The sequence below is a fragment of the Lygodium microphyllum genome, chromosome 17, assembly GCF_053477565.2.
Source record: "Lygodium microphyllum isolate KBCC chromosome 17, Lygodium_microphyllum_v1.1.10, whole genome shotgun sequence".
NCBI classification, from domain to species: Eukaryota; Viridiplantae; Streptophyta; class Polypodiopsida; order Schizaeales; family Lygodiaceae; genus Lygodium; species Lygodium microphyllum.
In genome coordinates this window covers 124,537,730-124,609,818 of record NC_141151.1, presented here as the reverse complement: position 1 = coordinate 124,609,818, position 72,089 = coordinate 124,537,730, and the positions used below count along the sequence as shown (strand labels likewise).

Here is a 72,089-nt window from a genome sequence, read left to right as displayed (position 1 = left end):
GTATGTATCATCGAACTACCATGACCCTACTTGAGGAGTTTGAGAGAGTGTCTCTTCAGCTGATTCCACGTTACTGGAAACAATTTGCAGATTCACTGGCAAATCTTACTTATGAAGAAGACATTTTCTTCAATTGTGGTCCTAGTTTGGATATTGCTATCAATGATGAGACAGGACCTGGTCGCTTGTGAGGAATGTTATCAGAGCATACAATATATGGCATGCAATGGTTGATATGGGTGATGCAAAGAGTAGCTGAGACCCATCTACCATTGTTATCATGGACCCATAGGCTGATTAGACAACATGTTATGTGTACGCCTCTTGCTCTATATGCAAGAGGGATGGATCATAATCTTATGCATTTATCTTAGGGCTGCGAGCCCTATTTTTTCTCCTTCGACAGGAGCATATTATTGTATATCTATACTATTTCGGAGAGGGATGTGTAGGTGCTATTATGTTTGATCTCATTAGGCCAGGAGGGCTAGTTTTGCGAGGTTTTCAATGATTTATTTCCTTAGGCCAAGAGGGCCGATCAGGTTTTGTAGTGGCATGCTTTATTTCATTAGGCCAAGAGGGCCAATCGTCTGTTTAGTACGGGTGCAGTTAATGGTTTTTTGTTTTAGCCCTATGCTAGACAGGTTCAAAGAAGAGCTTGGAAGGAGCCTATGTCGCACGGGAGACTTCTCGTGGCCCTATCTTTGTGATATCTCTCTTTTACGAGTAATGTATTTTTATACTATATGTGTTTGTGTACTTGTAGGGGATTTTCTTTTCTTGATTGGGGACCGGAGTCCAAGGTATGAAGTCCCAGGTTTAGGTAAGGTATGTCTGAGGGAGGGCTGAGTAGTCATTGCCTCTTGTAAAGACATTTCCAGGCATAAAAAGACTTGTTGTAGTAGGCCATTCTAGTGACCTTGTTCTGCTAGCCTGCTAGGCAGTCGTTCCAGGAGTTCTTGCTTAGTTGTGAGTCAGTTAGAGAAGCCTATCAGAGGAAACAAAGATGATGATAGAGAGGAAGAAACCCTGAATATCTCAAGGGAAATAAATACATAAAAAGGTGTGTAAAAAGGGGTTCTAACACTTATAAAAATAGAAAAGAAAAGAAAGGAAAAGTTACAAGCAGTTGCTCATCGCCTTGCGGAGGCCTGGTAGGTTCCTAGGGATGAGTTAGACCCAGGCCCGATGCCTTGTCTTCCTAGGGATAGCGTCTCGCTGGAATCAGAAAAGGATTAAGCGTCGCCTCGCGAGGGCTTGGTAGGTTCTTGGGTACCGAGATAGGACTTGAGGCCATTGCCCTGTTCTCTTTGGGTCACTATGATTAGCTTCCTCCTTTTTACACCGCGAGTATGGGGAAATAAAAACCTAAACGAAGAAATGTGTTAAAAGAAAATACTTCTTGATCAGGCTATAGGAGTCCTCGCCTAGTCGGAGCTTCTGGTTGTGTTGTCCTTAGTTAGGTAGGTAGTTCAGACCACCACTTAGGGTGACTTCTTTGATAGTTCTTTTTAGTTTGGCCGTGTTGGAGTAGTCGTTCAGTGACTAACTTCGGACCTTCTATCAGATTATGCTAGGCCAACTCCTTGTGAATTTCATGCCTTGGTTTTGTCAGGGGGTAGGGTGAGTATTGTGCTGTGGTTTAATATGTATCTATTTTGTATCAGCCTGATGCTTCCTTTGGTTGTTTTGTGCAGATCTGTTGTGGGATTCGACGGGCTGAGTCATCCTATCCGGTGGTCGCCAATGAGAGCGGATTTTTGAGCCCGGGATGTGCCTAAGATTTGCCAGAAAATCTGGAATTTAGGGGAAAAATATTCGACATCGAAGGCGGCGGCTGTAGCTAGGACGATTTTAAGCACCAAGTGAAAGACAGCTTTTAAAAGGCGCCAGAGCGACATTCGTGGATTTTTGATCATTTTTCCGACCACAGTGCGGGATGACGGGAGCTTCCAGTCAGTGCGGGATGCTGAGACGGATGCACAGGATTTTTCAGAGCTCGAAACGGAGTCTAAACGCGGAATAGGCCAAAAATTGGCCAAGATTTGAAAGGGTGGACAAAACTTAGGCCAAAGGGGGGGTGTCCTTTGGGACCTTGACCCCCCCTCCCTCATTTTTCACGAGATATGGCGGCATCTTCACGTCGTGATCAGGGCATCGATTTTTTTGCCATCGCCCCCCCAAAATCGAATTATGGGGCTGCAAAGAACCCATGCAACCGACAATGGCCATCAACTTCTCTCTCTTTCTTGATTCTATCGCCGGTCTTCGCGCGAGATATGGCTGTCTGGATGAAGAGATTAGAATCTAGTCTTTCTCTCTCCTCCCTCTCTCTCCTCTCTATGGGCTGTTCATGTGCATTATCTTGAAGGAGGAACCGTGAAGGGGGTTGAAAGAAACTGTAATGGAGATGCTGAAGATTGATGTGTAGCATTGGATTGAGAGCAATGGAGGCTCCGTCTGCTAGTTATGCAGTCATTTAAGGATTCTCCAGTTTACGTAAAAACAAGGTATGACCATTTTTATGAAGAAAATGAAGGATTTTTTATAGTTTATGATAATAATGATGTTCTTATTGGATGAAAATTTGTTTGTGTGCTAGTTACATCATGATTAATTGATGCGTATCAGAAAATTTTGATTTTTCAATGATTTACATGTGCTATTTAATTCTTGAAAACCCGAAATGCAGTTTCTATAAGCGGTAAAATAGTAGTTTTTTCGGTTTGGGTGGGTAAAAGGTGTTCTCATGGGGAGAAAATGGAAGATAAATTGAATATTAGTATGCTGAAGTGATTGGAACAAGAAAAAATAGAAAATATCATATTTTATTGCCAAATAAGTCAAGAAAATAGAGAAAATAAGAGAAAAATAGAAATACGACTCACAGAAATAAGGAAAAATATAATGATTATTTGTGGATGTATGGTAGTGGCAAATCATGAGGTTCAACCTCAGTTTGCCCTATCTCCTTGTTAAAGTTTGTGATTTATCGCTTTTCGTACATCAAAACATGACAAAATGAACCTCTACACCTATGCAACGAAAGCAATACCTAAACGTAGGGGGTTGGGATGTTTGAATGGTGTGATTTGCATGCTGATTGTTGCTGATTTTCTGATTCACCTCATGACATAGATTTTGTTGTATTTTAATTAAAAGGATAGTAGCACGGGTGTTGTCTCAATGCTATCCTTACATCGCCGCAATGAGTTAGTGAATGAGCATTGGAAAGCCTGGTTGTACACCACATGTTTCTGATTTAAAATTATGTTTGAGCACTTTAGGAGCATCCACTTTTGCATGTGCATGCCAACCATGGTATCACAATACAAAAGACTGGATGCATAGCACCTGTTTTCGATTATAATGACCAATGCTTGAGTGTGAAATTTGGGAAATTGTTTGGTAAAGACACATGGTATCTCTTGAAATACTTTCAAAATGAAAGAGTGGAGTTTGTTTGTTTGTTCTATTTGTTGAGCAGCGCATCAAGGGGCCAATCCATGCGATGTGTAGGAGAGCTGCAGTGGGGCCGCAGCGATTCCACCGAGAGGTTGCCTCCCAGGTATGTGATTATCGTGGAATTTATGGCCAATGTGTAAGGGTTCTCCCTCTATGGAGTTTATAGAAAGGGAAATGTTGGACTACAAAAATATAAACACATAGATTAGGCTTTAGGATAGTTCGTCCTTTAGTGGTAGATAGACGCTCCTAGCCCGCGAGGCCGTGAGGGTGTGTTTGTTGTTATGAGCATGAGGTTCGGCTAGTGCCATAGCCAGTGCTGGCCCATTTGAGGTCCCATCACTGACATGCATCACATACATGTCCAAAGTCATGATACTTGAACTTAGGCGGTCCAAGCACAATCTCCTTTTGCTGCATAGATTTCAACTTTTGTACATTCACATGGCCAATCCACTTATGCCATATCTCAACATCGCGTATAGCATCATCATGATGTGCAAACATGGGTGCTTTCAATTCTAGAATTGATGCATCGAGAGTAAACATTCTGCCATCTCTTTGGCATCTAGCAATCAATTTTTAGCCATTACCATATTCTTCAACAAAGCATCCATCTCTATTAAATCTCACCTACAGATTTCACTCTCCAACTAGCAAAAGATTCTTGGTTATTGTAGGTATATGAAGTACATTATGCAGGCTCTTTTTCTTGCCATCAGGCACATCAACAATGGAGCAATTCCTGTGTGCTGAATGTCATGTTGGGTGTCATCCCGAGTACACACATAACCATGTGAACCTACAACCATCTCATCAAACCATTCTCTAGGGGTTGTCATATTATTTGAAGACCCTGAATCAATGCACGATCTCTCATCTCTGCCTAGATGCATTCTTAGACACATGTTGCATGGCAAAAAACCTGTCAACCTACTCATCATGAGCACCGCTAGAAGATGCATAATTCCCATGTTATTTTCCCTTTGCCTTCATATCTCCTTGCTTATTGTAACAATCCTTTGCAATGTGTCCATATCTACTGCAGTCCTTATCTCTATTTGACTAATCATTTGACTACCATGAACTAGATCCACCACCTCTACCATGAGGTGATCTCCCCCTACCTCTAAAGCCACGAGATCCACACTGGACCTGTGTATTTGTGCCATGCTAGGCATTTTGGTGATGTTATCCATAAGCATTTCAAGTGTCTCCTCAACCTCGAAAAGATCCACGGCCTCTGCCACCTCTAACATGCTAGCTAGAGTAAAGAATAGTGTCTCTGCTTTGAGATGTACTAGAATCTGTATTCAGCCCAAGCTTAACTTCATCATGTTGTAGCAAAGCAATCAACTCATTCCAATCAGAGGATTTAGCTCTCATAGAAATAGACATATCAAATGCTTTATACTTTTTGCCAAGTCCATTCAATGTCACTGCAATCATATCATCCTCAGACACTAAAGATCCAATGGTGGCAAGCTGATCCGCTATGTTCTTGATCTCTATAGTGTAGGCATGAATGCTTCTGCCATTCCTAGATATGTTATTGAAATGTTTCTTTAGTTAAATCTTTCTTGCATGTGTTACATTTTCATAATTCTTCATGAGTATGCTCCATGCATCCTTTGGAGAACTGCATCCAGTAATCTATATAACCATAGAATCTGATATACATAAGGAAAACCAATGTAACACCTTGCATGCTTTCTCAGTCCCTAACTTATGAGCCCTTTTTTTATCATTTGTCGGATTCCTTTCATGCATTCTAGGTTCAGCCTCATCATCTGTATATAAGTCCCAATAACCTCTGCCAACCAAAAAAAATTTCATATGGAACTTCCATAAAGAAAATTTTTTGTTGTCCAGCTTTTATCCCACATTTTGAGTGATATTGTCAATGCCTTGTGCATTTGCCATAGTTGCAGCTTAGGTATTCAATGATGTATACAACCTGTGAGTATCTGACTCTTTTTCCTACAGTTCAGGACCAGTTTCCTGCTATTCAGGACAATTTCTTGCAATTCAGGACAATTTTCCTAACAACCTGCTTGCTATAAACTGTATTCCAACAATAAAAAAACATAGTCAATTGAGCATAAACCAAGCTCAAATCAATTCAAAATTTTCTATGGTAATGGCAAAACATCCCAGCAACAAACTATGTCCATACAAGTATCAATGTTTCTACTATTATGGAAGTAGCAGTACCAAATAAAACCAGCCCACTACTATAACGAGCAGTATTTTATCTATTAAAACAAGAGTATTCAGACCTCAAAACATCCCCAAAACATCTCATTCAATTGCCACTCTATGTAGGAGTTGATACATGTCCTTGATACATGTCCAACCAGTCAGAATATGTTGCATGTATGTCAAGTAAAGATGATAGGTATCCTTCTTGCAGACAATAACTAGGCAATACCCTAGTATAAATAGCTAAAAATCGGTCCAAAATTTGGACTTATAGCACTCAAAACAACCCAAAAAGAATCTACCACCTCAAGTTGTATGATCCAAGCATTTGGTAGTAGCAAATAAGCATTATAAATACTTCAACATTATAGGTATATTGTTTCCAAATTCAAGCCAGCAACTAATTCAATGTTTCTAACATGCAAATAAGGTCCAAAACTAATCATTTAACACTCCAATATCATGCTCAAATTCATGATAATAAGGGCATATACATTGTTAGGATGAAAGCCACTAGTGTCCTAGAATCACCTATTGTTTACTGCAGTAAACAACCAGTCTACATAGGACTGTGCTAGATATCTCAAAATCTGTGAGGAATTTGAAAAACTTTTCCTCTACAAAAAAGTAGACCACGTCAAAATGGCTAGGACTTGAGAGTCGTTTCTCCAATAACCATTTCTGTAGCAAGATATAGCTTCTACAGAAAAACGGGCTGCAGGCACAGGCTCCGTTGATGATGTTTTCTTCAGATTTGATGTCTTGATGTTAAATGGCCACTGCCAAGCCTTCAGGCTTCAAGCATTCAAGCTCTAATACCATGTTGGAAGAGAGTGAGAGAGATAGAGTGGAGCGCAAGATGAGCCTCAGCTCATTGTTGTTCTTCTTCAATTATTCTTCCATCATACTAACTGAAAGAGACTTACACACATAGGTCTGACTAACCAATAACTATGGTTAATTCATTGACTACATTGACTTATTGAATGTCACACACGTGTACAACTATATCCAGCTAATGTCGGTCACACACATAAAGATAGACTGACTAAAGAGTAACAGGAGCTTGATATTCTAACAATGGTTTGGTCAGATGTAAGATTTACAAAGTCTAGGTTATATATAGATAGGTGATGACTTGTTTCATCCAATTGTACATATTGAAAAAATTTCCTTGTCCTTGCATGATGGTTAGAAAAATTTCCTATCAAATGTTTCACATGTGTCATCCATAACAAAAAAATTGGTATATATGGGTCAAGTAGTAGAGAAAGGTTAGAGGTTAGATTTAATGTGAATGGAAAATTTGTTGAAGATTTTAATAATAAGTGCAAATTTATTGGAAAAAGGAATTAGAGTTGGTTGGATGTTTATCTTAGATGCTATAATTTTTTCTATATATAATATTGTGTATACTAACGGCAAATATATGGTTGCAAACATTGACATATAGTGTAAATGTATTAGATATACATACCTACAAAGGTTTAAATTAATGCAATGCATAGAGTTGGTTATAGATTTTCCTAAAATCAAATTTACAAAACTACATGAAGTTTATAAAGCATATTAATTTGGAAAGTAGGCAAGGCAACCATTTTTACATGATAGAGATATAGGCAAAATATACTTGGTGTTGTCTATACAAATGTTTGGGGGACCCACCCAAAATGTATCTCTTTGTGGAAGAAAATATTTTGTTACATTTATTAATGATTGCTTTAGCAAAATATACTTGGTGTTGTCTATATATGTTTTGGGGGCCCACCCAAAATGTATCTCTTTGTGGCAGAAAGTATTTTGTTACATTTATTAATGATTGCTCTAGGAACTTTTGGGTATATTTTATGGAGAAGGAGTGAATTATTTGCGCACTTTAAATATTTGAAGGCTATTGTTAAAAAAAAGCTTGAAAGCTAAGTACTTGAGATCAAATGAGGAAAAAAATACATTTTTAATGAGATATGTGCCTTTTTGAGGTCTTATTAGACAAAGTAATAGTTTACATGTAAGTAACAAAATATGGTTTAAAAAAAGAAAAATAGATATATTGTAAAAGTTGTAGTGGCATCGATGGCTAAAAAGGATATACCGACGTATTTTTGGCTTGAAATCATTCATATTGTTGTCTACATTATGAATAGAACTCCCATAGCTATAGTTCATGGTGTGACTCCTGAAGAATGTTTTACATGTAAGAAACTTGATATATCACACTTGAAAGTGTTTATTTATATTGAATATGTTCATGTGCATGATGAGTTAAGGAATAAATTAGATCCAAAGGCTAAAAACTATATTTTCACTAGATACTCTACTCACTAGAAATAATATCACTGTAATAACCTTGTTAATGGTGAGTTTCAAGTGAGCACATATATTTTTTATGAGATGAACAGTTGGTGTAATGATGCCAATGATGATGATAGTTATAAGTAGATAGAAAAATAATAGTTATAGATTCTTAGTGGACCCGAGACATTAGTTGGTAGTGGATCTACAATTAGTCCTTGGTTTGGGAGACTTAGTAGATCCACATCTTCACGTGCATTTACTAGTGTTGTAGGTAATGACAAAGGGAAAAAGAAAGCTTCAAATCAAAATGATATCTCTCTATTAACTATGCATTTCTTCATGGAGACTTTAGTGGCTCAAAGAGCTTGGATGATGAGCTTGGTATTTCCTCAATTAGGATATTAGGTGTACAAAAAGCACATGGCAATATAAAGGCTCAATTGAGTGATCCAATGGCATGTAGATCTATCATGGTGAGATATCCTATTAGAAGATTTGATTTTCAAGGTTATGCAACTCACCATTATGCTTATATAGTAAGCATAGTTGAGGATTTTGAGTCCACTTTTATTTAGGAGGCTATTTGTCATGCTCATCGGGATGCAATAAATGGATGAGGAGATGGATGCATTAGAGACCAACATGACTTAGGATCTAGAACCATTGCCCAAGGGAAAGAAAACTATTGGTGTAAGTGAGTCTATAAAATAAAGCATAATGGATATAATTTTGTTAGCAAGTATAAGGCCATGTTGAAAGCAAAAGTCTATCCACATACATATGGTGTAGATTATGAAGCAACATTCAATTGAATTGCTAGGATGGCGATTGCCAGATGTTTGATTGCTTTGGAAACAGCTAATGGGTGTAGTCTACAACAAATGGATGTGAAGAATGCCTACTTATATGGTGATTTGTAAGAAGAGGTGTATATGGAGCAGTCAATAAGTTATGATAATTTAGAGCATCCAACATGTGTGTGCATGCTAAAGAAGATACTCTATATACTGAAACAATCACCTAGAGCATGGTCTGACAACACCATAGTGTATCTTGTCAAAATTATATTTTATGTTCCCAATAAAGATCATTCACTTTATCTGAGAAAGGGTGATGCATGTTAGGTTGTCATATTCATCCATGTAGATGACCTGCTTATTACAAGGGCCATTCGAAAAAAATATTTGAGATAAAGGATCTAGGTGAGCTAAGATACCTCCTTGGTATTGAGGTGATTAGATGTGGTGATGGTATCTGGATATCTCAAAGATAGTATGCCTTAGATATGTTATCAAATCATAGTATGGTAGTATTTAAGTCCCTTTCAATGCCATTGGAGCAAATATAAGGTTGACTATTGATATTGGGGATGAAATAGAATACCCCATTAATTCAAGAAGATAGTAGGGAGTTTGATCTAGATGTTATTGGACTTGTAAGTCAGTTTATATTGGTACCTACTAGGAAGCCTCATTTAGATGTAGTCAGATACATATTGAGGTACATGTAAGGTCCACTTTAAATTATAGAATTTTTTATGAGGTAGATAAGGATGTATAGGTGTTTGGATACACATATGCATATTAGGCCAGTAGTAAGTTTAATAGAAGATCTACTAGTCGATTTATGTTTTCCCTTGATAGTACAATAAATACTTGGAGTAGCAAAAAGCAACAAACATTTGCTTTATCAAGTACACAAGCTAAGTATAGAGATACTACTATGGGAGCATGTGAGGTGGTATGGCTACAAAATTTATTGGATGATTTGGATGTGCAAGGAGATGGTCTAGTTGTCATTTACTATTTCAATATGAGGACTATACTGTTGGGTAGGAATCTATTGTTCCATGCTAGAACAAAATACATTGTGGTGCATTACCATTTTGAGACAGAGAATGTACTTTTAGGAGAGATTGACTTAGTATATGTCAGCACACAAGATCAAATAGCTGAAATTTTCACAAAGGCATTGGGTATAGAGAAGATTCAAAAAATTCACAGCTTATTTGGAGTTGTAAAGATGCAATTGAGCTCAAGGACAAGTGTTGAGATGGGCAGTATATATATGAACATATAGAGGATAGACCATGTAATGAAGGGGACCTAAAAGAGAGAGAGAAGAAGAGAGAAGAGGAGAGGGAAATACTAGGAGAAGAGAGAGAAATATAGGAAAATAGAAAGAAAGAGAGAGAGAGGGGAAGCCATGGGAGCTGAAGGTGAAGGTGAGGAGACACATTTGTATTTATCAAATGGTATCCTAATAAGGTCCTTGTACACCTTAAATACCCCATCAATGTAATTGGATAATTGCATGTGCTAATCTCGTGTTAACCTCATATAAGACCCTCTAATTCCATTCTTTACATTCTATCCCGACCCGGAAGGTTTTTGCCCTCAAAAACAAATAGAGGACGTATTGGTATGGCTAGAGGGGGGGTGAAAACTTGTGGAACGGTGGCCTATGAGCATGTATGTAGTGTAAGCATGAGGGAATAAGGTAACTCGGTACAAGGATAGGCACCAATTCCAAATAAGAAGGGCTGGACAACACTCGACAGCATGTTGTCCCGAACAAGCTTGCAGTGGAAAACTAATCATAACTTGCCATGGGAAACTCCAAATGAGACATTCTGCATGTCAAAACGGAGCTCATTGAGTGTACTTTCAGCCGAGGTAGGTTATGCATGGGTGCAATTAATGTAGGCCCAAGAATGTTCAAAAATGGATGGTTGTCTATTGCAAAACAGACCCAAATGGAGTTGTCCTTAAGCCAAGGTTTCCATCTCAAGATGAGGGGACTGCACCAAGGGAGTGATGATGTAGATAGATCTTTTTTTCAACCCCCGAGATCAAATGGATAACCTGCATGATAAGCATCACCAGCATACAAGTCATCCATGCAAGCGTGGGTCTCTGCACTAGCATCGAGGTCAAATGGAAAGTGGTTATCCTTTCCATGCATTGGGTTACCATCCACAAGTAAAGCTAGAATGGTCAGTACCACTAGTTATTACATCAATTCTACCATAAGCTGAGTCTACACTTGGATGCTGTCAATAACACATGGGGTTGCATAAAAAACAATATTAGAGAGTTTGGGAATCTCCCAATTCTCGTTTTCTGAATACTAAAAAGGTGGCACCCAGATAACATGCCCATAAGTTTCTCAAAACCATATGATGTGATAGATCATTGGAAAGTACTTAAAAAATAGAATCTATTGAGCTATAGAGCACTTGATTTGGAGTTATAATGTTCAAGTTATGAAAAATCCAAAGATTTGACCATGTGTCCCAAACTTATGGGAAACTCCCGTATTCCCCAATATGGTGTTATAAGCTGAAAAGTGTACTGCATCAACCCTTATATGTGACATGTGTACAGATTGAAGGGTCTCCTGAAAGGACATGTTTTCTTGATCCGTAATATGAGCATTATCTTTAGGATCTACATGATCTTCTTTCTTGAATGAAAGTTCATCTTGCTTTGAACCCACATCAAAATGGTCTTCAGCAAGATCTGTCCTATCCTTAGCATAATGATATTCAAATTCAAATAGGAGTTTTGCATTCTGTGCTCTACATTTGTCTTGATGATCACAAGATATCAGCTTAGCACATTGATAGCATAAGCTCGTAGCATGCAGTTCCTGTATCCTATCACTAGTAAGGTGTGTAATGCATTTAGCCTTGGATAGCAATCTACGCACATGCTCATCACCATTGGTTAGCTCAGTAATAGTTTTGACATGCTGCTCATAGTCATCTTGCAAAATGGTCTTCAATAAGATTTGTCCTATCCTTGGCATAATGATATTCAAATACAAATAGGAATTTTGCATTCTGTGCTCTACATTTGTCTTAACGATCACAAGATATCAGCTTAGCACATCGATAGCATAAGCCTGTAGCATGCAGTTCCTGTATTGTATCACTAGTAAGGTGTCTAATGCGTTTAGCCTTAGATAGAAATCTACACACATGCTCATCACCATTGGTCATCTCAGTAATAGTTTTGACATGCTATTCATAGTCATCTTGCTGCTCATGTCCAACAGATGGTTGCCCATGACCATAATGCTCATGATGTCCATATGGAGGGTCATACCAATGTGGCTGCTGCTCATAATGATACTCATCATGTCCATACTGCATATGGTGATAATAGCCCTACTGCTCATGTACATCTATTTGTTGTTGACTATTACCAAAAAAGTGCCCATATTGTTGCCCATAAACATGCTGTCCAAGATTGCATGATGACTATCCAACATGACTACAATGGTGTCCTTGCATCCTAGGCTGACCATAAATATGATGAGTGGCAAGTCCATGAGAATAGGTATCGGCATGATGCTTGTCATAATCACTAGCTTACTGCTCCTGCATTGCATAAGAATCTCCATATGCATGCTACTAAAAATATTCACAATCATCAAATGCATGTTGACCATAAGTAGGCGCATGCACTTGCCTTTTCACATCAAACCCATGCCCATGGTCATGGTACTCATAATGTCCGTGAGAATGCCCATACATGGCTTGTTGACCAAAATGTCCATGGGTACCATACTGCCCATGCATTACATGTAGACCAAATTGATTATTAGGGCCTTGCTACCCAAAATTCCCATGCTGCCCATGTGCACCCGCATTAGAGCCTCGTTGCCCAAAATTTCCATGCTGCCCATGCAATACACTGAACATTCGAGCCTTGCTGCCCAAAACTGCCATGTGTATGCTACCCATTACCATGTGCATGCTGCCCATCTGCACCTGTATTAGAGCCTTGCTGCCCAAAATTTGCATTTTTCCCTTTCATATAGCTTCCACTATGGGGGAGGTGTTGTCCCAAGGATGGGTTGGAAGGGTTCGTCATGGGTAAGGGGAGGATGAGCTCATCCCATCGCATAGAGGGATCACCCATCTCATAGGTGTGGCATCATAGTTGTGGGGATGGGAGTTGTGGAAGTTCCAATCTTTTGCTGCATAGGGTCTTGTCTTGACTCAACATCTGTTTGCTACCGGTCTTTTTTGCCCTACGGTCTGGGTTTCTATGTCCTTTTCCTGAGCTAATTTCTTGTTAATAAAATATTGCACCTAGGCCATAAGATTAGTGGCATCAACCATGGCTGGGGTGCTTTGGGTGGGTGTTGCCATTGCGGGGGGTAGGTATCATGAGGGGTGGAATGGGGTGGATGGAGGCTTTTCCCTTGCCCTATTACGTTGCGGTTGACGTGCCTTTAGGCAGTGAGGGATTGAACCTCGGCCCTCATCTCTTCTTGGGCTCAAGGTGTCCATCTCGTCTTCTTCACCTTGTTGCTCCATTGACCTGTGTTTGGCCAGCTCAATGTATTTCTCTTCCTTCTTTCTCAACTCCTCATGTTTAGTGGCCTTTATCCTCCTCTCTTCCTTGGCTCTTTTTGACTCTTTCTTGGCTTTCTACAAATTTTCTTCCTCCTTTTTCTTCCTTTCTTCCTCCTACTTTTTTTGTCTCGTCTTCTTCTTAGGCATCTTTGATTTCCTTCTACTAGATCGAGCTTCTTGCTCTCCCTCCTCTTCACTAACTGTGCTCTCACTCAATTATTCTTTGTCATGATGAGGAGGTGTCATGTTACGTGTCTCATCCGCTCCCTCTTCTCAATCCTGTGCCTCTTTTATCACTTCTTGGATAAGGACGGTCAATATTCCTCCATACCCAATAAACGAGGCTTTAGCTAAAGGTTTCTTCCTCTTAGTTCCTTTCGATGCTTTGGGGGCTATCCACTCATTGGTCTACTTCCAAGGGCTAGTGCTTTGGCGGATTGGTCTATGGTCTTCCATATGTAGCCATTCCAACCCACCTCATCTAGTGAGTGAGCCACCACACTCTCCAGCACGGGCATGCTGATCCTATGCATAAGCGAGTTGTACCTTTGGTTGGAGAGGAGGAAGAGGATCACCTTGGCCTGCAATCTGACTTCCAAGTCAAAGATGCCCTAGATGCTTATGCCATGGTTCGTCAAGATGTTCTCATTTTTCATCCTCAGCATGGCATAAACGTCTCTTTTTTGTGTCTTTTCCACTTTTGGTTCTGATCCTAGTGCCTTCTCTACCAACAAGGCCTTACTGAGTGGGACCTCCTACACATGCTTGATTTTTTCCTTATTATGTTTAATGTTTTCTCCCTCTCTCTCTCTCTTGTTCCTTCTTTCCTTTTCTCTCTTCCTCTCCCTCTCTCATTTCCTCTCTTTCTCTCTCAATACACATGATTTTTAACAAAAACAAGTAAAAGAAAAGGAGAAAAAATAAAAACAAAGCAAGAGGGAACAATGCAATCACCGCAAATGCCCGATGATGGATTCGGTGGCTCCTCTTCGCGACGGTGACTCCTCTTCGCCCTCCGTACACTTCCTCCTCTTCTTAGCAAACGACAGCAGTGGTGAGAAGCTTTCCTTCTCTCTCTTTCTCTCTTTCTCTCTTTCTCTCCCTCTCCCTGTCAAATGCAAGATGAAGTTCACTCTCCCTTTCGCTCTCCCTTTCTCTCTCTCTTTCATTCATTCACACAAAATAACACGCCGCACTTTTTCATCTGAGCACCGTCGCTATTTGCATCTCTATTTGTGTCGCATTTGCGATGCAAATAGCGATACCGCTATTTTGCGTCGAAAAGCATCATTGCTATGCCTTCATATCCTTGTAGTGTTAAAAAAAAATTGTTATTTCAAACATTAATAACCAAGAAAACAATCTCATATATATATCTCAATGAGAACAACATATCACAATTTACCAACCTCTCTCTTGCTTTTTAGAGTTTGTGCAATGGCATAATGAGAATGGGCACCACACAAATAGTGATTTAACACTTTGAAAACCTTAAATAAAATTTAATTGTAACATTTGAGAGCTTTAAACTTCCATGCCCAATTCAGCACATGAAAGAGAGAGCCGATCTAGGATCATTGGGAATAAAGACTCTCTCTCTCTCTCTCTCTCTCTCTCTCTCTCTCTCTCTCTCTCTAGTCTCTCTTTCTCTTTGGAAAATCTCCATATGTGGCTCTGGATGAGGATATTTGGGATCTCTCAAAGGAGGGAGATACCTTTTATGGAGATGGTATAGCACACATTAATTTAAGGATAGGTTCGTCTCCCATTAAGTGACTTTCTTATATGCATGTGAGGAGACGCTACAAGAGTAGGATTTGTGAGAGCTATAGTTGGAGAGGACATCTCAAGATATGGTGAAAGTCAAAGAAAATGTGAGATATCTTTTATGAAGATGGTATAGCACACACGTTGGCCATTCTCAATGTCCTAGCTTGACACCCCAACCGCCAAGACCCATGGACCGCTTATTGTTCAAGTGTTCCAAGCAAAGCACTAATGGCTATCTCTCACATAGCCGGTGTGCTATCCATCCCTACAAGTGTAGTGAGCTTACATCCATAACCGATTGAGTTGCGCCCTCTCCAAAGCACTCTGGTAGCTCCACAATCGAAGTGCAAGCTTCAAGCAAGCTCTATCCTCAAGCTCCATGCTCCATGCTCCAAGCTCCATTTCTGCGAGCAAGAGAAGAGAAGAGAAGAGAAGAGAAGAGAAGAGAAGAGAAGAGAAGAGAAGAGAAGAGAATAGAATAGAATATAAGAAGAAGAAGAAGAAGAAGAAGAAGACGAAGAAGAGAGGAGAAGATGTAGAGCTTCTCCACCACGGTCCCTCACCCTTACACTCTCACACTCCCTCTCTTAAGCACAAGCTTAAGCAAGCAAGAAACAAGAAGAATAAGAAGAAGAGGAGGAGAGATACTTTTTGCCACAAACAAGAATGAGCTTCTCATTCACTTTTCAACTTTATATACAAAACCCTAAATCCCTTTTGGGCGATCATTTCCTTATCCCCTTTTTTACATGGCCGGCCGTGGCCTAGGCCCTTTTTCCCATTGTCCTTATCTTCCTAACTTCTTTCCTACCACCCATCTACTTTTACAATTTGCACGGGTGAGAGTCCCGCACTCTTAAAATAAATCATGGTGCGCCTTGCATTGTTTTACAAAAGTATTGACTTGCACTTTTTCTTGTGGGCCTTTCTCCATGATTTATGAGTTTTATGCACTTCTTGTGTTTTCATATTTTTCTTGGCATGCCTTTGTCTTCCGTTTAACTTTTTCCTTGGCCTCGTCTTCTACTTTCAATTTTTTGGATTTTCCACCCTGTTCATCTAAGGTTAACGTTACCCCCTCCTAGACAAGTATCAGTCCCATGGCACTCACCATTGTAGGTAGCAAGCTTTGGCATGCATCAATGACGTGGGTGGAACGGACATCTGTGGTTTTCCTTGGAGGAGTTTTGGTGGTGGTGCAGATGAAGGTCATTGGGGGCATGTTGTTGGCCTGGTTGGCTACTGGTAGGGTTGTCGTAGTAGGTGATAGGGTTGTTCTTTGTTGGGAATTGCATTGATGGCTAGCACAAGTGTTGGTTTTTGGGGATTTTGTACATGATGATTCTTTGGTGGGCATGCATGATGATAAAGGGTAAGAATTCAGAGTTGAGTTTTGATGAAGAGTTGACGACACTTTCATTGGAGTCTTCAATACCTGCAATTGAAAACCTCTCATATGTGGTGTCTCCTTGGGGGTAGTACTAGTCTTCTTATTATGAACAAGATGTAGTTTGATAAGTTTGGGAGACAAGTCTAACTCTAAGTAAGCAAAGAGTATTGTCCTAAACTTGAGGACACAAATTGTGTATAGATTGTGGTACAGATATTATGTGAGTACATGTGCATACTCAGTATGTAGTTAGAGTGCTAGTTTGGCTCCACGTAGTAATGGGTGAATGAAGCGAGGGGTCAATGTTAAGAGAGAGAGAGAGAGTAAGAGAGAGATACACAAGACATGCTCCCAAAGAATGATTCATATTGATGTAGAGTTAGTATATATAGGTGAGACCCAAGTCAAGTGAGAGATGATATATATAGTTTTAACATCCCCACTCAAACAAAGGTCTCTGGCTGCGAGTGAAAAAACCCTTGGGGAGAACAAGGGAAAAACCTGAGCCCCTACACATACCTACGATACAAAAATGATTTACTATAAAGTTTTCTTGAATACAATGATGCATGCCTCAATCAGTGAGACAAGAACTTGGAACAATACCAAGTGCATGTCTTAATGAACTAAAGCAAGCTTCACTAAGAGATTTTGTAAAGATGTCTGCAACCATTTGATCACTGGGGCAATGCTCCACCATAATGGAACCTTTCTTGACTTCATGTCGAACATAATGATAATGAATAGCAATATGCTTTGATTTACTATGTTGTATATAGTCTTTGGTAAGACTAATAGCACTTTGGTTGTCGCATCGAAGAGGTGTAATAGATGATGAAGGATTTCCCAAATCTGCAAGTAGTTGTCGAAGCCAAACTAGCTCGCAAGCTGCTAATGATGCAGCAACATATTCGGCCTCAGTTGTAGAAACCGCAACACATCGTTGTTTCTTGCTGGACCAAGAAACCAAACATCCGTTTACAAAGAAACAATTCCCACTTGTTGATCGCATGGATAAATGTGAACTTGCCCAATCAGCATCTATATATCCAATAAGGTCAAGAGAAGTTGAAGAAGATAAAGAAAAATCCTCTCGACGACAATAAATAAGACCAAACTCCTTAGTACCCTTGAGGTACTTAAGAATACATTTTGCAACACTCCAATGAATAGTGGAAGGGAAAGAAAGATACTGTCCCAAAAAGTTAGCTGCAAACAAAATATATGGTCTTGTGTTTAAACCAATAAATTCAAGACAACCAACAAGATTAGCAAAAGGTTGATGAATGGCTGATTCTTCATTGCCTGTTGTAGATGTACCCTTGGTAGAGCTTTAAAGAATGGGAGTGTTGGCACAATGCGCATTTGTCAACCCAAACTTGTCAACAATATCATTAATAAACTTTGTCTGGCGAAGAAGAAGAATGCCTTGTTGTCGGTGTCGTTGAACTTGAATACCCAAACAAGAATGTATCTCACCAAGATCCACCATTTCAAATGCAGTCGATAAAAGCTTCTTCATAGCATCCAAGAAAGCAATATTATTTGACACAAGAATAGTATCATCAACATATAGAGCAATAATAATAAAACATTTGTCCTCCCTTTTGATGTAAAGATTTGGGTCAGCAAAACATGCAACAAAACCTTTAGATGTGAGGAACTGATCAATCTTAATATACCAAGCATGAGAGGCTTGTTTCAATCCATATAATGCATGATGAAGCTGGAATACAAGATGCTCCTTTCCTGCAATCATAAAATCTTCAGGTTGCTCCATATAGATTTCTTCTTCAAGATCTCCATTGAAAAAAGCCGTTTTAACATCCATTTGGTGAATTTCTAGATCAAATAGTGTTGCAAAAGCTAAAAGCATATGAACAGCTGTGGAGCACACAATGGGAGAAAATGTTTCTTAATAATCTATTCCTGCAATCTACAAGTAACCTTTTGCAACAAGTCGTGCTTTGAACTTATCAAACAAGCCATCAGCTTTGGTCTTGGTTTTATAAACCCATTTACATTTGATAGGAACATGATTTGGGGGGAGTTTAGTAAGAATCCATGTACCTTTGGAGATTAAAGAATCGTACTCAGCTTGCATAGCTTCTTGCCATTGATCCCTTTGAGACGAATTGATAGCTTCCATATATGATATTAGATCCTCTTGGACAGACATAGCATCATCAAAGACATCATATTCAATAAAATAGAATCCATGCTCTATCTCAATAGGAAGATCGACATATATCTCCAAATTTTCATCAATCTTCTTTGGAGGTGAAGGAGGTTTATGATCATCAAAATTAGTAGACTCACAAAGCAACTAAGGAAATACACTAAGCAAAGACTGTGTATCATCTGAATTATTTGACGACCATGTGCCACCCATTGTCTTCTCATCAAATATAGCATCATGACTAATGATAACCTTTTGAGTAGAAGGATCATAAAATTTGTAACCTTTGGAATGATTTGAATAACCAAGAAAAATAACCTTCAAACCTAGAGGATCCAACTTATTTCGAGTGTCCTTGGGCACATGAATATAAGCAATGCAGCCAAATGTGCGAAAGTGAGATACTGAAGGTGTCTTCCCTGTCCAAATTGTTATAGGAATTTTACGAGCAGGTGCAGTTGTTGGAAGATGATTTTGAATAAAAACGTCTGTTAGAAGTGCTTCAGTCCAAAACTTTCGAGACAAACCAGAGTGTATAAGCATGCAACGTATAGCATTAAGAATAGTGCGATTTTTGCGCTCAGCAACACCATTTTGCTGAGGAGAATTGTAACATGTCCACTAGAATCATCCAGGACACGTCTTAGCAGTCCATCGGAAATGATGTTTAGAAAGCTCCACCCGGCACTCCCATGGAATGTTACAGGATTTGCGATCTAGGTCTTCCCGCGTCTGCCACGTAGCGGAAGTATCCTGGCCGTTCCCACTTAGGATCGACCGGAATTAGGGTTATCCTGATTGGTAATTATCTAACAGCAACTAGCATCGGACCCAAGCGTACTACTTTACGCAGAAATGCCAGATCCGAAGCAGATTAATGTTGCACTTGGTTCAAGGAGAATGGGAAACGAGGGGGATGCAAAGCTCAACCTCTCTGCCATAAGGCATAGTCCCATTCCTTTCCCTAAAACAGCGTAAATTGGTTAAGACATAACTCTAGGTTATTGCTTTCATTATTCATTTTCTTTGACGATCATTCAGTTGTTCTTCGAGATTTTGAGAAAATCCCGGCTAATCGAGACCACCCAATCGTAGGACGGACCTATGGCCTATCCTCCGCACTTTCCTCGGTTTGTTTTAGTTATGTAATTATCTAACACATTAGTTTTGACATGTAACAATCAGCTTCTTTAATTAATTCGTTAAGCACTGGTTCCTTCATGTAATCTTATCATGTGACATAGAAAAACAATATCAAACAAATTCTTTGTTATCATTTCATCATTTTATCTTTGAAATACAAGGAGTTTTGCCCGTACGCTTGTCCATAATCCGCCCAAAGGCTATCCAGTAATCCACAGGGATCACTATTCCAAGCTTCCATCCGTAAACTAGTATGCGGGCCTTAAGATCCAATCCCGAGTCACGTTAGCCTCTTGTGCAGGTCCCGGAAGGCAAGGGATTTACGGCCAAATCCCCCCCTGGCACCCAAGCGTCCTCTTGCTCCAAGGAGAGCTCAACGGAGAGACCTCTCACGGTGGGTTCGGTCCACATTCCCAGCGCGGTCAACAACCCCCTTGGTTAGGGTCAGGCAGGCAGTCGGGGGTAACTGAAGCTGCCTCTCCCTTCAGGCCTTAAACCTGAAGCATTAGATATCTTTTTGTCCCTTTAGTTCCTTGAATAAACAATGCAAACAGTGCTTTCTAAACTCTTATAGGCACAATCATTTCCAATGGTCGTTTATTTGGCCAACAGCTAAGGAGTGAATCCTTCTCTCCGAATGCATCCAGCACTCGATCCGGGATCAATTGCGACTTGGCAAGATCCCCAAGAGTTTTTTTGTTAACCCTTATATCCTTGGGTTAGGGCCATAACCTATTAACCCAGCTTAACCAATACCTTAAGTTCTATTAGCAGTAAATATGTTATTCCAATTTACAGATTCGTCTTTTGCTTCCAATGTTGAGATGACAAGCTCAACACATGCGGACATTGATGATGGACCGCTTGGTTAGATGGGTCCACACGTCTACACTTAGCACGTCGGTGGTCATTATGCATCTCACATGGCCACTCACTCATTACTTATTATATTCAGGTTGTTACACCTATTTACAGCTGGCATAGTTATAGCGCCAGTCGACTAGTGTAGTCGGTTATGCATTGTTTGACTTAGTAGGCCACTTTCCTTTATGTTGCATCTTATCTATACTTTGTGTACATTGTAAAGTGTGTGGAAGAAGAAGAAGAAATCAGCAAGAAAACGTTTTGGCCTCCATCTCTCTTCTTGTCTCTTGAGTGAGCTTCTCCTTGTGCATTCTGTGTGTGTTCGGCGCAGCATCTTGAGCAACCCCCTCCACCACGCGATTCTTGACATGGTATCAGAGCCACGCCATTGACAGAGGCTGATTTCGAAGGTTGAAGCAAAGGAGAAGAAGCAAGGTTCGAGCAAGCAAGCCACGGGTAAGAAGCTCTCCCATCCTTCAACTCTTTCTCTTGGATAGTGCCTATGGAGGCACCGGAAGCAGGAGAGAGCTAAAATCTCAGATTGCAGTGAGATTTGGTATGCGCGAAGAGCGTTGTGTATTGTGCAAATAATCCCTTTAGGGCTCTCCCGCAGTTATTTTGGGCATCTGAGGCCGTTTCAGGGCCCGTTTTAGAGCTGCAAGGTTGCGGACAATAGTTTCAGGGTACGTTGTGACTTCGACTGTATTGACCGAAAGTGGGTGCGCAGGTTACAGATTTCAGATCTGTAAGTTCAAAGGTGTTTATCAGTGAGTAAACACAAGGTTTATCTGCAAACAGGTTGCAGATTGCATGTATTATTGAGCAGACAGTGAAAAAGACTGTCTGGTGTATTGCTGTGCACTACAGGTCCAGGGTTGCAGAAGATTTGCTTGCTGTTGGTATTAATTTTGTGATAATAGCAGAGAACAGTGGAAGTCCCATCATTGAGAAGCTCGATAAGAACAACTACCCTTCATGGAAGTTCCGTGTCACGAACTTTCTTATTGGAAAAGGCCTCTATGAGTTCGTTTCAGGTGAAGAAAAGCAGCCGGAGATGAGTGATCCTCCAACTGCAGAAGAGACAAAGGCACGGAAAGAATGGAATGCAAAGGATAAAAATTTCATGTATTGGTTGTCTGCAGTAATTGATAATAATATGCTGGGACACATTAGAAATGTAGAGAATTCATATGCAGCTTGAACCATACTTGAAAGTATGTTTTCTGTAAATACAAAGGTACGAAAGATTCAACTCAAGCAAGAGTTGAATACATTAAAGAAAGGGAAGATGTCTATCAATGAGTATGCATTGAAGGTAAGAAGCATTACAGATGCATTGGCAGCGATTGATGCAGTGCCCGATGATGATGATTTGGTGTCGTCTACCTTGTGTGGACTTAACAATGAAAAGGCTTGGAAGTCTTTTGTAACTTCCGTATATATAAGAAAGCCATTTCCAGATTTCGATGAATTGGTCTCCCTTATGATCACTGAAGAGATCAACATGCAGAGTGAGACATCTGAAAGAAGTGGTGAACAGGTCCAAGCTTTCTACTCCAGTTCTGGAAGGGGACGTGGCAGGTTCTCTTCAAGAGGCCGTGGTAGTGACAACCAACAAAACAGATTGAATCAACAATTTGGCGATATGCAGGTTTCAGGAGGTCGTGGTAACTTTAGAGGCAGGGGGAGCTTTAGAGGAAGAGGTGGATGGCAGAACAGAGGTTCTAACAACTCTGGTATTGTGTGCCACTACTGTGGCAAAACAGGTCACATTGCAGCCCAATGTTATGCTAAGAAAGATGATATCCGCAGTGGTAAGTTGCAGTAAGGAAACTATGCATCGTCTTCACGACAGAATGAAGACAAAAATGAACGTTTGTTCATTATGCAGCATATGCTGAATGCTGTTACAGGAAAGGGAACACATGAAGATGTTTATGTTGATTTAGGTGCATCCAATCATATGACCAGCCATGCAGAATGGTTTGGAGAGATGCAGGATTTGCAAAATGCAGGTTATGTGCAGACGAGTGATGACTCATGCCACCCAATTTCACACATTGGAAAAGTTCCCTTGTCCTTGCATGATGGTAAGACAAAGAGTCTTTCAGATGTATTACATGTGCCATCTATTACAAAGAACTTGGTGTCAGTCGGTCAAATGGTAGAGCAAGGGCTGCAAGTCAGATTTAATGCAAAGGGCTGCTTTGTAGAAGACTTCAATGACAAGTGCAAGTTGGTAGCAAAGGGAAGTAGAGTTGGACATATGTTCACTCTAGATGCTGGAATTCCTACTATGAATGCTGCTATGTATGCCAAAGGAAAAGGTGTTGTTGCAGACATTGAAATTTGGCACAAACGCATTGGACATGTAAATGTACAAAGGCTGAAATTAATGCAGTCCAAAGGGTTGGTTACAGGGTTGCCTACATTTAAAGTTGCAGAATTTCAGAAGGTATGTGAAGCATGTCAGTTTGGTAAGCAGGCAAGACAACCCTTTTCACATGACAGAGATGTAAGCAGAAATATCCTTGATGTTGTGCATACAGACATTTGGGGGCCTACACAAAATGTATCTCTTGGAGGTAGTTCATACTTCGTCACATTCATTGATGATTGTTCTAGAAAGCTGTGGGTATATTTTATGAAGGAAAAGAGTGAAGCTTTTGAGCACTTTAGAACTTTCAAGGCTGCAGTTGAAAGAGAAACAGGCTTGAAAGTAAAGTGCTTGAGGTCAGATGGAGGGGGAGAGTATCTCTCCAATGAGTTCACATGGGATAAAGAGACAGTTCACATGCAGGTATACCCCACAGCAAAATGGGGTTGCAGAAAGGAAAAACAGGCATATTGCAGAAGTTGCACGCGCCTTGATGGCTAAAAAGAATATGCCTAAGCATTTTTGGTCTGAGGCTGTTCATACTACTGTTTATATTATGAATAGAACTCCCACAGTTGCAGTTCATGGTATGACCCCCGAAGAATGTTTTACAGGTAAGAAGCCTGATGTTTCACACTTGAAAGTATTTGGCTGCATTGCGTATGTTCATGTGCCAGATGAGTTGCGGAAGAAACTGGATCCAAAGGCTGAAAAGTGTGTCTTTATTGGATACTCTTTAGAGCAGAAAGAGTATCGTTGTTACAACCCTGTTACATGTAAGTTCAGAGTGAGCAGGGATGTCATCTTTGATGAAATGAGCAGTTGATATGCATCTAGTGGTGATGCATTGGATGATGATGATGATCATGACACTCATGTGCAGGCTGAAAAGCAAGAATCATGAACTCTTAGCGGACCAGAGACATCACCTAGTAGTCCTTGGTCTGGGAGACTAAGGAGTACCTCTACATCTTCAGGTGCATCTAGTAGCACTACAGGTAAAGACAAAGGAAAGAATAAAGTGTCAGAAGGCATTGATGCAGTTCTTGATGGAGACTCCAGTGGCACAGAGACTTGGATGATGAGCTTGGCATTCCTTCAGTGAGGACTCCAGGTGTGCAGAGAGCACGCGTTAATGCAAAGACTCCATTGAGTGATCCAATGGTACGCAGGTCTAGCAGGGTGAGATACCCTATTAAAAGATTTGGTTTTGAAGGTTATGCAGCTCACCATTATGCTTATATGGTGAAACTAGTTGAGGATGTTGAGCCCACATGTTTTGAGGAGGCTGTTGGTCATGCTCATTGGGATGCAGCAATGGATGAGGAGATGGCTGCATTAGAGGCCAATAAGACTTGGGATCTAGTATCATTGCCGAAGGAAAAGAAAGCTATTGGATGTAAGTGGGTTTATAAGATTAAGCACAATGCAGATGGTTCTATTAGCAGGTACAAAGCTAGGCTGGTTGCAAAAGGCTATGCCCAGACATATGGCATAGATTATGATGAAACCTTCAGTCCAGTTGCTAGGATGGCAACTGTCAGATGTGTGATTGCTTTGGCAGCAGCCAAAGGTTGGAGGTTGCAGCAAATGGATGTAAAGAATGCTTTCTTGCATGGTGATTTGCAGGAAGAAGTGTATATAGATCAGCCATCAGGTTATGAAGATTTAGAGCATCCCACGTATGTGTGCAGGTTGAAGAAGGCACTCTATGGGCTCAAGCAAGCACCTAGAGCATGGTCTGACAAGATTAAAGAGTATCTTGTCAATATTGGCTTTTATGTTTCTGATGCTAATCACTCACTTTATGTGAGAAAGGGAGATGCAGGTTTGGTCATCATAGTCATCTATGTGGATGACTTGATTATTACAGGTGATAGTGATAGTGGAATTGCTAAAGTCAAGGGTTGTTTGAAGATGAAGTTTGAGATGAAGGATTTAGGTGAGATAAGGTACTTCCTTGGCATTGAGGTGATCAGATGTGATGATGGTATATGGCTATCCCAAAGATAGTATGGCTTGGATATATTGTCCAAGTATGGTATGACTGCATGCAAACCACTTTCAGTTCCATTGGAGCAGAATGTAAAGCTGAGTGTTGATGTTGGGGATGAGAAAGAAGACCCTACTATGTTCAGGAGGATAGTGGGGAGTTTGATCTACATGACCATTACAAGGCAAGACTTGAGCTACGTTGTTGGTCTTGTGAGTCAGTTTATGCAAGTACCTAGAAAGCCACATTTGGATGCAGTCAGACGCATATTGAGATATGTGAAGTCCACATTACATTATGGACTTTTCTATGAGGCAGGTACAGATGTATAGGTATTTGGATACACAGATGCAGATTGGGCTGGTAGTATGTCTGATAGAAGATCTACCAACGGATACATGTTCTCTCTTGGTAGTGCAACAGTTGCATGGAGCAACAAAAAGCAATCTACAGTTGCTTTGTCGAGTACAGAGGCTGAGTATAGAGGTACTGCTGTTGTAGCATGTGAGGTAGTATGGCTGCAAAAGCTATTGGCTGATTTGGATGTCCAGGTGGAAGGTCCAGTTGTCATTTATTGTGACAACATGAGCAGTATACAGTTGGCTAGGAACCCTGTGTTCCATGCCAGGACAAAACATATTGAGGTACACGGTACACTACAACTTTGTGAGAGAGAAGGTACTAGCAGGTGAGATTGACTTGGTGTATGTTAGCACACAGGATCAGATAGCTGACATCTTCACGAAGGCATTGGGTACAGAGAAGCTTCAAAAGTTTCGAAGCTTACTTGGAGTTGCAGAGATGCAATTGAGCTTGAGGGGGAGTGTTGAGATGACAAGCTCAACACATGCGGACATTGATGATGGACCGCCTGGTTAGATGGGTCCACACGTCTACACTTAGCATGTCCGTGGTCATTATGCTTCTCACATGGCCACTGACTCATTACTTATTATATTCAGGTTGTTACACCTATTTACAGCTGGCATAGTTATAGCGCCAGTCGACTAGTGTAGTCGGTTATGCATTGTTTGACTTAGTAGGCCACTTTCCTTTATGTTGCATCTTATCTATATTTTGTGTACATTGTAAAGTGTGTGGAAGAAGAAGAAGAAATCAGCAAGAAAACGTTTTGGCCTCCATCTCTCTTCTTGTCTCTTGAGTGAGCTTCTCCTTGTGCATTCTGTGTGTGTTCGGCGTAGCATCTTGAGCAACCCCCTCCACCACGCGATTCTTGACATCCAAGAAATTATCTAATCCACTTATCTTGGTCACCTTTCCCAAGAAAGGGGCTGTATCAGGATGACCACTCATTCTCTTGCAAGATAAACTTGCGCAAGAATCTGCCAATCTCATTTCGAGGAATTGGCCATTCCCTTGTGGTCAACCCACAAGGTCATGCAACTTTGCAACTTGTTGCACGTGTCGCATCTAATCCATGGGACTATTTTACCCATCGAATGTCGTCTTCTAATCACGAAATCATGAATAATAGGAAATAGGGTTAGGGTGTCTTCATATCTAATCCATTTCGGATTGCACTAGGCCGACCTTGTCGGTCCTAGGCTTCCAATTCAAACCGAGTTTCATCTTTTTAGCGAGGGGAATAAGCATTGTACAACCTTTCGTAACTATTTATGTAGTTGATTGAGATTTAAGCCAATTGACTAGATTTTAATCTACTTTACGTAGTTTTAAGAACCATTTCCATGCCTTGTAAATTCCTACGGATTATTAACGACCTTCTTTTAATGAATCATTTCAAAGGAAAGATGCCTAATAATACAACATATGATTAATTCTTTCCCATGCATAATCGAAAGTGTACATCAGTAATTTCAATTTTATAAAGATGGGCATTAGTTGATTTGAGTTCGTTACTTTGCAATGCATAATAACCACTTGCCAGGAATGCTTAAAGGTCTTATGCTCTTCTTTTTCATTCGTTTAATACAAATGACCACTTCCTTGATCGAAGTTATTTCTTTTAATTTAGTCAAGGTATTTCAATTTAAAAAAATGCATCCTAATTCCATAAATGATACATCCACAATTGAAATATTATGACGTTAATCAAAATTAGGAAGAAAAACCTGGACTTGTGGTGAAATGTCCACATGGATGTTAGGAGATGATCCTCGTGCGGTTGTGCCTTGTGGCTTCTTAGGAGCCATCGTGACTTTGACCTTCTCGCATTGGTCGCAGACTTATGATCTTGGCCCGTCTCCTTCGAACGCGAAACTCCCTTTGTCACCGTTTGCAGGGTTTCTCAGAATCGGCTTTCGAAGGCTGTATAGGCTTCCTCCATGAAATGGTTTTAAAAGGCTTATGTGGGAAGGGTTTTTTTTTTTTAATAGAAGAAAAGAACCCGGCTTATGATGGAATTTAAAAGGGAAGGCAAGGAAAAAAAAGGTGCTTAAAACCTTGGGGGTAATAAAACCCGCTTGATAATGCCTATGAAAAGCCCAAGGAAGGTAGTTTTAGATGGGCTTTGTGAAATGCTAAAAGGGGGGAACAAGGATTTAATTACTGGGATAAGTCAAACTTTAAGGGGACTTGGATAGGAATTGCAAGAAGAAGAGGCTAAGGTGGAAATTTTGAAGAGAAAGGGGACTTAGGTAGGAATTTCACAGAAAGGTGTTTAAAGAAACTTGGGGTTAAAAATGGCCAAAAAGGGACTTATATGGAACCCATGGGAAGGGGGTTTTAAAATGGACTTGGTGGAAAGAAGGGGAAAAAGGGGTGTAAGGATCACCTGTAAAGGGGTTAAATCTAGGGGCTGGGGTTATAAAAACCTTTTTTGTAAAGGCAATAAGAAAGGGGGCTTAGATCCCTCCCCTTAGAAGCTTCCAAGAAGCTTCTTGGAAGCTTCTTGAGCTTTGATACATGGCGTGGAGAAGTTACGTGGAGAAAGGGAGATGAGTTCGACTGGCGGCGTGTTGGCAGGCAGGGCCGAGATGAGGCCATGGCAGAATTCAGTGGCAGCTTCTTCTTCACGGTGTCGATTCTCCTCCCACTCTCCTTCTCAGTCAGCGTCATGCTACCTCCTCCTTCATGGCGAGCCTCACGACCTCTCTTCCAGTCCTCAAACTACAACGTGATGGCCCTCCTCGGTCTTCTTCAGCCTCACAGTGCACATAGAGAGACGATGCTACTTCCTAATTCTTATGTGGTAGCACTGCAGCATTGTGGCTCTTCCCTCTTCACTCCCCCCCACAAGGCTTTTATAAGTGAGGGGAGGGGACCTTCCCGGCGCCACGCGGCCATAGTGCATGGCATATCCCCCTTGCACGAGCTCCAGCGAGGAGCTTATCATCCACGCCACTCTCCCTCTCCTCCTTCATGACCATCAGCTGGGGAGAGGGGATAATTTTGAAACAAAAATTACCATAATTCCAACAATTATCCTTTTGGCCTCCTACCAAGAGGAGGTTCTTATGAAGAATGCGGGTTAGGAATTGGAAATATTACATTCTCTCCCCTTTGGAGGAATCAAGATGTCCTCATCTCGAGATAAACTAGGGATATTGATGGTTGAGAGTGCTTCCATCTACCCAAGTGGCATTCTCTTCAAGATAATCTCTCCGTTGGACGAGGCATTCTCTCAAGATTCTGGATCTCAATTGTCTCTCCCTAACATCTAAGATCCTGTCATGCCATAGTTCAAGGAATCCTTGACTAGGCATTACAACTTGTTGATCATCAAGTACATGGTTAGGATTAGGTATATACTTCTTCAATAGACTGATATGAAATACATTATGAACCCTTAGGTTCTCAGGGAGTTGCAGCCTATACACATTAGGTCCTAAGCACTTGAGGATCTTGTATGGTCCACAATACCTTGGACTTAGCTTCTTGCAATCTCCTAAGGATAGAGAACTCTTCTTTGGGCATACGTGAATGAAGACCATGTCTCCTTCCTCAAATATTCTATCTTGACACTTCAAATCTGCATATGCCTTCTGTCTATCCTTTGCAGCTTCGATGTCCTGTCTTATTGACTTTACTTGGTCATCCATCTTCTCCAATATCTGCCTTGAAGCTTCAACCCTCAAGGTTGGATCTGAGAAGTTTAGGGGACTTCGACACACATGACCATACAATGCTTGAAAAGGGGTGATTTGAATGCTTTGTTGGTAAAAAGCATTGTAGGCAAATTCAATCAAAGGCAAGTACTGAATCCACCTTTTTGGCTCACGACAGCAGTGTGCCCTTAGCATATCCTCAATGACTTGATTGACTTGCTCTGTTTGGCCATTAGTTTGGGGATAGTAAGCTGTGCTAAAACTGAGTTGAGTCCCAATGGCTTCGAAGATAGCTCTCCAGAAGTGTGATGTGAAGAGAAGGTCACGACCACTAATGATTCTTCTGGGTAGCCCATGTAGCTTGAATATCTCCTTGATAAACAACCTTGCAATGTCTGAGGCTTTATAGTTTGTCTTTACCAGAATAAGGTATGCAACCTTAGTCAGCATGTCAACCACAACCATGATGGAGTGGTATCCTCCCTGAACTTGGGGTAGGCCAACAACAAAGTCCATACTAATGAATTTCCATTTCATTTGGGGAATGTCGAGTGGTTGCAACTTCCTTGGCATCTTGACATGTTTGATTTTAATACGTTGACAAGACAAACGCTCAGTGACATACTTGAAAATGCCACCTTTAAGACTCTCCCAATAGTAGCTCTTCCTAACTGCATTGAGAGTCTTGGTATAGCCAAGATGTCCTAAGAAAGGGGAATCATGAGCTTTGCACAATATCTTCTGCTTAAGTGACTCGATTGCCAGTATACATGCTCTCATTATATAGTAGACAAGTCTACTATTGACAGAGAATTCATGATACTTAGCCTGTAGCTTTTGTTCCTGGTCCTTGATAGAGATTTCCCTTAGCATCTTTTGATAGGCTGGATCATGGCATGCTTCTTCTCTAGCTATCTCAAGTATTGGGTTGTTTGGCATGGACACCTTTCTAGCTAGAGATCTAGCTATTGATGGATTTTGCAAGATTAGTGAATTAAGGAATGCCTTGCGACTGAGTGCATCAGCAACTACATTCTCCTTTCCAGGTCAGTACTTGATCTCAAGGTCATACTCCTCCAGCACTTCAATCCACTGACATTGCCTCATGTTGAGCTTGTTCTAGGTAAAGTTCCGCTTGAGACTTTTATGATCAGTCACTAGTGTAAACTTGTTACCCAACAGGTAGTGTCTCCAAGCTTGACAACTAAAAGTTCAAGATCATGGGTAGCATAATTCTTCTCATGGCTCTTCAGTTTCTTGAAGATTATGCTATAGGATGACTTTCCTACATGAGCACACATCCTAAGGCAAGCATGATAGTATCAGCTACTACCTCAAACTCCTTACTGTGGTAAAGAAGTTTTAGGATCGGTGCTGATACCAAACACTGCTTCAACCTATCAAAGCTAGTTTGTTCGGCAGTTTACCATGCAATGGACGTTTGCTTCTTCAGTAAGTCTGTCAAAGGTGCTGCAATCAAAGCATAGTTTTTTATGAAGACCCTATACCATCTTGTCAATCCAAGAAAGCTGTGTATTTCTTTGAGAGTTGTTGGTATTTGGCCATCCTAGAACATTTCTGACTTAGGCCGGCTCCACTGAGATTCCTTCTGCTGATATGACAAATCCCAGATAACCAATCTGATGTTTGAGGAATGCATATTTCGTCATCTTAGCATACAGCTTGTGTGACCTCCTTGTCTCAAGGAAAATCCGAAGTTGGGGTTCATGATCTCCTTCGTGTTTGGAATAGACTAGAGTGTCATCAAAGAAGACGGCATGAAGTTATCAAGATATGGTCTAAAGATATCTTGCATTAACCTATTGAAGGTGGCAGGCGTATTCGTAAGCCCTAATGACATAACTAGAACTCAAAGTGTCCATATCTAGTGTTGAAGGTCGTCTTTGGGATATCTTCTTCCTTGATTCTTATCTGATAGTAACCAGACCTAAGATAATCTTGGAGAAGATCTTGGCACCTTGAAGACTATCAAGAAGAGCATCTATTCTAGGAATATGATATTTGTTCTTGACTGTTGATTGATTCAACCTTCTATAATCAATACATAGTCGAAGTGTTCCATCTTTCTTTTTCTGGAACAGTACTGGTGCTTCCCATGGTGAACTGCTAGGACGGATGTAGCCCTGATCTAGCAGTTGCTTGAGTTGTTCCTTCAACTCAATTGCTTCTGGTATAGACATTCTATAGGGTCTCTTCGCAATTGGCGCAGCTCCTATTACTAGCTTGATCTCATGATCTACTTCTCTTTGAAGCGGGAGTTCTGTTAACTCTTCAGGAACTACGTCCGCGTATTCCTTTAGCCAAGTGACCAAATCACTTTACTTATTTATCAATATTCACAGTCAAGACAATCGTTGATTTAAAAAAAGTTTTATTCCATTCATATGAGCATAGCCCTTTCGAGGTACAATTATTTCTTGGGGCGATGGAACAAGTTGGTACATTAATTCGAGGAGAATAAGATATTGTTGCATTCAACTACAGGAACTGAGTAGTAGTACGGATTGGGGTCATCGATTTTCAGGAATCGATAGTTCATTGGAAGATTAGGGTATCTTTTCCTTTGATATCCATTCTTCTCATGACGTCCCAAAACCTTGATTCGGTCGACAGGGATTCTTTGAATCACTTCCCCGTACACATACTTATTTTGGTTAACCCTTCGACCCCTGACCTGTAGGGTCGCGTTTGCGTGAGCCTCAACAAAGACGAACAGCTTCACGATCTTCAAATCCTCCACCCACTTGATTCTCTTTAAGTTAATTTGAAGGTACGCAGGTCGATGGGCAGCTATGTAATAGATCCCTGAAACACCCATCCATCTCCGTTCCACGTACACAGGCGATGGATTGTAAATGCGGTCTAGGATGTTCATCATCTCAACCCTTTGTCGATAATCCGTGGAATGCATCGCGGTCATAAACATGACTCGGAACACTAAGAACCTGTTCCATGCTTCATAATTTTGCAAGACAGCATTGAAAGTAAGGAAATGTTTGGGACAGTAACATTTGCTTTACTTCTTCTTATTAAAATTTTAAAAACAAGTCCTTTGTTGGTTCGCTCTGATACCAACTGTAACGTGTCCACTACAATCATCCAGGACACGTCTTAGCAGTCCATCGGAAAGGATGTCTAGAAAGCTCCGCCCGGCACTCCCATGGAATGTTACGGGATTTGCGATCTAGGTCTTTCCGTGTCTGCCACGTAGCGGAAGTATCCTGGCCGTTCCCACTTAGGATCGACCGGAATTACGGTTATCCTGATTGGCCATTATCTAACAGCAACTAGCATCAAACCCAAGCGTACTACTTTATGCAGAAACGCCAGATCCGAAGCAGATTTACGCTGCACTTGGTTCAAGGAGAATGGGAAACGAGGGGGATGCAAAGCTCAACCTCTCTGCCATAAGACATAGTCCCATTCCGTTCCCCTAAAACATCGTAAATCGGTTAAGACATAACTCTAGGTTATTGCTTTCATTATTCATTTTCTTTGACGATCATTCAGCTGTTCTTCGAGATTTTGAGAAAAGTTCCCGGCTAACCAAGAACACCCAACCCTAGGACGGACCTATGGCCTATCCTCCGCACTTTCCTCGGTTTGTTTTAGTTATGTAATTATCTAACACATTAATTTTGACATGTAACAGTCAGCTTCTTTAATTAATCCGTTTAGCACTGGTTTCTTCACGTAATCTTATCACGTGACATAGAAAAATAATATTAAACAAATTCTTTATTATCATTTCATCATTTTATCTTTGAAATACAAGGAGTTCCACCCGTAGGCTTGTCCATAATCTGCCCGAAGACTATCCAGTAATCCACAGGGATCACTATTCCAAGCTTCCACCCGTAAACTAGTATGCGGGCCTCGAGATCCAATCCCGAGTCATGTTAGCCTCTTGTGCAGGTCCCGGAACACGAGGGATTTATGGCCAGAGCCCCCCTGGCACCCAAGCGTCCTCCTGCTCCAAGTAGAGCTCAACGGAGAGACCTCTCGCGGCGGGTTCGGTCCACGTTCCCGGCGCGGTCAACAACCCCCTTGATTAGGGTCAGGCAGGCAGTCGGGGGTAACTGAAGCTATCTCTCCCTTCAGGCCTTAAACCTGAAGCATTAGATATCTTTTTATCCCTTTAGTTCCTTGAGTAAACAATGCAAACAGTGCTTTCTAAACTCTTACAGGCACAATCATTTCCAGTGGTCGTTTATTTGGCCAACAGCTAAGGAGTGAATCCTTCTCTCCGAATGCATCCAGCACTCGATCCGGGATCAATTGCGACTTGGCAAGATTCCCAAGAGTTTGTTTGTTAACCCTTATATCCTTGGGTTAGGGCCGTACCCTATTAACCCAGCTTAACCAATACCTTAAGTTCTATTAGCAGTAAATATGTTATTCCAATTTACTGATTCGTCTTTTGCTTCCAAGCAATTATCTAATCCACTTATCTTGGTCACCTTTCCCAAGAAAGGGGCTATATCAGGATGACCACTCATTCTCTTGCAAGATAAACTTGCGCAAGAATCTGCCAATCTCATTTCGAGGAATTGGCCATTCCCTTGTGGTCAACCCACAAGTCATGGATCCGGGATCAATTGCGACTTGGCAAGATTCCCAAGAGTTTGTTTGTTAACCATTATATCCTTGGGTTAGGGCCGTACCCTATTAACCCAGCTTAACCAATCCAGTGCAATCAGGAATGGATTAGATATGAAGACACCCTAACCCTATTTCCATCATTCATGATTTCATGATTAGAACGACATTCGATGGGTAAAAAATAGTCCCATGGATTAGATGTGACATGTGCACTCATTCTCTTGCAAGATAAACTTGCGCAAGAATCTGCCAATCTCATTTCGAGGAATTGGCCATTCCCTTGTGGTCAACCCACAAGGTCATGCAACTTTGCAACTTGTTGCACATGTCACATCTAATCCATGGGACTATTTTACCCATCGAATGTCGTCTTCTAATCATGAAATCATGAATAATAGGAAATAGGGTTAGGGTGTCTTCATATCTAATCCATTCCTGATTGCACTAGGCCGACCTTGTCGGTCCTAGGGTTCCAATTCAAACCGAGTTTCATCTTTTTAGCGAGTGGAATAAGCATTGTACAACCTTTCATAACTATTTACGTAGTTGATTGAGATTTAAGCCAATTGACTAGATTTTAATCTACTTTACGCAGTTTTAAGACCCATTTCCATGCCTTGTAAATTCCTACGGATTATTAGCGACCTTCTTTTAATGAATCATTTCAAAGGAAAGATGCCTAATAATGCGACATATGATTAATTATTTCCCATGCATAATCGAAAGTGTACATCAGTAATTTCAATTTTATAAAGATGGGCATTAGTTAATCTGAGTTCGTTACTTTGCAATGCATAATAACCACTTTCCAGGAATGCTTAAAGGTCTTATGCTCTTCTTTTTCATTCGTTTAATACAAATGACCAATTCCTTGATCGAACTTATTTCTATTAATTTAGTCAAGGTATTTCAATTTTAAAAATGCATCCTAATTCCATAAATGATCCATGCACAATTGAAATATTATGACATTAATCAAAATTAGGAAGAAAAACCTGGACTTGTGGTGAAATATCCACATGGATGTTAGGACATGATCCTCCTGCGGTTGCGCCTTGTGCCTTCTTAGGAGCCATCGTGGCTTTGAACTTCTCGCATTGGTCGCGGACTTAGGATCTTGGCCCGTCTCCTTCGAACGGGAAACTCCCTTTGTGACCGCTTGCACGGTTTCTCGGAATCGGCTTTAGAAGGCTGTATAGGCTTCCTCCATGAAATGGTTTTAAAAGGCTTATGTGGTAAGGGTTTTTTTTTTTTTAAAGAAGAAAAGAACCCGGCCTATGATGGAATTTAAAAGGGAAGGCAAGGAAAAAAAAAGGTGCTTAAAACCTTGGGGGTAATAAAACCCGCTTGATAAGGCCTATGAAAAGCCCAAGGAAGGTAGTTTTAGATGGGCTTTGTGAAATGCTAAAGGGGGGGAACAAGGATTTAATTACTGGGATAAGTCAAACTTTAAGGGGACTTGGGTAGGAATTGCAAGAAGAAGGGGCTAAGGTGGAAATTTCGAAGAGAAAGGGGACTTGGGTAGGAATTTCACAGAAAGGTGTTTTAAGAAACCTGGGGTTAAAAATGGCCAAAAAGGGACTTATATGGAACCCATGGGAAGGGGGTTTTAAAATGGACTTGGTGGAAAGAAGAGGGAAAAGGGGTGTAAGGATCACCTGTAAAGGGATTAAATCCCGGGGCTGGGGTTATAAAAACCCTCTTTGTAAAGGCAATAAGAAAGGGGGCTTAGATCCCTCCCCTTAGAAGCTTCCAAGAAGCTTCTTGGAAGCTTCTGAGCTTTGATACATGGCATGAAGAAGCTATGTGGAGAAAGGGGGATGAGTTCGACTGGCGGCATGTTGGCAGGCAGGGCCGAGATGAGGCCATGGCGGAATTCAGCGGCAGCTTCTTCTTCACGGCGTCGATTCTCCTCCCACTCTCCTTCTCAGTCAGCGTCACGCTGCCTCCTCTCTCATGGTAAGCCTTACGACCTCTCTTCCAGTCCTCAAATTGCAACGTGATGGCCCTCCTCGGTCTTCTTCAGCCTCACAGTGCACACAGAGAGACGATGCTACTTCCTAATTCTTATGTGGCAGCAGTGCAGCATTGTGGCTCTTCCCTCTTCACTCCCTCCCACAAGGCTTTTATAGGTGAGGGGAGGGGACCTTCCCGGCGCCACGTGGCCATAGTGCATGGCATATCCCCCTTGCACGAGCTCCAGCGAGGAGCTTAATCATCCACGCCACTCTCCCTCTCCTCCAACATGACCGTCGACTAGGGAGAGGGGATAATTTTGAAACAAAAATTACCATAATTCCAACAATTATCCTTTTGGCCTCCTACCAAGAGGAGGTTCTTATGAAGAATGCGGGTTAGGAATCGGAAATATTACAAGAATAAGGAACTATAAACTCATGATGAATACCTTGATCCTTACAGAAGTCATCAAATAGATTGGATACATATTCACCGCCATTGTCACTGCGAAGAGTCTTTATAGAGAATTCAGTTTGAAGCTCCACACTTATCTTGTATTTTTTAAATATAGATAAAGCCTCAGAATTATATCAAAGAAGATAGACATGTGTGTACCGTGAGAAATCATCAATAAAAGCTATAAAATATCGATATTGAGACTTTGAGGCAGGAAAAGGACTGCAAATATCGGCATGAACCAAATCCAAGAGAGCATAGGAATGTGATGAAGTAGAAGTGTGGAAAGGCGAACGATGGTGTTTTCCAAGTATACAGTACTCACATATTCCCATACATGGATGAGATTTAAGATCCATACCTTGCACAAGACCATGACGATGGAGATCAAGAATTTTGGCAAAATTGGAGTGTGCAAATCGTTGAGGCCATAATTTGCAATCTGGATCTCCAGGGGCAGTAACAACATTTGCAACCGTATCATTCAATGATAGCTCAAATAGATTACCATGTCGAGGAGCCACTGCTATAGTATTTCCATCTTTCTCTATATGACATTGATTATGATCAAAGCCAAAAAACAAACCAAGATCAACTAGACTAGCAACAGAAAGAAGATTTCTTTCCAAATCTGGAACATGAAGAACTCCTCTTAATATTCTAGTGGATGAAATAGTCCCCAGATATAAATCACCCACTCCTTTGACTTGACAAGTCGTATCATCCGCAAGGTAAACAAACTTCTTGACCGGAAGAGAATGATAATTGTGAAGCCACTGTGATTGGTATGTCATGTTTCCAGTGGCACCTGAATCAATGATGAATAGAGAACCATCATGAACATGAAGTACCTTTTCTGAAGAGATATCATGATGGACGAAATTGAGCTCCTGCAGATGAGTATGATCATTATCAGTTGTAGTTTGTTGAACAATATAAGCTCGAGAACATTCTTCATCATATCTACGTTTATAACAACGACTAGATGGATGATCTGTATGTGCACAATAATCACAAGGAGGAAAGCTTTTGGACGAGCAAGGTTGCTTTGTAGTAACTCCATGCTCCTCATCATATTGACGTGGCCAGCAATCAGAAGCCACATGGCCTTTCTTATAACAATAAGAACAATGTTTGTTAGGATAAGCAAGAGAAGAAGATTTACCACCTTGATTAGGGCGTCCACCTTGCTAAAAATGTGAAGCGGGACGCTTGCGAGCAACAAAAGCAGCATCAAAATCCCTTTGTTCGTGAGTGACCAAAACAGCATCAAATTTTCCAAATGATGCTCATAACGTTGAGAATATTCAATAAGAGATATACATGCTTTGTCAAAGTGGATATAATCCTTGTTAGACAAAATAGTGATGATATTGTCATATAAAGGATCTTTGATGGTATGAAGAAGTTGAGTAACAATCTGATTTTTAGCAACAGGAGCGCCGGCAGCACCAAGCTGATTGATAATGTCTTTAAAAGCCTCGATATGAAAGTGCATAGAAGTACCAACCTTATATGGAAGATTCTTCAAACAAGTTTGGAGATATAAAATTTCACTGACCGATTTCTTCTCAAACGTTGAGATAAGATACTCCCAAACAGCATGAGAGGTTTCCAGATGAAAGACATCCAACATAAGTGAGTCAGGAAGTGCAAACAATATATAACAATGAGCCGCTTTGTCACGACGAACCCAATCAGTATGATCAGTTTTCCATTGTTCAAATAACAGGCCATCAGTAATCAGAGAATTGTCATTCATCACATCAATAGGTTGAACTGGGAAAGACAGGTTGCCCAAAACAATATCAAATAATTCGTCACCTTCAAGAATTAGCATCATCTTTGCTTTCCACCCAGGAAAGCCTTGTCCTTGGAAGAAAGGAACCAAACGTTGGCCAGACGGATATCCGTTAACAATTACACAATTGGCCATGCCTGTATTTCGAGAGAAAACAAATAAGGTGAGATCGCAGAATCTGCAAACCATGAGATGCATGTAAGAATGATGAAAAGTATTGAGTGACTAAAAAGAAAGCCCGAAATAGAGAGATGTAATGTGCAAGACGAGATGATGCGTATAAGCAAAGTGCTATTTCGGTCGAACAAAGAACGTGAACGAGAATAAAACATCGCTAAAAATAGCAAGATATTTTCTTGTCATAATCAACGTCATTAACGAAGATGAGGGATTAATGAACTGTAATTGGGGATTAAAGAACTGTAATTAGAATTATAGTTTTAAATAAAGAATCACAGATTCGAACAGAACTATTGTCTTGAATCCTGAATTGTCATAACTTTTGATCCAGAACTCCGATTGACAAGCGATTTTGACAGGTTTTGACAAGCGGTTTTTAAAGACAAAATTAACTAATACTTCTAATTTGAACAAGTTCATGTATCAAATCATCACTTGTGCAAATAATTCAATCAAGTATAAATAGTGAAACAACTTACCTTCCTTGTTGTTGCTACGCATCCATAGCTCTGATACCATGTTAAGAGAGAGAGAGAGAGTACGAGAGAGATACACAAGACATGCTTCCAAAGAATGATTTATATTGATGTAGAGTTAGTATATATAGGTGAGACCCAAGTCAAGTGAGAGATGATATATATAGTTGTAACAGTCAATGGGGTGGAAAAAATTGTCAATGTTGAGGAGAAGTATACTTGAATACTCTTTAAGACATTATTTGTGCTTTGGGAAACATGATGTAGGAGAATTGAGCTCATTGACACCGCGATTAGATTTGATCAGGTAGTGGGGGCCTTCAATGTTAGTGATGGATCGTGATTGTTGAGTCTACTTGAAAAAAGAAAAAGGAAGTGCACTATGTAGGGGTGTATCTACCTCACTGTGCAGTGTTTCATGGTTTTTGTGCTAGTGAAACTGGGAGTTGGGTCAAAGCACAGGGAAACCTGTAGTGGCGTCGTACTCTTGAGGACCGTGTTTGCGTACAGGGAGGGTGATGTGGGTATCACTTAGGGAGATAGATCTAGCCATAGGCAAGCACAAACTCCCTAGGTGTGTTGTGCTCTCTTGATGTGCCCTAAGTCTGAAGTGGGGGGACAAGAAGGGCTAGGGGGCTAGGCACGGAGCCGGCTCACCAAGACCAAGGCCACTGGACATGCCTAACCTGAGGACCCCTAGGTGCAATGTTTGTGGCACTCTGATATACATGGAAAATCTCATTGTTTCTTTTCTTTTTCTTTGTGGAAGTCTTTGTTTGTTTGCGCTTTCTTTTTTTTTCTTTTTTTGTTTTGGAGATGCATTGGGAGGGGGCACTCTAGACATCATCTTGTTGCTCTATAGTAGTTACATTCTCAGGGGGTCTAAGAGATTTACCCAAGGAATGCATGGCTTAGCATGGAGCCCTTTTCTCTTTTTATTGCACTTTTTGTGGCCACAGAGGGGGCAGTTCCTTCACTCATTCTTTCTTTCGTCGATCTAGTTTAGAGTTACACCCTTCTTCATGGACGAACTCTAATGGCTCTGACCTCAACATTCTCTTTTCCTGGTGTGTCCTCATGGGGCATAGCCATAGCCAGCTGAATAGCCTCACTAGGTTGAGAGGGTACAACTGCCTCTCTTTGTGGAGAGTCTAGTTATTTTGACAATTCTCTTTCGTTTAGCCCCTCATCTGATTGCATTCACATTTTCTCTTGGTTGGGGGGCATTTTCTCTAGGCTCTTTCCCTTACCCATTGGAATATGCCTTCATTGCTTCTTATCATAGCGGCTGTTGTGTTTAGAGCTGTTTTTTTCTTGCTCTGGGAGTTTGGGTGACTCTAGTGTAGAGCCAGGAGAGGGTTTAGGGTTCCTACTATGTAGGCTTGGATGAAACTAGCTGAAGAAGTCAGGGTTGTATTGATGGGAAGCATAGGGATCTAGGATTGCAGGGTCTTGAGTGAGCAGAAGACATATGTGCTAACATCAAGTACCATGCTCCCTACTCCTAGCCTGCTAGCCACATGTCAATCTTCTTCTAGAAGCAATTTATCAGACAAGGGATGTTTTTGGATAGTGGCAAAAAGCTGGACCTCATGGACCATTGCCAACACTCGTAATGAGGTTGGGGAAATGTAGTGAAATCATGTATTGATGTCCAAAGTGATTTCCTTTGCTTAGCGAGTGTCATCAATCAATGGCCAATTTTGGCTAGCAGAATTTGATTGGAGTACCATTTCTACACAAAGTTTCCTTGTCCTTTCCCTTTCCGTTCGATTGATTTTCAAGCTTTTTCTTGTTTGTCTCACATTGAGCAGTATAGAGTGAGGTATCAAGTGCAATTCTCTAGTTTTGGCCTTTGGGATATCCTTTATGACTTCTTCAGCAAAAATTACATAGTGGGAGGAAACATGTTGTTGCTCGTCCCAAGTTAGGGGTTTGGCTATGAGTTTTGTGTGCTCTGGTGTTGGCCTTTCAATGTCCACATGGATGTATGCACGTGTAATGGCTATCAGCTTCTTGTGATCAAGCTTCATTAGGCACTTCATCTCTGACTCATTGGTCATATGTGCCATCTCCTTAGCCAAATCTTTGAGAGGTTTCTCCTTAGGCCTAGGCTTTGGGTGATTTGAAAGTATTGAAGGTGTCAAGGATGTTGCTTGCAACACCTCTTCCATAGGTGAATTTCTAAGGATAGGTTTTGCAAGGGGCATCGTCCATGCCCAAAGGCTGTGACTGTTGTGATTCCTGATTGGAAGTAGTAATGGCTAGTTTAGTGGATTGGCCACTATTAGTAGACTATGATGTCAAGTCCTTAAGTAGATCAAAAGTGGCTGTGTCTTTTTTTGCCCTTTGCGCATTCACTTGTGCAGATCGAACATCAGTTGAGCTAGACATGATGGATTGAAGAGGCCTATCCTTAGGTTGAGAGCTAAGGGTGGTGTCATGTCCCACTTCTTGGACATTTGGAAGCTTAAATGGAGATAGATATTGGGATTGAGCAATTGCACTTGACGGCTACTATTTTGCTTCCTGTGTTTGTTTAAATAAAGAGAGTGTAGGAGATTTGGGACTCCTACATGGACTTGGCGCTAGTGGCTAGAAGATTTGCTCATGATTGTTAGATGATTCTGCCATTTTCTTTGTTGAGCAATTAGTCTTATCATGGGCAACATTGCGCTTGTGGTGCTCATTATCCTCATGGGAAGTCAAAGGCTCCTTGGGCACTAATGGCTTTTGTGCACACTTTATAGTTACGTCTAATATCCGCTTGTTAAACACGCTAGGTTGAGGGTCTACCCTTCGAATAGTCCTATTTGGTTTCTTGATTTCAATCATGAGGGGATCAGTCACTCAAATGTTTTTGAATCGAGACTTGGTTTTTCATTTATATTTCCTCATGTGCTTCTTCTCTCTTGATACGTCCTGGCCTTCAGTTGTGACAGAGATGGTTTAGCAGGGGGTTTTGGTACCCAAATCCATTAGTTACTTGTGTAATACCCTTGAGCATGTAGCAACGCTTTGGATATCCATCACGGCATTGTGCTAGCTCTCCCCCGATGCCTTCCTCTATAAGGGTTCGGCTTCTTTTGTGGTCTTCTATGATATTTGTAAGTCCAAATCCTATCCTTAGCATTGTCTCTTGACCTTCTTATTTCAAGTATGGCCTTGCTCACTGGTTTTATTTGTTCAATATGTGCTTGTGTCAACACTTTCAAAAGTCCTTGCTCTCACCACTAGGCATTTCTGGCATGTGAGAATGTTCATCGTCTTTCCCTCGAGGTTTGATGAGTTCACCCTTACTAAAGGTTGTGATTATCCTTACACCAAGTACTATCAAGTATATCATGTACTACATAGTTGACCTCACACTTCATTGCCCTTTTGAAGGGTCTTCCTAGGAGGGTTTCCTTTCCATGATGAGCACTATTTGGCGGAACATGGAATAGGCTAGGAAAGCTTCTAGTTTCAATAGTTACAAGGATTTCGCACTTCCCTATAAGTGCTTGTGGGTGTCCCCCGTTGAGCTCTGGTTGGCCTAGTAGGGTCCATGCTTTATAGGTCAAGATATTAAAATCAAACCCTTCATCGATGAGAACATCGACACTATGATCTCTTTTTGTAGTGAGTTTGACCCTAAGGTAAGCAAGCATTACTATGTCTTCATCTTACTGGTCTTGGCTTATAAATTCAAGCCTTCTCATACATGCCCTTGAGTCCCCAAGTGCACCACAAGATGTGGATTCTCCACTGATGTCTTCAGTCGTTTGTGCAGTGCTGATCAAGGTGCATATATCATCAGATTATCCTGTCTAGCCATCCTTGCAATTGTAGCTTGATATTATTGTATTATGCCTTGACTAGATGTAGTCCAAATGCAATACATACATGTTTTTGCTGTGTGGCCTTGTTTGCCTTGTTGGCTAGATTGGCCCATTGCAATTCTAGGGTCTGTGTTTTTCTTTGTTGAGTATGGGCTTTTAGTTGTTGTTTTGTGAGTGAGAATCTATGCTTGTGCAGAGCCATTACTACACTAGGATCTAATTTGGAGGACCTATCACAGTGCACTTTTTCTCTCCAACCTACTTAGGGGAGATGTAGAGAGGGCCTCTATGGGAGTCGGGGGGGGGGAGGGGCAGTCCCCCCTGGTCCGCAAGGCTATCATGCTGTCAAGTGTTTTTTTGAAAACTGAAAAGCCCTAGTCTAATTGTAGTTAGGTTTGATTTTTACCAGCTAGTTATTTGCGTGACAGTTTGTTTTGTTGTTTCGTAATTTGATTTCTTGTGTTTGTCTAGCTTAGGATTTGTTTTTGTCATTTTGTTTGATTTGTTGAGTGTGAAACTTGATAGCCTTGGTTGAGCTTGGTATGTTTTTGGAAAGGATGAAGATTTTTTTTGCCAATAGCTACTAAACATTGAGGAGCTAGGTATGTATTCTTGTCAAGACCCTTGCACATCACAAGGGATAATGGGTTCACGAGTACTTCACGTTGCACTTGTTGATGCACTGCACTCGGGGGTCGTCTCCTATTCTTATCAAATACTTCCATGCCATGGGTTGGGATTATGCACGCTTTGCACCATCATTGAGCACTAGCACGGCATGAGGTCCGCTGCAGCTATATGCCCTAAATCTTAGATGCACGCGCACATGAGAAAGTGTAACGTGTCCACTAATATTATCCAGGACACTCTTAGCAGTCCATCGGAAAGGATATCTAGAAAACTCCGCCCGGCACTCCCATGGAATGTTACGGGTTTTGCAATCTAGGTCTTCCCGCATCTGCCACGTAGCGGAAGTATCCTGGCCATTCCCCACTTAGGATCGATTGGAATTAGGGTTTTCCTGATTGATCATTAGCTAACAGAAACTAGCGTCAGACCTGAGAGAACTACTTTACGCAGAAACGCTAGGTCCAAAGCGGATTCACACTGCACTTGGTTCAAGGAGAATGGGAAACGAGAGGGATACAAGGCTCAACCTCTTTGCCATAAGGCATAGTCACATTCCGTTCCCCTAAAACAGTGTAAATCGAGTAAGATGTAACTCTAGGTCATCGTTCTCGTTATTTGTTTTGATGATGATGATCATTCCGCTGTTCTTCAAGATTTTTGAGAAAAGTTCCCGGCTAACCGGGACCACCCAACCGTAGGACGGACCCATGGCCCATCCTCCACACTTTCCTTGGTTTGTTTTAGTTATGTAATTAGCTAACACATTAATTTGACATATAACAATTAGCTTCTTTAGTTAATCCCTTTAAGCACTGGTTCCTTCACGGAATCGTATCACGTGACATAGAAAAACAATATCAAGCAAGTTCTTTTAACATTTCATCATTATCTTTGAAATACAAGGAGTTCCGCCAGTAGGCTTGTCCATAATCCGCCCGGAGGCTATCCAGTGATCCTCAGGGATCACTATTCCAAGCTTCCGCCCGTAAACTAGTATGCAGCCCTCAAGATCCAATCCCGAGTCATGTTAGCCTCTTGTGCAGGACCCGGAAGGCGAGGGATTTACGGCCAGAGCCCCCCTGGCACCCAAGCGTCCTCCTGCTCCAAGTAGAACTCAACGGAGAGACCTCTCGTGGCGGGTTCGGTCCACGTTCCCGGCGCGGTCAACAACCACCTTGGTTAGGGTTAGGCAGGTAGTCGAGGGTAATTGAAACTGCCTCTTCCTTCAGGCCTTTAACCTGAAGTATAGGTACTCATTTAATTTGTAATTCATAATTCAAACAAAGCCCTAAAATCTCTAGCAAGCACAAACATTTCCATTAAACAACCCAGTTGTTTGGCAAACTGCTAAGGAAGTGTTCTTTCCTTTTTGAGTGTATCAGCACTCGTTCCCAAGGTGTCTTGTAAATTGGCAAGATCTTTTACATTCCGGTGTAGGGCATACCCAACTTGGTTAACCCTAAAGTGCCTTAGATATGCTAGTTTCCGGTTTACAACTTTCCTTATTTAGAAGGATATCCAAAAATACGTCTTTTTGCAAGATAACTTGCGTAGGGAACTGCCATCCTTGATGAGGGTTTTTACCCTTTCTCCTTGTGAATCAATCACAAGACTAAATGATTTCATACTTGTTGCGCAAGTCCTGCGATGGAATAATCTGTTTAGATTCTTTAAGCTGACGTATGTCACGCCTAGGGTTTTTTCTTTTAAGAACCTTAGGGACAAACCCTAGTTTCTGATCTTTACGAATTTATTGTCCCTACAATAAGGAAAGTAGTCAAGTGTTTAGGGTATGAATGTTTCTATGTTTAGATTGGTTTAGTTATCTTTCGGAAGGTAATATTAATCATCTTGTCACGGTTTTGCTATCCTTGTGACAATTTACTTTCCAGTCAACACAGCTTAATTTTAACTTCCGTTTTCCTTACAGATGAACTCATGCCAAATAACAACATTTGCCTTGCTAAGATGTGCAATTAGCAAAGATAACTTCCTAGTAATTTGAGCATCGAAAGAAACCTTTCATGAATTTAATCATTTACAACGATTCATTGAGAAGGGAATAAGACTAATGGTGCAAGATATAATTTCTACACCTTAGGATTTAACTAAAATATACTACTATAGTAAATGGATAATCTTGCTCGTAATTTATAATGCTTGATGCAAATTGAAGAAAGCTAAGTTCTATACATTGTCATTTATAAGCTAAACTCCTTCGTTACAAATAACTCGAACAAATATATCCTATCCTTAACAATTTTTCTTTGCATGATCAACTTAAAAACAAATTAAAACCAAGAAGAAAAACCTGGCTTTGAGGTGAGATATCCACATGGATACCAGGAGATGACCCTCCCGTAGCTACACCTTGGACTTTCTTCGGCAGCATCGTAGTTCGAATGTGAGATAGCCTTTTCCTCTTTCTTCTGGAATTCCACCATCTCTTTGGATCAAAAAAAAGTTTATGGGTGAGTGTGGTGTTGCAACCACAGAACCCTTGGAGGATTTTGACTTAGTGTAGAAGGAATAGAAAGCACTTATTCTCCTTCCTTCCCTTTCTTTTATCTTCTTCCCACTCTTCCTCCTTCACTCCTTCTTTTCACTCCCTCTACTTTCCCTCCCTATCTTTTATCTCACGGCTACTTTTCCCTTATGGGATATCATCCGAGGCCATGATGATGATTTGGATTTTTAGGTTCAGGGGGGGAAAAATAATAAGGGGGATACGGGGGATTAAGAGGAAAGCTTAGGGAGTTGTGGGAAAAAAAATGAAAAGAGTTATGAGGGGGGGTTGAAGAGGGTGAAAAGGGGCTTAAGGGCCCCTTGGAAGCTTCCTCTCCCAAGAAGCTTCCACGCCACGTGGAAGCAGAAGACCATCAACGACTCGGGCAGCAAATTGATAGCTGGGGGGAAACGCGAACTGGAATGTTAGGGCCCGATGGCGTGCGCCAATCCTCCTTCCACAAAGGCGACAACAACCTTCTTCACGATTTATGACCCTCCCTTAGTCGTCACGGCAGTCCACTCCCTCCACCTCCCATCTCTCCTCACGGCAAAGGCCTTCACTCCCACACGCATTCAACAGCATCTCCTGCCGGCCCCCCTTCAGCCCTGCTGCCCCTGGTTTAAATAGGGGAGGGGAGGGGGATCTTCCCTCCCTGCGTGTCATCACGCATGTTCTCCTCCCTCATCCCGAGCTCCACCAAGGAGCTTAATGGCTCCTTCTATTTCCCTCCCCCTCCAGCTCGTCAGTCGGGTGGAGGGATAGGGGGGGAAATTAAAAAATAAAAATTTTCATTTATTCAATTCGTTTTTTTACGCGGAATATTACAAAAAGTGCCTGTCATTGAGTATGCACAATTCTTATACAATATTTGGGATGTTCATCACAAATCTAGGAACCTTTGGTTGAGAGTATAAGGAGGTTGGGTGAGCTAGAGGGTCGTAAAGGATGCTACCAATTGTGAGATGGGTTATTTATATTTGGTCAATATCTTGAGGACCATCATTTTCTAGAGTGATTGTGAGATTTTGGATGGGTGGACCAGAGTATATCATATCTTTTTTATGAGAGTTTAGAGGTGAGGATAAGGATTTAAATAATCAAGGAACTATGTTTGCATTTTGCATGAGGCACAATCACATATAGATAGACTAGGCACAATTTCTTCAATGCATACATTATTTTAGTGTGTAGCATTGATTGATTGGTTGCATATATGGATCCAACATTGCATATTTTTTTCATGAATGATTGGGCATGGAGTTCATTTCAAAAAACCATATACCTACTAGGGGACATTGCATAAAAAACAAGTTCATATCTAAAGAATATTTATTTTGAAGACTCAAGGATCAAAGAAAAAGGTCGTACGTTTTACATTGTCAGTGAGTATTTCTTGAAGAAAAAGAGAACATGTTTGTTGAAAGTGTGTGCAATTACAAGAACAATAGGCCAAGGAAGGAAATAAGTCATCCAAGATAAAAGATGGAGAAAAATGATACAATTTATGAATATCAGTATTTTTATCCATTTTTTAGGGATTTTCGTAATTCTCCCCGCGCTAGCTTGTTGATCAGATGCGTTCTGATCATTTTGAGTATCAAAACAACTATATTCGGAGTTCAAATGATGAAGTTATGATCCAAATAAGTTGCAGACAAGCATAGAGAAAAAAAAACGAAAATAATGAAAAGCAGTAGAAAAGCAAAAGCCAAAAGCTGAAAGCAAAAATCTTAATGTGTGTGAGTGTGGATAGAAAACTATATAAGGATATGAGAATAGAGAGTTAAGGGCCTTCCCCCTTGATTTCAATTGTATTTTGTGAGAGAGGAGAGTGGTGGGTCGCATGCTAGAGTGAGCTCTTGTCATGCCAATTTGGAAGTTGGAGCTTTTGGGTGTCAAAGCATCGAGCATCGGCTCAAGGTTGTTAAGGTACGAGAATATATTTCTCTTGGTTTATTTTTGAATTATTGGTATTTCCATTGTGTGGTTGTGTGATGCTCTACCCACATACAGGTTTTAAATTTTTTGTGAGCTGTAAGAGGTATTGTTTTTAGTCTTGTTTTGTGGTGTTTTATCAAATATCTGAATTTTTCAAATTGAGTTGTGCATTCGACAAAGTCAATTACCCCAACCGGCACTCCTTAACATCTCGTTATCGGGTTGTGAGTGAGGCTTGCTCTCGATCACCGCTCGCATAACATCTCTTTTTTGGTGGCCCCACTGAGGAGTGCCGAAATTGACATTGTTGTTGTTTTGAATGTGAGTTTGTTTTGATTTCTTGTGATTGTTGAAAATGGCTAATGAATTTCTTGAGTTCCATGGTAATCATATTGAAGATCCCGAAAGATTTGAAGAAAAAATAGAGCTGTGTTGTTTGATAGATAGAGTGACTAATCTTGAGGATAAACTCTAGATTTTTAGATATCAATTGCAGGGAGAAGCACGAAATCGATTGCTTGACTTTGAGAGAAGCTTGAAATTTAGGAGACAAAATTTCGACTATGAGACCATTAAAAATGTTTTTTTATCTAGGTTTAAAAGAAGAGAAAGTCAAAGTGAGATTTGGGCAAAAATAGAAACTTGTGTTCAAAAAGATGATCAGTGTGTTGAGGACTTTGCTAGGGAGTTTGAAAGATTGTGGAATCAAAGGAGTTTAACATTGTTAGAAGGTGAGATAGCCCCAGTTATGTTGAAGATAATGTATTTTGTAAATGGGTTAAAATTAGAAGATTGGAGAGTGAAATTAGAGGTAAAAAACCTTAAGACTTTTGGGGAAGCGGTGAAGATAGCTCAATATCAAAAGAGAAAGACCAAAAGAAAAAAAGAGTTAGGGTTTGATGAACCAAGGGAAAAGTTGGGTTCAAGGCAAGTTGAGAGAAAAGTTTTTAAGGAGCAGAGACTTAGTTATGTCTATCCTGAGAGAGGTACACTATATTCTCTATTTAGGAGAGATGAGTTGACTTGTGAGAAATCAATTGAAGTATGTGAGAAGAAACTCCCTAGGGTGGCTGAGGAGAAAAATACTTGTTTAACTGATTGGAGTGAAGAGTCTAGGAGTGTGAGTTCATATCCATTGACCATGGATGCTTCTAGTCCAGTGATTAGAGATTTAACTAAGGAAGAGGGATCGACTGATGATACTTTGGAGCTTGAGGACTATAGAGATGAGCTAGAGATGGATCTGAGTTGTAAAGAAGAAAATGAGAGACCATATTGTTTTAAGGACCAAGAGTTTTCATATTCTTTGGGAGAGGATGTGAGTCAAGAAATTTTTGATATTTCTGATGAGGAAAGGTGTGATGAAAGTTTTTATAGTCATGGCAGTGTTGAAGAGAGTAAAGACAATTTAGAGAGTGAGCTTGTTTGCTTTGGTGATAGTATAGATGGATCTGATTGCTTGAAAGATGAAGAGAGAATAGAGGATGATTTTTTAAGTTTTTTAGAAGACCATGAGGGGGAGGGCTTAGAAACTGTAAGTTTTCAAGATGAAGTTATGATCATTGTTTGGTTGATTTTGGCAACAATGTCAAAGAGAAAACTTCATCTGATAGTGTTTTAGTTTCTTTGAGTTCTCCTGAAGGTTTTGATGTTGTTTGTAATGATTCTGATTGGGGTTTTAATGATCCTAAGTGTGACATTGATGAGGATGTGAGAGAGAATTTGAGTAAGGCTTTAAAAAGGATTGAGAATTTAAGGGAAGAGCGGTTTAAAATCAAGAAAATAGAGTTGGAAGAGGTTTGTGAGGAGGTAGTTGGGGATTTGGTAGTTGAGGAGTCTTTGGTTGAGGTTATTGACCCGAAGTTGTTGCATTGTGAAGATGTTGTCTGTGATGATGAAGATGTGAAAGTTTCTTTGGTTTCTTGTGAGGTTTCTTAGAAGGATACTATGGAAGGTGTTTACCACTCTTTGTCTGTGAAAGACTCGATGGAGTCTTGTATTGCTGATGAGTTGAGCAATGTGGCTAGGTGTCCTAAGTGACCCCATTTGTGGATGTTTTTGGTTCTTGTGGTGTTATGAGTCTGGAGTTGACTCCTTTTGATGTTGTGTTTGATTTGGATATTGAGTTGGGAGATCCTTACATAGTATCTTTAGGTGAAGTTGTAGATGAATCAGTGAATGAATTTGAGATTGGCAACAAAGAAAGGGTCAAAACTTTATTTAGAGACTCTAAAAATAACATGTTTTTTCCTAGGGTGGATGGGAAGGGTAGGTGGATTGTCATTGTGGGTGATGAGATGTTTTGCTTTGACAATGTGAGTTGTTTTGAGAAATTTGGATTTGAAAATTTTGAGGATTCCAAAGAGAAATTTGTTGATGATTTTTGTGTGCTAGTGCAGAAGTGGTTTGAGAATGGTGTGTCATGGATTTTTTTAATTTATGAATTTGAACAACTCAGAGATAGATCGTTGGATTTGATTTTTGATTGGCTAATAAATGTTGCATCATTTTATGACAGAAACTACTGCACATGAATGTTTGCAGATTAGGGGGAGGGCTAAATATGTCAAGTGTTTTTTGACCCTGAAAATATCAAGGTCATAGTCGCTATGAGTCCACCACGCACTCCGAAAGAGGTACATAGCTTTCTGTCATCGATAGGGTACTATCGGAGGTTTATAAATGCCTTTGCAAAAAGGACATTGCCATTAACGAATTTATTATCCTTTAGCTGTCTATTTGTTTGGAGCAACCCTTGTAAGGTAGCTTTCGAGGATGTGAAATAGGAGCTAGTAAAAGCACCAGTTTTAAAAGCACCTATATGAGGCGAAGTATTTTACATATTTTTAGCAGCCACCATGCATAGTATTAGCTGTTGTTTAGCCCAAATGTGGGAGGAAAAAAGGTATCATTCAATAGCTTTTGCTAGTCGGAAATTGGGCATTTCAAAAATTAACTACACCTACATGGAGAAGTTGTGCCTTGCGATGGTCTTTGCGACTATGAAATTCAGGCACTGCATCCTTTATGAGAAGGTAGTATTCTATACGAAGGCAGAAGGGCTTAGATTGCTTATGAACAAGCTGCAACCACCTGATTGTTTGGCAAAGTGGTTAATCACTTTGCAGGAGTTCGATTATAAGATTAAGAGTAAGCCACCGAGGTTGCAGGGTATCGTGGATTGCCTTGTGGATTTGGGGAGCCGAAAGTGATGGGAGGCATATTTCACGGTGGATTCCATGCCACAGTGGATTCCGTGAGGTTTTACGGTGGATTCCGTCAACTTTGATGACTGGGGCTCATACAAAAAGTGGATTCTTTGTGCGAGAAGTTGATGGGGACGCTTGTCCTTTTCAGGCGTTTCATTAATTGAGTGTGTACATGGGTGATTCCATAGCAGGTAATTCCACAAAATGCATATTAAATTAATAAACATTTATGAGTTTAGAGTACGTTGTCGAAGGGTTTCGAAAGCAATGTCGCGACTTCAGAAGTCCTTGATAAGTTTCAAGATAGAATATCAGTTCTAAAATAAGAGATATTGGTGATAAAATATGGATCAATGGATCATCTTGTGTTAGATCTTTTCTATTCAAAGCTGTGCATAGTTGAGAAGTACAAGGTTTCTGAATCTGAAAATCACAGCAGCAGAGATGTATTTACAAACAATTTGCCAAAGATTTTGCAATTCATGGCCACACTTAGGAAAGCCTGAGCTTACAAGTTGTAAATGGACACCTTCCCATTCTCAGCAAGAATTAGATCTTTGTATACAAGGTTTCTGAAGGTTGGCTTATTGAAAAGTGCAGTTGTCAATATCATAAGTGTTTAGAACCAGCCAGGGTCTGGTCTAAACTCTATGTCACTATGTTACTTAATCTGAATTCACTATTCATCCTGTATACATTCAGCATATCCAGGTAGATAAGTGATATTTGTGTAAGGAAAGGCTATCCAAGGGAGCTTGCAATACTTGTATTTGTCCGAAGTATATTCAGCACCGGAAGGAAAGGCAGGCTAATGTACCCTGTTCTGCAATTTTTCCTTTCAGACAGAATTCAGTTTCTGTTGGCATGCTTCAAGCTCATGCTCCAAAGTTGTTGACAGTCTTCTTTTGCTTGCTTTAATTGAAGTTGAAGATCTCTATTCATCTCTCCAAAACTCCACAAATGCTTTGAATCATGTAAGAGAATACCAAAGGATTCCAGTCTCACAGATAAAAGATGATATAATTATTGTTGACGCCACAGCGGCAGACTAGATCACTTCCTGGAGGAGCAGCCATGAACTTCCAGATGTATACTTGGGTGAACATGTATGCTTGTTATTAAGAAAACTTCCCACAAGGCTGCAACTATTGATATTGTTTGTCTTTTCTCTGAGCTAACTCACTGCCTCCTCTTTATCAATCTATTCCAAAGTTGCAACTAGTCGACGACTTTCTCCCACTCTTTGCTGTAACACATAACGATGCTGTGGCACTCTTCGTTGTAGTTGTCAATGCCCATGGACAGCACCTGGCCTCCCACCAACAGACGCTCTCCATGTAGTGAGGATCCATGGTCTTGTAATCATCCTTGAAATCGATCCAGCCAAGCGATTCCTCCCAATGCTCTTCTGTATGTTCCCAGATGGGCCTTCCTGTCCACTATCTTCCGCTTTTCTTCTGGGTATCGACCGTTCTCCTCAGTTGATCTCTTCCCCCCCAAAACTACAGCCTTCTTTTCTTACGTTTAGCATTTGATCCCCTCCTCTAGAATATCCACACTCTTTTTCTAGCATGGCGAAGGCTTTTCCCCTGTTTCCGTTTTCTACTTTTTCTTCCCCCTTCCGACTAATAAAGCGGCTGGCTTTTCTCCCCACCAAAAAAAAGTGACCTCGCCCAGATTCCTTGACGCTCGTTCACTGGTGTTGGCTGTTTTTTTTTTTGGAACGGAAAAATGCATTCAGAGGTTGCCACCAACAAGCAAGAATAATCGCTGATAAGCCAAATTTCACATGCCAAGAATGAAGATGGAAATCACGAAGCTCAGCTACAGTGAATAGCACACCTAGCAGCATCACTGACCCTTTCATCTCCATCTCTAGACGAATCTAGTATTTCAAGAGCCTCTTGGAACTTGGCCAGAGCTCCATCAGCTAAGGTCATTTTCCTTTCATGGCTTGGTATAGGTAGACTCTTCCTCAAAGGCAATGCATCTTGAGCATTGAGAGAGAACTGTGGTATCCGGTCCAGTCTAGAAGCATTGACAGAAACATCTGGTGACTGCAATAACACGGGTTTCTCCTTAAAGCCATGCTTTCTTGGTGGGGATGCTAATCTTTCAGCCATTGGGTGATGCATGTCAAAAACTGTTGTTGCAACTCTATCTGGTATTGCTGCTATTCGACTCTGCACCGATGCTTTTGTAGTTTGAGAGGGATTGTCCCGAATGGAATCCCGACCTTTAGGAGTTGTGTGGCTTGGGCTGCCAGCAGCTAGAAACAAATTAGTCATGCAGACATATGCTGCAGCAGATTTATCATCCAACTGTAACACATGCTCAAAGGCCCATTTCACAAGCTCCACATTTACCCATTTTCGACAAGCACCCAACAGGGCCAAATCAGAGTCTGGAACATTCTGAATGACACTTATTGCCTTGTCAAAGTGACCTGCACGACTGAAAAGATCAACCAGGTAACTATGATGTTCTGAACTCGGAATGATACAGTAGACAGTGCGCATAACATCATAATATATTTGCCCCTCCTCCACTAGACTTGCATGACTGCAAGTAGTAAGCAAAATACTGAAGGTGACACCATCTCGATCAATACATTCTCCTCTCATTTTGTTGAATAAGTTGAAAACCCTTTCAGCCTTACCAAGCCGAGTATATCCTACCATGAATGCAGCCCAAGAGACAGTATCATGTAATGGAAGCCCATCAAACGTTTCTTGCGCTTTGGCAAGTGCACCACACTTGGCATACATGTCCACCAATGCAGTGCCTAGCATAATATCATGATTCTCTAATAACCCCACCCTGTAGACCTCAGCGACGTCGAACAAGTTCCAAAACAGTGTGAACCTTTGGTGCCCTTCTCTTAATTTCCATTGCAATGATACCGAAAAGAAGTATTTGTACGGCTGAGCTAGTGGCATACCAAAAAGATCCACTTATTCCATATGTAAAAGTCTCATTCGCTGACTGTAATATAGTTGAAACCCATGTCCAATGGCTGACAACATCTGGACAGACACCCTCTAATTACATGTGATGATAAGAAGCAAGTGCCTTGACAAATGGTCCATGTTCAGCATAACCTTTTTGGTGGATTCCACATCTCGGATGCGTAACAGTATGACATCCACCCCCTCTAATCCCGTGCATCCTCCAGATTGGCCAACTACCCATGATCGTTATCATCAAGATCCACAAACAGATCAATCTCTTCATTATGCATTTCCGGTATATCAACAAGATTATCTGTCATATCATCTGTCTCTTCCATTGGAGTTTCTTCTCGTTGTTCTTCTCTTGCAAGTTCTTCCAATGCATAATCTTCATCATCTCTTTTCTTGAAAATCTTGATTCTTTTTCCAGCGGCACTCTAAGCACTGTCCCATCCAATTCTGTCAGCTCATATGTTGCATTATCAAAGACATGTCTGACTATGTACGGCCCAAAACATCTTTTCACCATCTTTCGAAGTGCAGTATACTGATTTTCAAGGCTGCTATCAAAGACTAATACCCAGTCTCCCTCTTCTATTGCTCTAGGTCGCAAGCGATGCCTGCTGTCAAACCTGTCCTTATTTCTTAGTCTAGCAACCTTCAACCTGTCAATAGCTAGCTGAATATCCTCTGGTCTTCTCTCCAATAGTCGAATCGGAAGAGCTAAGAGCTCCTCTCTCATCATATCCTCATGCCAAGGTAAAACTGACCAAGTCAAAGCACAAGTCTCAGTCGGCATAACCGGTTTCTGACCATACATCAACTCTGCGGGCATATATCCTGTGGTAACACTGTGAGTCATACGATCAGCCCACAAAGCAAATGGTAGAAGTCTCGGCCATTCTCCAATCCGTCCTCTGCATGCTTTGGCTAATGCTTTCACTATCGGCGGATGCCCTCTTTCACTCTTCCCATTTCCCCCTGGATTGTATGCTGTGGTTAGAGCCAACTTGATTCCTAGTTGAGAGAAAAACTCCCTAGCTTCATCTGCATCCAATTCACCGCAATCCGCAGTGATCTTACCCACACAACCATACCTATAGAAAATTTCTTCCAATAAGAACTTACACACTACACTAGTGGTCTTTGTTCTCAAAGATCTGCCTTCAACATGATTGGTAAGATCCTCTCTAGCCAAAACAATATACCTCATCTGCCATAGACCCATAGGCATAGTAACCAAATCAACTACCCACTTATAATGAATGCATAGCGGATAGGTCAGATGAAGCTCATCTCGATGACGCACTACCGAATACATCTGGCAGTCTCTTCAAGTCTCAACAAAATGAGAAACATCTCTATACATGCCTTTCCACCAATATTTCTCCTTGATTTTCTCATAAGTAGCCCACACTCCTCTATGACCAGCTCAAGGACTCTCATGAAACTCCCTCATTGTAACGTGTCCACTAGGATCATCCAGGACACGTCTTAGCAGTCCATCGGAAAGGATGTCTAGAAAACTCCGCCCGGCACTCCCATGGAATGTTACGGGTTTTGCAATCTAGGTCTTTTCGTGTCTGCCCCGTAGCGGAAGTGTCCCGGCTGTTCCCACTTAGGATCGACCGGAATTTGGGTTTTTCCTGTTTGGTCATTAACTAGCAGCAACTAGCGTCAGACCCGAGCGACCTACTTTACGCAGAAACGCCAGGTATGAAGCGGATTCACGCTGCACTTGGTTCAAGGAGAATGGGAAACGAGAGGGATGCAAGGCTCGACCTCTCTGCCATAAGGCATAGTCCCATTCCGTTCCCCTAAAACAGCGTGAATCAGGTGATAGGTAATTCTGAGTCATCGTTCTCGTTATTTGTTCCAGCGATGATGATCATCCCTCTGTTCATCGAAGATTTTGAGAAAAGTTCCCGGCTAACCGGGACCACCCATCCATAGGACGGACCCATGGTCCATCCTCCGCACTTTCCTCGGTTTACTTTAGTTATGTAATTACCTACCACATTAATTTGACATATAACAAACAGCTTCCTTGATTAACCCTGTTAAGCACTGGTTCCTTCACGTAATCTTATCACAGATCATAAAGAAAACAATGTCAAACAACTTCTTTATTATCATTTTATCCTTTTATCTTTGAAATACAAGGAGTTCCACCCGTAGGCTTGTTCATAATCCGCCCGAAGGCTATCCAGTAATCCACCAGGGATCACTAATCCAAGCTTCTGCCCGTAGACTAGTATGCGGGCCTCGAGATCCAATCCCGAGTCACGTTAGCCTCTTGTGCAGGGCCCGGAAGGCGAGGGATTTACGGCCAGAGCCCCCTCTGGCACCCAAGCGTCCTCCTGCTCCAAGTAGAACTCAACGGAGAGACCTCTCACGGCGGGTTCGGTCCACGTCCCCGGCGCGGTTAACAACCCCCTTGGTTAGGGTCAGGCAGCCAGTCGGGGGTAACTGAAGCTGCCTCTCCCTTCAGGCCTTCAACCTGAAGTATTTAGATATCTTTTCATCCTTTAGTTCATTGAGAATACAATGCAAACAGTGCTTTCTAAACTGTTACAAGCACAATCAATTCCAGTGGTCGTTTAGCTGGCAAACTGTTAAGGAGTGACTCCTTTTCTCCGAATGCAACCCGCATTCGATCCGGAATCAATTGCAACTTGGCAAGATTCCTATCGTCCTTGGGCTAGGGTCATACCCTGTCAATACTTTAGGTTTGGTTTATGGTAAATTCCGGCGACCATGTCGCTTTAGTTTATTGATTAATCATTTTCGTCCAAGCAAATGCCTAGCTTCCCTTAACTTGACAAAGTTTCCCTAATTAGGATAGAGTAAAGGACGACTACCCTTTTCCCCTTGCGAGTTTAAACTGGCGCAAGAACCTGCCAACCTTAATCCACGGAATGGCAAAACTTCTCACGATCAAACCCCAAAGCTATGTGACGTTGCAATTTATTGCACAAGTGTCGCCTCCATTCTAAGAGATCATTTCCCTTAATGAATGGCGTATTCAGGTCACGGAATTAACTTCAGTCGAGAAGGAGGGTTTAGGGTGTCTTTTACCCACCCATCCTTAATTTCACTAAATCGACAGCGTTTAGTCCAACTCAAATCGAGTTTCATCATCTTGAACGCTTGGTCCTTAAGGTAGGAATCCTAGATTATCGTTTACATGAGCATCCAATTAGCTCAACATTTTGGGAATGTGGTTAGGACTATTGGCTTGAAGGTTTCGACTTAGCGACATTTGGAAAACTTGGCCGAATCCTTAACCTAGTTAGTGTTCGGGGTGTCTATCGTACCATATGATTCCTTTGTGGCTAGGTGATTTGGATAATTCATTATGCTTGTCTCGCGACAAGGATGAATCCTTCCTAGAGATAATAAACTAGATCTAAAAGAGGAAAAATAGTTGCAACTAACATATTACATGTAAACATGTGCTTCATTGCTCCCACGCATCACATGGTTCACAATAACTCTATCTTTCCTTGGTATAGTAAAAATGCATGATAATTTGGATACTAACCTTCCTAGGACATACTAGGACTTACATCAAATAATCATGCTTACAACCTTGTTGTCTACACTTTAGAATATCATGCTTTGATAAACCATGCGACCTTTCCTAAATACGGCTCCTGATGAATGAAATTTCTGCATGATGACTATGCAACACGCAACTTTCCCCTAGCTACAATGTAGTTAATGAAGTTCATACTAAACTAAAGCTAGTGTTAACTTATTCCATTTTACAGGCCACTGGCAAGTCCATAGATCATTCTCGTGCTCTTCTATTTCTTTTCGAATAACATCTTATGAGTGTTAACTTTTCCTCATGAATCATTACAAGGAAGATTTATCTAAAAATGTGACATGCCATTAATCTTTCCATGCCTAGTAAAAAGGTGTACCTCAATAATTCCAACCTTGTAATGTGGCAACGGTTGTCCTAGGCTCGTCACTTTTGAATGCACAAAAGGAAACTTACTGATAAGGTCCTAAAAATGCCTAGACACCTTATGCCCTTTTCATTCATTCCATTGAACGTACCAATGATCAATTTTCATATCTTAAGCTATTTCTAATAAATGATCAAATAGCCAATTCATTTTCCAATTGCATTTAACTTGACTAGTTGAATTTGAACATGCATGAGTGCTTCCTAATCCATGATGTTATCGTGATTAATTCAATGCTTTTGTGTGGAATCCAAATAGATAAAACCTAGACTTGTGGACTCCGGAAAATATCCACGTAAATACTAGGAGAAGATCCTCTCGCTGGCGCGCCTTGTGACTTTTTAGGGCCATCGTAGGTATGATTTCGGCTTGTGGTTTGCCTTCGCGGTCTACCAATTTTACTCATCTTGGTATGCGGCCTTACGATCTTTGTCTTTCCCCATCGTACATAGGAAATTCCTTCGCGGGACTTCAGGTGAATGGATGGGTCTCGCGGGAAGGGAGCTTTATACGCTTCTTCTTCTTCTCTTCAAAATTCCGAGGCTAGGAATGGGCTTGTGGGTGATTGGTGGAAGGCTTGTAGACTTCCCCTTCTTCTCTTCAAAGTCCGGGCTAGGGGGGGGCTTGTAGGAGTTGCAATGGGAAGGATAGATTTAAATTACAGAGGGTAGAGTGGACTTAAAGAAGATTCAATGGGGAAGGGTTTTAAAACCCGGCTAATATGGCTTTGTGTGAGTCCACGAGAAGGCCTTTAGAAGAAAGCCGGGAAATAAAGTGGAATTACGAAGATTCAAGGGAAAAATGGCTTAAAACCGTCTAGTGTGGGGAATCCATGGAAGGGTAAAATAGTTTTGTGGGATGCAAGGGGAGCAAGGCTTAAATCCTCGGGTTTGAGAAAAAGAAACCACTTGAGAAGGTAATAAGAAAAAGGCCCACGGGAAGGGGGCTTTGGATCCGGGGGGGAAAACCATAGGAAGGGGGCTTGAGAGCCCTTAGAAGCTTCAAGAAGCTTCTTGAAGCTTCTGGAAGAAACGTGGTACACCCACGTGGAGGAAGAAGACGACTTCTTCTGGCGGCGTGCTGGCGGCAGTTCTTTTGGTGGCGTGTTGGCGAGCAGCGGCATCTCCCTCTCCTCCACGACGCAGCTCCTTCTCCCTCCACGGCGGACTCCGCAGCTCCCCCCCTCTTCCACGGCCGCCTTCCTTCACGCCGCCCTCCCCTTCACGGCAGTCTCTTCCTCAAACTCACCCTCCTTTCCTTTCTTCCCCCCCCTCCACAAAGGGGGTTCTTATACTCCAAGGGGGGGAGAGGGGACCTCCCCACGTGGCCCGTTGCATGACTCTCTCCCCCCACCTCCTCATGCTGCCCTTACTAGCCCATCCCTTTCCCCCAGCCACACATCGGCTGGGGAAGATAAATTCAAAAAAAAATTTGCAATAATTCCACCCTTATCCCCTTAGCCTCCTCCCAAGAGGGAGTTTTCCCGCGGCTATGCAGATTTGAATCCCCGGCCTTATTTTCCTAAGGTGGAGTGCCTCCAATTCTCGCGTGTGGTTATAGATTAGCTGCTGGCACTGGTGATAATCTTTGCACGAGTTTACGATGAGAGCGGGAGGTCGGTTTAGTAATATTCTCAAATGGGAATATTACATTCTCTCCCCCTTGGAGGAATCGAGATGTCCTCATCTCGAGATGAACTGGGGATATTGTTGGTTGAGAGTGCTTTCATCCATCCAAGTGGCATCCTCCTTGGGATAATCTTTCCACTGGACGAGGCATTCTCTCAAGGTTCTGGATCTCAGTTGTCTCTCCCCAACATCTAAGATCCTGTTAGGCCATAGCTCAAGGACTCCTTGGCTAGGCATTACAACTTGTTGGTCATCAATTACATGGCTAGGATTAGGTACATACTTGTTCAATAGGCTGATATGGAATACATTATGAACCTTTAGGTTCTCAGGGAGTTTCAATCTATAAGCATTGGGTCCTAGGTATTTGAGGATCTTGTATGGTCCACAATACCTTGGACTTAGCTTCTTGCAATCCCCTAAGGATAGGGAACTCTTCTTTGGGCATACGTGAATGAAGACCATGTCTCCTCCCTCAAATATTCTATCTTGACACTTCAAAACCGTGTATGCCTTCTGTCTATCCTTCGCAGCTCTGATGTCCCGAGAAAGTGAAATCATGAGCTTCGCACAATCTCTTCTGTTTAAGTAACTGGCTTACCGGTATACATGCTCTCATTCTATAGTAGACATGTCCATTATTGACAGAGAATTCATGACCTTTGGCCTATAGCTTTTGTTCCTGGTCCTTGATAGAGACTTCCCTTAGCATCCTTTGATAGGCTAGATCATGGCATCCTTCCTCTCTAGCTAGCTCAAGTATGGGGTTGTTCGGCATTTATACCCTTGTGGCCAGAGATCTAGCTATTGATGGATTTTTAGAGAATTAAGGAATGCCTTGCGACTGAGTGCATCAGCAACTACATACTCCTTTTCACGTCGGTACTTGATCTTAAGGTCACACCCCTCTAGCACTTCAATCCACCGACATTTCCTCATGTTGAGCTTGTTCTAGGTAAAGTTCCACTTGAGACTTTTTATGATCAGTCACTAGTGTAAACTTGTTACCCAGCAAGTAGTGTCTCCAAAGTTTGACAACTACAAGTTCAAGATCATGGGTAGCATAATTCTTTTCATGGATCTTCAGTTTCTTGAGGATTAGGCTATAGGATGACTTTTCTACATAAGCATGCTAGTATCAGTTACTACCTCTACTCCTTACTGTGGTCTAGAAGTTTTAGGATCGGTACTAATACCAAACTTTGCTTCAACCTATCAAAGCTAGTTTGTTCGGCAGTTGACCATGCAATGGACGTTTGCTTCTTCAATAATTTTGTCAAAGGTGCTGCAATCAAAGCATAGTTTTTGATGAAGACCCCATACCATCTTGTCAGTCCAAGAAAGCTAAGTATTTCTTTGACAGTTTTTGGTATTTGGCCATCCTAGAACATTTCTAACTTAGGCTGGCTCCACTGAGATTCCTTCTACCGATATGATGAATCCCGGATAACCAATTTGATGTTTGGGGAATGCACATTTCGTCATCTTAGCATACAGCTTGTATGACCTCCTTGTCTCAAGGAAAATCCGAAGTTGGGGTTCATGATCTCCTTCCTGTTTGGAATAGTCTAGAGTGTCATCAAAGAAGACGAGCACAAAGTTATCAAGATATGATCTAAAGATATCCTTCATTAACCTATTGAATGTGGCAGGCACATTCGTAAGCCCTAATGACATAGCTAGAACTCAAAGTGTCCATATCTAGTGTTGAAGGTTGTCTTTGGGATATCTTCTTCCTTGGTTCCTATCTGATAATAACCAGACCTAAAATAATCTTGGAGAAGATCTTGGCATCCTGAAGACTATCAAGAAGCTCATCTATTCTAAGAATATGATATTTGTTCTTGACTATTGATTGATTCAACCCTCTGTAATCAATACATAGCCGAAGTGTTCCATCTTTCTTTTCTGGAACAGTACTGGTGCTTCCCAAGGTGAACTGCTAGGACGGATGTAGCCTAATCTAGTAGTTGCTTGAGTTGCTTCTTACAGCTCATTTGCTTCCGGTATAGACATTCTATAGGGTCTCTTCGCAATTGGTGCAGCCCCTATTACTAGCTTGATCTTATGATCTACTTCTCTTTGAAGCGGGAGTTCTGTTAACTCTTCAGGAACTACGTCCGCATATTCCTTTAGCCAAGTGCCCAAATCACTTTACTACTCTATCAATATTCACAATCAAGACAATCGTTGATTTTTTTAGAAAATTTTTTATTCCATTCATATCAGCATAGCACTTTTTTGAGGTACAATTATTTCTTGGGGCGATGGAACAAGTTGATACATTAATTTGAGGAGAATAAGATATTATTGCATTCAGCTACAGGAACTGAGTAGTAGTACGGATTGGGGTCATCGATATTCAGGAATTGATAGTTCATGGGAAGATTAGGGTATCTTTTCCTTTGATATCCATTCTTCTCATGACGTCCCAAAACCTTGATTCGATCGGCAGGGATTCTTTGAATCACTTCTCCGTACACATACTTATTCAGGTTAACCCTTCGACCTCCAACCTGTAGGGTCGCGTTTGCATGAGCCTCAACAAAGACGAACAGCTTTACGATCTTCAAATCCTCCATCCACTTGATTCTCTTCAAGTTAATTTGAAGGTACACAGGTTGATAGGCAGTTATGTAATAGATCCCTGTAACACCCATCCATCTCCGTTCCACGTACACAGGCGATGGATTGTAAATGCGGTCTAGGATGTTCATCATCTCAACCCTTTGTCGATAATCCGTGGAATGCATCACGGTAATAAACATGACTCGGAACACTAAGAACTTGTTCCATGCTTCATCATTCTGCAAGACAGCATTGAAAGTAAGGAAATGTTTGGGACAGTAGCATTTTATTTACTTCGTAGAATTTTTCTAAAAACAAATCCTTTGTTGGTTTGCTCTGATACCAACTGTAACGTTCCACTAGGATCATCCAGGACACGTCTTAGCAGTCCATCGGAAAGGATGTCTAGAAAACTCCACCCGGCACTCCCATGGAATGTTACGGGTTTTGCAATCTAGGTCTTTCCGTGTCTGCCCCATAGTGGAAGTGTCCTGGCCGTTCCCACTTAGGATCGACCGGAATTTGGGTTTTCCTGTTTGGTCATTAACTAGCAGCAACTAGCGTCAGACCCGAGCGAACTACTTTATGCAGAAACGCCAGGTATGAAGCGGATTCACGCTGCACTTCGTTCAAGGAGAATGGGAAATGAGAGGGATGCAAGGCTCGACCTCTCTGCCATAAGGCATAGTCCCATTCCGTTCCCCTAAAACAGCGTGAATCAGGTGATAGGTAATTCTGAGTCTTCATTCTCGTTATTTGTTCCAGCGATGATGATCATCCCTCTGTTCGTCGAAGATTTTGAGAAAAGTTCCCGGCTAACCGGGACCACCCATCCATAGGACGAACCCATGGTCCATCCTCCGCACTTTCCTCGGTTTGTTTTAGTTATGTAATTACCTACCATATTAATTTGACATATAACAAACAGCTTCCTTGATTAACCCTGTTAAGCACTGGTTCCTTCACGTAACCTTATCACAGGACATAAAGAAAACAATGTCAAACAACTTCTTTATTATCATTTTATCCTTTTATCTTTGAAATACAAGGAGTTCCGCCCGTAGGCTTGTTCATAATCCGCCCGAAGGCTATCCAGTAATCCACCAGGGATCACTAATCCAAGCTTCTTCCCGTAGACTAGTATGCGGGCCTCGAGATCCAATCCCGAGTCACGTTAGCCTCTTGTACAGGGCCCGGAAGGCTAGGGATTTACGGCCAGAGCCCCCTCTGGCACCCAAGCGTCCTCCTGCTCCAAGTAGAACTCAACGGAGAGACCTCTCACGGGGGGTTCGGTCCACGTCCCCGGCGCGGTTAACAACCCCCTTGGTTAGGGTCAGGCAGCCAGTCGGGGGTAATTGAAGCTGCCTCTCCCTTCAGGCCTTCAACCTGAAGTATTTAGATATCTTTTCATCCTTTAGTTCATTGAGCAAACAATGCAAACAGTGCTTTCTAAACTGTTACAAGCACAATCAATTCCAGTGGTCGTTTAGCTGGCAAACTGTTAAGGAGTGACTCCTTTTCTCCGAATGCAACCCGCATTCGATCCGGAATCAATTGCAACTTGGCAAGATTCCTATCGTCCTTGGGCTAGGGTCATACCCTGTCAATACTTTAGGTTTGGTTTATGGTAAATTCCGGGGACCATGTCTCTTTAGTTTATTGATTAATCATTTTCGTCCAAGCTAATTCCTAGCTTCCCTTAACTTGACAAAGTTTCCCTAATTAGGATAGAGTAAAAGGACGACTACCCTTTTCCCCTTGCGAGTTTAAACTGGCGCAAGAACCTGCCAACCTTAATCCACGGAATGGCAAAACTTCTCACGATCAAACCCCAAAGCTATGTGACGTTGCAATTTATTGCACAAGTGTCGCCTCCATTCTAAGAGATCATTTCCCTTAATGAATGGCGTATTCAGGTCACGGAATTAACTTCAGTCGAGAAGGAGGGTTTAGGGTGTCTTTTACCCACCCATCCTTAATTTCACTAAATCGACAGTGTTTAGTCCAACTCAAATCGAGTTTCATCATCTTGAACGCTTGGTCCTTAAGGTAGGAATCCTAGATTATCGTTTACATGAGCATCCAATTAGCTCAACATTTTGGGAATGTGGTTAGGACTATTGGCTTGAAGGTTTCGACTTAGCGACATTTGGAAAACTTGGCCAAATCCTTAACCTAGTTAGTGTTCGGGGTGTCTATCGTACCATATGATTCCTTTGTGGCTAGGTGATTTGGATAATTCATTATGCTTGTCTCGCGACAAGGATGAATCCTTCCTAGAGACAATAAACTAGATCTAAAAGAGGAAAAATAGTTGCAACTAACATATTACATGTAAACATGTGCTTCATTGCTCCCATGCATCACATGGTTCACAATAACTCTATCTTTCCTTGGTATAGTAAAAATGCATGATAATCTAGATACTAACCTTCCTAGGACATACTAGGACTTACATCAAATAATCATGCTTACAACCTTGTTGTCTACACTTTAGAATCTCATGCTTTGATAAACCATGCGACCTTTCCTAAATACGGCTCCTGATGAATGAAATTTCTGCATGATGACTATGCAACACGCAACTTTCCCCTAGCTACAATGTAGTTAATGAAGTTCATACTAAACTAAAGCTAGTGTTAACTTATTCCATTTTACAGGCCACTGGCAAGTCCATAGATCATTCTCGTGCTCTTCTATTTCTTTTCGAATAACATCTTATGAGTGTTAACTTTTCCTCATGAATCATCACAAGGAAGATTTATCTAAAAATGTGACATGCCATTAATCTTTCCATGCCTAGTAAAAAGGTGTACCTCAATAATTCCAACCTTGTAATGTGGCAACGGTTGTCCTAGGCTCGTCACTTTTGAATGCACAAAAGGAAACTTACTGATAAGGTCCTAAAAATGCCTAGACACCTTATGCCCTTTTCATTCATTCCATTGAACGTACCAATGATCAATTTTCATATCTTAAGCTATTTCTAATAAATGATCAAATAGCCAATTCATTTTCCAATTGCATTTAACTTGACTAGTTGAATTTGAACATGCATGAGTGCTTCCTAATCCATGATGTTATCGTGATTAATTCAATGCTTTTGTGTGGAATCCAAATAGATAAAACCTGGACTTGTGGACTCCGGGAAATATCCACGTAAATACTAGGAGAAGATCCTCTAGCTGGCGCGCCTTGTGACTTTTTAGGGCCATCGTAGGTATGATTTCGGCTTGTGGTTTGCCTTCGCGGTCTACCAATTTTTACTCATCTTGGTATGCGGCCTTACGATCTTTGTCTTTCCCCATCGTACATAGGAAATTCCTTCGCGGGACTTCAGGTGAATGGATGGGTCTCGCGGGAAGGGAGCTTTATACGCTTCTTCTTCTTCTCTTCAAAATTTCGAGGCTAGGAATGGGCTTGTGGGTGATTGGTGGAAGGCTTGCAGACTTCCCCTTCTTCTCTTCAAAGTCCGGGCTAGGGGGGGGCTTGTAGGAGTTGCAATGGGAAGGATAGATTTAAATTACAGAGGGTAGAGTGGACTTAAAGAAGATTCAATGGGGAAGGGTTTTAAAACCCGGCTAATATGGCTTTGTGTGAGTCCACGAGAAGGCCTTTAGAAGAAAGCCGGGAAATAAAGTGGAATTACGAAGATTCAAGGGAAAAATGGCTTAAAACCGTCTAGTGTGGGGAATCCATGGAAGGGTAAAATAGTTTTGTGGGATGCAAGGGGAGCAAGGCTTAAATCCCCGGGTTTGAGAAAAAGAAACCACTTGAGAAGGTAATAAGAAAAAGGCCCACGGGAAGGGGGCTTTGGATCCGGGGGGGGGGGAAAACCATAGGAAGGGGGCTTGAGAGCCCTTAGAAGCTTCAAGAAGCTTCTTGAAGCTTCTGGAAGAAACATGGTACACCCACGTGGAGGAAGATGACGACTTCTTCTGGCGGCGTGCTGGCGGCAGTTCTTTTGGTGGCGTGTTGGCGAGCAGCGGCGTCTCCCTCTCCTCCACGACGCAGCTCCTTCTCCCTCCACGGAGGACTCCGCAGCTCCCCCCCTCTTCCACGGCCACCTTCCTTCACGCCGACCTCCCCTTCACGGCAGTCTCTTCCTCAAACTCACCCTCCTTTCCTTTCTTCCCCCCCCTCCACAAAGGGGGTTCTTATACTCCAAGGGGGGGAGAGGGGACCTCCCCACGTGGCCCGTTGCATGGCTCTCTCCCCCCACCTCCTCATGCTGCCCTTACTAGCCCATCCCTTTCCCCCAGCCACACATCAGCTGGGGAATATAAATTCAAAAAAAAAATTGCAATAATTCCACCCTTATCCCCTTAGCCTCCTCCCAAGAGGGAGTTTTCCCGCGGCTATGCAGGTTTGAATCCCCGGCCTTATTTTCCTAAGGTGGAGTGCCTCCAATTCTCGCGTGTGGCTATAGATTAGCTGCTGGCACTGGTGATAATCTTTGCACGAGTTTACGATGAGAGCGGGAGGTCAGTTTAGTAATATTCTCAAATGGGAATATTACACTCATCACCTGTAATTGTGTCCCTCTATCGCAGACAACCCGCAAAGGTAATCCGCCTCTTTTCTTTGGATGCTTCCAAAGAAATCCATCCTTGAGAAAATAACGATAAGCTTTCCTTCTGATCTTCTTGAACTCTTCATCTGTCCATTCATCTCTTTTGCTTAGTGTACTAAGGTACTTGCCAATCTACAACCAATCTCCAACATAAAGTTCTTCTATGAAAGCCACAATATCATAGACATGACAAACATGATCAATCATAGTGGCTGAAATTTCTGCATCATCCTCTTCTGCAAATAGCATCTCCTCATCATCATATCTGGCTCTAGACAACATATCTACCACTGGATTATCCTTCCCTGCTATGTGTTTAAATTCCGGATTTAATGACTTGATGTATGCAATCCATCTCAACATAGCTATATCCGGAGTAGAGCAACTCGTAATCATACCAATCAATGGCAAGCAATCTGTCTCTACCACAACTGAAGCTCCAATAAAGTACTCCTTGTCACATTTGAGAGCCGTAACAATCCCCAATAACTCCCTCTTGATTTGCGGATATCTCCTCTATCTCTCGTTTAGGACTTTCGCCCCAAACCGAATAGCATACCTGTTTCCATCTGCATCATCTTGACCCACAACCCAACCTATGCCAATTGGACTAGTGTCAACTATCAATACAATAGGCCTTCCGCAATTATAATCCGCTTTCCTAAGAGTAGGAGCATTCTGCAATAACTTCTTCAATTTCTGCATGGTTCTAGTGTGGCTCTCATCCCAATAGAATTTCTGCCCCTTTCGAAGCAGCTGGTATAAACAATTTGCTATGTGTGCAAAATGAGGTATCCAAATCATATAAAACACACAAGCTCCAATGAATCTCTGTACCTGTGAAGTGGTAGAACAATAATCCACAATCTTGCCTATAGCATTCACCTTATCAAGTGAGGGTTTCCTGCCATAATATCCACACATATGTCCAACAATGACAACCTCATTCACTCCAAAAACAGATTTTTTCCCTGAAAGTGTCAAGTTCACTTCTTCTAACCTGGCTAAAATCTTCTCACAAGCTGAAATATGATCAGCCACAAAGTATCTGCATCCCTGCTCATTTAGACTCTCATTCTTCTCTTCTTCTGCACACCCCTTAATGGGCACATCATCCAAGAAAGGCATAGTAAGCTGAGGTATATAATCACGAAGAACCTTATGCATGGCATTCATCATATGCGCAACAGAATTAGTGGAACCTTGAGGCAAGGTACACATCCTGACAAGCCCAATAGGAGTTCTCATGGTGGTTATATCCCTGCTTTCCAAAGCCAGCTGAAACTGATCATATCCTGAATACAAATCACCTAAAGAATAGATGGCACGTCCAGCAAATGCTTCTGCAAACTCATCTACAACTGGACCTATACCAACATTCCTGATAGTAACTCTGTTTACTGGCTGCATGTCCTGTATAAATCGGAGAGTACCATTCTTCTTTGGAACTGTAAACCACTTGTTTGAGTATGGTGCACATGAAGGCTCAAGATTTCCCATCCTGATTTTCTCATTCAATAAATCAATCAGCTTTGGCAGGTGTGCTTTAGGCATTGGAATAGGTCGGAGATTCCATGGAATATGAGGAATAGTAAAGATCACCATAGGAGCAAAAATATCAGGATTCACACATCCAATCTCATGCGGGAAAAAAGCAAATCTCCTTCCATGTCGCTCAAGCATCTCCTGAAAGCATTGCTTCTCTGTGGGTAGCAAGAAATCACCATTTCCAATTTCCAATTCAGCAAGAGTCTCTGCTGAAAATTTATGGCCAATATACTCCGGATTCCTCAAAATTGGCTATTTGGCAGCCCTCTCTATTTGCTGATCACTGTCAGGTGGAAGCGGTACAGCTACCGACTTCACCTTCTTATCCACAGTTTTGTATTTCGTGTCAACCCTGGCTTCATTATGCTCTTCTGCATTACTCAAATCTTGCTGTAAATCAGCAATTCTGCACTCGAATGGCTGAATATCCTCAGCCCTCTGCTCTATGGACTGCATAGGAACAGCCCTTAACTCTGGATGCTGAAATATTTCAGTAGTAAACTCTGTTGGCTGAAATTTTTCAGCCCTCTGTGTCTCTATAAGCTGATCATAATCAGCTGGAAACTCTGTTTGCTGAATTTCTTCAGCACTCAACACTTTTTGCTGAATCACCTCAGCCTCTGATTCAATCTGTGACACAAAATCTACAATTTCATGAAACATGTCCAGGGATTTCACTAATACATTACTGTGACAACTCTGCATATCAGCTTTCAGCATATCTTTCATCTCTTCCATCGTATCTACACAAATCATACTGTCATACATTCCATCTATGTGCTCATCATCCTCTAAAATTCCTGCATTTTTCAAATTTTTCTCCTTCCTGCATATGTACTGCCTGGCAGCTCTAGGCAACCTAGAAATCTTTTGATAGCTCATCAAACTGTTTGTTGAAATCCCAACAAAACCGAAGGTGAAAACACTGCTACCAGGAGGCAAGAACACCAATCTCCTCTGCTCTGTACCACCGTCGTCTCGCGAAACGGCGGTACCTAATGAAAACCCGAATCCCTCATAGTGGGCAAAGGTGCATCTCTGAGAGTATCCATGTTTCTAACATGGTTCACACACACAGTCATAAACTGAACTGCTCTCATACCATCTTTACTACGAATCCGTGCATAAGCAGATCCATCATCCATTACCTTTGTTTCCATGTGCATCTCTGTGATGAATGGCTGTCCAAGAATTACAGGATAAGAGCATGAATCGTGCACAAAGAAATGGAAATCCTCCTCTACATCTCCAATAAAAACCCTGACACTGGGACAAGCAGCATACAAATCACCTGCAGTGTTGTTGGCAGCTCTCATACGCCACCCATGCTCTACATCCATAGGCCATCTGTTACTCTCATAAACTCCACGAACTATGAGATTAATCTCTGAACCATGATCCACCAAAGCAACATAAGGCACCTGTTTCTCTCCAATTTTTACCATCGTCTCTGTAGTTGTCCTAGCCCAATGACTCCGTGAAAAGTGACTACACGGTATCAAGACAGGCTCATCAATTTCAGCATAATGCATAGGCTGAACCCTCTTCTCTACTTATGGAAAAACAGAAGCATTCTCAACCATAACCTCATCCTCATCCTCATCCAACTCCCCAATCAAAACTCCCTGTGTATCAGTAGTAGGCAATGCATGCCTTTTTCTCTTCAGGACCTCCTGAAACTGATCTTGAAACTCTCTTTTCGAGATGCCCAAAACCTCAGAAATAGTGAAAGTCACCTCACTGCCAAGTATCTTGTCATTAAAGATTTTCTTCATGTCCGTAGATGTCTCAATATCGGACATCAAAAACCCTGGCTGCTTTCTCTCTCTAGGCTCTTGCCTCTTTTCTCTCTTTTGAACATCTTCCATCTGTCGTTTTGGCCCTAGTCTCAAAGACGGTCCTGCAGTAGGTGGAGTAACAAACTCACCCCCTCTAGTCTTTTTAGCTGCACTTGGATTTTCTTCATCCCTCTTACGCTTCTCCTCAACAAGTACATCTGCTCCCTGAAACTTAGCCAAATAAGCATAAATAGAGTACCTGTCAACAGGCAAATCCCAACCTGTCTCTGATCTGATGCTAGACCCTGCACTAGTCAAAACAGTTTGCTGAATTTTTCCCTTGTTTGCAGTCTCCATAGCATAAGTCCATAGTGCTGACTGATTCTCTGATCCCTTCTCAATCTGGACTCCATATGCAGAAGCATCTCCTCTAGCTGTCACATAAGAAGTACGCGTAGCCATGTCATCCACTAACTTCTTCATTCCGCCTTTCCCAAAGTTGATAGCAAGCGGAGCTCCTGTTTTAGTCAACCAAATCTTACCATCTTGTCCCCAATATACCAAATTCTTCCTCCTTGCATCCTGAAAAGATTCACAATCCCTGAATTGCTGATGGTCCGTACTATCACACCAAATACATCTTCGATCTCTTCTAGGTGCAATAGGAGCATTCCTAGGTGCAGTAGGAGCACTAGAAGAAATAGTAGGCGCAGTAGAAGCAAACTGCTCTTTCAATTTTCCCACCAACTCCGCTTTAACTGACTCCAGTGTCAAATCCGTTATGCCTTTGATTATATCATCAAGAGACGTAGGCACCGATGGAGTGGATGGTTTTGGAGCAGAAGGTACAGGCATCGGTCGTGAAACAGGAGGAATAGGAGGAGTGGAAACAGTAGGTACTGGCATAGGCCAAGAAACTGGCTAAGGAGGAGAAGAAATAACAGGGATAGAAGCAGGCATAGGAGCAGAAGACGGTGTCGGTGTCATAGAACCATTCTGTAGACGGGTCTTCCATATCCTCCTCTTGGTCAAAGTTGAGACTGCATCCTGGGCATCCTGCCAATCCGTTTTAAGTCCCATAGGCTTCGTGCGATCCTCAAGAAGCTCTCCCAATTCTTCTCGAAGAGCAGGATCTGCAGCTTGCAAGAAAAGCTCAACTTTTTCAACATCCAATGCTCTTTGTTCAATGGCATCAAGCTGACTATACCTTTCTTCAAATTCCCAAATCAACTCTGAAGCAGCTAGACCTTTGTTTGGCATGTAGACCCACTCTCGGAATGACCGCCGTGTAGCCATCCCAAAGTCCTCAAGGAAATATTCTTCTTTCAGGGCCTTAAAATCTTGCCAATGTGAATTTTGAATAAAAAGATCAGTCACTTTTGCCCTCAAGGCGGGTGTGACAAGACGAAGGAAGTACTTACTCATAAGTCCAGCTAGAACTCCAAAAAACCCCATCTTGATCTCATATGTCTTCAAATATGTTGAAACATTACGGCCATCAAATAGCTTCTTCTCATTCTCAACTGCTTCAATCGCCTTAGTCGCGCTGTATGCATTCTCCTACTCCGAATATAGTTGCCTTTGCTGAGACAACTGCCTGTTGATGCAATTGTTGCTGCTGCTGCATATAGAATCGTGTCTGCTGATTTTGGAGCTTCATATACATGGACATATTCTGCAAAATCTGCTTTAGATCACCTGTTGAAGTACTTGATGCAGCAGTCATTGATGGAGCTCAAGTAGAGGACGCAACTGGAATTGTAGAAGAGGCTGAAGTATCTCCCATCCTAAAATTTCTGCGATGCTTTCACGTCAGGTTCACCAAAGATATCGAAGGGTTTCGAAAGCAATGTCGCGACTTCATAAGTCCTTGATCAATTTCAAGATAGAAGATCAGTTCTAAAATAAGAGATATTGGTGATAAAAGATGGATCAATGGATCATCTTGTGTTAGATCTTTTCTATTCAAAGTCGTGCACAGTTGAGAAGTACAAGGTTTCTAAATTTGAAAATCACAGCAGCAGAGATGTATTTACAAACAATTTGCCAAAGATTTTGCAATTCATGGCCACACTCAGGAAAGCTTGAGCTTACAAGTTGTAAATGGACACCTTCCCATTCTTAGCAAGAATTAGATCTTTGTATACAATGTTTCTGAAGGTTGGCTTATTCAAAAGTGCAGTTGTCAATATCATAAGTGTTTAGAACTAGTCAGGGTCTGGTCTAAACTCTCTGTCACTATGTTACTTAATCTGAATTCACTGTTCATCCTTTATACATTCAGCATATCCAGGTAGATAAGTGATATTTGTGTAAGGAAAGGCTATCCAAGGGAGCTTGCAACACTTGTATTTGTTCGAAGTATATTCAGCACCGGAAGGAAAGGCAGG

General features: G+C 41.5%; 1 protein-coding gene across 1 annotated transcript; it reads right to left on the bottom strand.

Annotated features, from left to right (window-relative positions):
• Window positions 1–52,496: 52,496 nt before the first annotated feature.
• On the bottom strand, window positions 52,497–53,444 carry LOC148022322 (pentatricopeptide repeat-containing protein At2g27610-like). Its single transcript, XM_087696835.1, has one exon. The coding sequence runs from the start codon at window positions 53,442–53,444 to the stop codon at window positions 52,497–52,499; it is 948 nt and encodes a 315-aa protein (XP_087552961.1).
• Between the last annotated feature and the right edge of the window lie 18,645 nt (window positions 53,445–72,089).

Bases quoted from the DNA above. Each gene is read 5' to 3' on its own strand.
- LOC148022322 (XM_087696835.1), bottom strand. From the start codon at position 53,444: ATGTATGCCAAGTGTGGTGCACTTGCCAAAGCGCAAGAAACGTTTGAT.